The sequence below is a fragment of the Populus euphratica genome, unplaced genomic scaffold (genome assembly GCF_000495115.2).
Source record: "Populus euphratica unplaced genomic scaffold, PopEup_1.0 scaffold9.1, whole genome shotgun sequence".
Classification (NCBI taxonomy): Eukaryota; Viridiplantae; Streptophyta; class Magnoliopsida; order Malpighiales; family Salicaceae; genus Populus; species Populus euphratica.
Genome location: NW_011499857.1, coordinates 1,561,457 through 1,632,871, shown reverse-complemented (window position 1 = coordinate 1,632,871; position 71,415 = coordinate 1,561,457). Strand labels below are relative to the sequence as shown.

The 71,415-nt window shown below is 33.0% G+C and overlaps 7 protein-coding genes across 11 annotated transcripts; 3 read left to right on the top strand and 4 right to left on the bottom strand.

The window, feature by feature from the left end:
* Positions 1 to 16,725: 16,725 nt before the first annotated feature.
* On the bottom strand, positions 16,726 to 24,230 carry LOC105123691 (protein CHROMATIN REMODELING 19-like). Its single transcript, XM_011023383.1, has 12 exons — positions 23,541 to 24,230; positions 22,891 to 23,008; positions 22,316 to 22,356; positions 21,978 to 22,228; positions 21,695 to 21,875; positions 20,943 to 21,128; positions 20,636 to 20,809; positions 20,388 to 20,546; positions 18,688 to 18,765; positions 18,470 to 18,606; positions 17,433 to 17,651; positions 16,726 to 17,273 (listed from the first exon to the last, which is right to left on the bottom strand). The coding sequence occupies exons 1-12, from the start codon at positions 24,096 to 24,098 to the stop codon at positions 17,117 to 17,119; spliced, it is 2,259 nt and encodes a 752-aa protein (XP_011021685.1). The 5' UTR covers positions 24,099 to 24,230; the 3' UTR covers positions 16,726 to 17,116.
* A 4,159-nt stretch (positions 24,231 to 28,389) lies between these two features.
* On the bottom strand, positions 28,390 to 31,451 carry LOC105123690 (basic helix-loop-helix (bHLH) DNA-binding superfamily protein). The gene is made up of 7 exons (XM_011023382.1): positions 31,071 to 31,451; positions 29,877 to 30,606; positions 29,634 to 29,747; positions 29,369 to 29,440; positions 29,170 to 29,235; positions 28,879 to 28,920; positions 28,390 to 28,756 (listed from the first exon to the last, which is right to left on the bottom strand). The coding sequence occupies exons 1-7, from the start codon at positions 31,370 to 31,372 to the stop codon at positions 28,592 to 28,594; spliced, it is 1,491 nt and encodes a 496-aa protein (XP_011021684.1). The 5' UTR covers positions 31,373 to 31,451; the 3' UTR covers positions 28,390 to 28,591.
* A 13,092-nt stretch (positions 31,452 to 44,543) lies between these two features.
* Positions 44,544 to 52,139, top strand: LOC105123688 (UBX domain-containing protein 2-like). The gene is made up of 10 exons (XM_011023381.1): positions 44,544 to 44,847; positions 45,236 to 45,354; positions 45,473 to 45,583; positions 45,767 to 45,962; positions 47,620 to 47,697; positions 47,792 to 47,860; positions 48,770 to 48,913; positions 49,064 to 49,163; positions 50,209 to 50,510; positions 51,356 to 52,139. The coding sequence occupies exons 1-10, from the start codon at positions 44,755 to 44,757 to the stop codon at positions 51,515 to 51,517; spliced, it is 1,374 nt and encodes a 457-aa protein (XP_011021683.1). The 5' UTR covers positions 44,544 to 44,754; the 3' UTR covers positions 51,518 to 52,139.
* Positions 52,140 to 52,731: 592 nt separating this feature from the next.
* Positions 52,732 to 54,918, bottom strand: LOC105123687 (Pentatricopeptide repeat (PPR-like) superfamily protein). 2 transcript variants are annotated; one of them, XM_011023380.1, is made up of 2 exons: positions 54,448 to 54,537; positions 52,732 to 54,247 (listed from the first exon to the last, which is right to left on the bottom strand). In XM_011023380.1, exon 2 carries the CDS (start codon positions 54,243 to 54,245, stop codon positions 53,004 to 53,006), a length of 1,242 nt encoding a protein of 413 aa, XP_011021682.1. In that variant the 5' UTR covers positions 54,246 to 54,247; positions 54,448 to 54,537; the 3' UTR covers positions 52,732 to 53,003. The 2 variants fall into 2 exon arrangements, with proteins under 2 accessions (XP_011021682.1, XP_011021681.1); XM_011023379.1 differs by having other exon boundaries at positions 52,732 to 54,918.
* Positions 54,919 to 56,992: 2,074 nt separating this feature from the next.
* Positions 56,993 to 59,078, top strand: LOC105123686 (Pentatricopeptide repeat (PPR) superfamily protein). The gene has a single exon (XM_011023378.1). It carries the CDS (start codon positions 57,226 to 57,228, stop codon positions 58,909 to 58,911), a length of 1,686 nt encoding a protein of 561 aa, XP_011021680.1. The 5' UTR covers positions 56,993 to 57,225; the 3' UTR covers positions 58,912 to 59,078.
* A 3,443-nt stretch (positions 59,079 to 62,521) lies between these two features.
* Positions 62,522 to 64,093, bottom strand: LOC105123685 (uncharacterized). Its single transcript, XM_011023377.1, has one exon. The coding sequence runs from the start codon at positions 63,878 to 63,880 to the stop codon at positions 62,870 to 62,872; it is 1,011 nt and encodes a 336-aa protein (XP_011021679.1). The 5' UTR covers positions 63,881 to 64,093; the 3' UTR covers positions 62,522 to 62,869.
* A 2,201-nt stretch (positions 64,094 to 66,294) lies between these two features.
* On the top strand, positions 66,295 to 71,259 carry EMB2794 (Tetratricopeptide repeat (TPR)-like superfamily protein). 4 transcript variants are annotated; one of them, XM_011023375.1, is made up of 4 exons: positions 66,295 to 69,012; positions 69,211 to 69,364; positions 70,777 to 70,801; positions 70,886 to 71,259. In XM_011023375.1, exon 1 carries the CDS (start codon positions 66,447 to 66,449, stop codon positions 68,790 to 68,792), a length of 2,346 nt encoding a protein of 781 aa, XP_011021677.1. In that variant the 5' UTR covers positions 66,295 to 66,446; the 3' UTR covers positions 68,793 to 69,012; positions 69,211 to 69,364; positions 70,777 to 70,801; positions 70,886 to 71,259. The 4 variants fall into 4 exon arrangements, 3 of the variants coding, with proteins under 3 accessions (XP_011021677.1, XP_011021676.1, XP_011021678.1); XM_011023374.1 differs by having other exon boundaries at positions 70,777 to 71,259; XM_011023376.1 differs by lacking the exons at positions 70,777 to 70,801; positions 70,886 to 71,259 and adding an exon at positions 70,124 to 70,196.
* Positions 71,260 to 71,415: the final 156 nt, after the last annotated feature.

Genomic DNA, 71,415 nt, shown 5'->3' with positions numbered 1-71,415 from the left:
TCTTAATTGGATAATTTTAAAAATAAGAGCTTTTTAGAATGATATTTTAAAAATAAAAAATAATAAAATATTTTGTTTTGAAAATACAAAATTTCACTTCAAAATTATACAATAAATAAAATTTTTTTATGTATTTATTTTTATTTTTTTAATCAAACACATTTTTTTTCTTCACTATCTCTATCATTTTTATCTCGAGATAGTAATAAATGTTATCATAGCGACCATAATTTTTATGCATATCATTTTGATATCAATGGAATTTTTTTAAAAACAAAAAAAATATACATTGTGTGAGTTTTACAATAAGAACTTGAACTAATTAATTAGGTGAAGATTTGTGCATTAATCTCACAATTATTTATATAAAAAAATATATATGTATATATGTATATTTTGATTGAGTCCCTCCATTATTTTTTATCTGATTACATTTATATATAAATTTTTTTATATTATTTTTTTAACTCATTTTTTAATGTGGATTAGATATTTTTTTATATAAAAACATTATATATGTAAGTTAATTTTCCCACAGTTAAAAAAAATATAAGTACAAATAAAATTTTATATATATATATATATATATATTAAGAACTATATGTATTTATATATATATATATATGTAGATATATGTATATTTTGATTGAGTACCTCCATTATTTTTTATCTGATGACTAAATCAAAATACACACACATATATATTATTAACCAAAAATTAGAATGAGTGCGTAGAAAGGTATATCATATGCATGATATCCTACCTAACTAAGAATAACTTGCCATGTGAACCTGTGAACTTCAGTCATGGAAGGAATTAGAGTGTTGCGCGCGCGCGCGCGCATATATAAATATATAATATACCTTTCTATGCACTCATTCTAATTTGTGGTTAACAATTGTCCGTAATGCCTGCAATAATACATGCACATTGGGGTGGGAAGAGGTCTGCTATTTTCTTTTTTCATGGTGATAGAATAGCTATGTGATATAAAAAAAGTTTATGATTCATGTAATTAAAAGAGATCACTCGCCTTGTTAAAATAGCAAAAACAAAAAACATGAAATGAGCATTTTATAAGCATATATTTAATCAATTAATTTAATTTAATCTAAAAACAAAAATTCATATAATCATTTTGTAAATATATATTTAATCAATTAATTTAATTTAATTTAAAAACAAAAATCCATATAAAAAGGCTAAATTTAACAAAGATTAAAAAAAAAGTTATGGGTAACCTATGTTCTTTTTTCAAAACAAAGGGAATATATATATCAGAGGAAGCAAGAAAAAGTTTGAGGATGAAACAAAAAAAAACATAAAAAAAAACTAAGTAAATTCAAGTGAATCTTCTAAACTCATGTTAATCTTTTAAACTCGTAACCTATTAAATTCAATATCTAGACTTATTTAAAAAGCTTAATATCCAAAAAATATAATATTGAAGGATGAAATAAATTAATTTAATTTAATTAAAAAAGCAAGACCTAACAAAGACCAAAACAAATCCTGAGGCAATACTACACTAATTTAATGTTGAAGGATAACACAAATTAATATAATCTAAAGAAAGTTCCTTTTAACAAAAGCAACCCATGTTAGTCTCGAAACATCTGAAAAATCCCATAGAAAGTGGAAAAAGATATTGGATGATGAAACATAAAAAAAAATTATATTAAGAAAAGGAAAGAAAAAAACCATAAAAGCTTGGGTGAGCCTCCTAATTAATCCTAGACTAATATTTAAAACTTGTAACCTATTAAGTTTTAGATTTGGACTCAATTAAGAAACTCAACCCTCGATAAATTGAAGGTTGAAATCACAAAAAAAAATTTAAACAAAAAAAAATTAAAGGTAAAAAAATAACAATAAAAAAATTAAGAATTCACTTCGATAGGAAAAAAACTCAAGGATGAGATTGAAAAAATATCATAGACTATTTTAAATAAAATTGAAATTAAAAGAAAATGAGTTAATTTGGCAGATAAAAAAAACCCATGGGAGGATGAAATTGAACATAAATTATAATTTTATAAATTATTTTAAATAAAACAAAAACTAACCAAAAGAAGAGGGGCTAAATCTTAAAAAAAAACACTAATTGAAGGGTTGTATTGAATTTTTTTCAGGGCTAACGTGCTTTTTTAGGATGAAAGAAAGAAAAAATAAGTGGTCGTTGACGGCAAATTAAAGATAAAGAAGCAACATACATCGTCTGGTCATATAAGAACCACCAAGAAGATTGTATTGCCACCTTGGAAGCTACAATTTAGGCATGTAAATCTTTCGCATGCACCGCCACAAATTTTCTAGAGCTCCCACATGCCTTCATATTAATTATTTAAATAATACTATATATCTAGTAAAAGATTCATTAGCCCATTTCTCAGTTCGGTTATCACCGTAAAAACTAAAAGAAAAATACACAAATATCCATACATATTAAATAATTAGATAATTTATTATGCAATTAAATCTAAAATGCGAAAAATAGCCCCAAGTTAGAGGTACATGACCTTTTGCTTGTTAGAGTAAAAATGTTGTTATACCATGTAAAAAAAAAAAAGAAGTGTAGACCAATCTCCCCGTAATTAATTCGGCAATGCCTAGCTCACCCATGGAAAAGATAAAAATATCCCTGCAAACAATCTTGTCAGTTTTTCTATGAAGGACAAAGACATCAAAATATTATTCTAATCAACAGTATTTTGAGTTTATGTTCACAATAAATAATTGATCTATTTTAGCTTTTTTATTATCTTGATTGATAGGTTTGAATATATCATACTAATATATCACTAGCCATAACATTCTTTATGTATCAACATAACATTCTTTATGTATCATGTTATTTACTTCTTATAAATAATAATAAACAAGAACATTTTTGTTGATGGTAAGAACTATAAAGGCACATCCAATTGTATGAAAGAAAATAATAAGAAACTACTCAAAAGACTATGGTAGTCTTTTTCTATTTGAGTAAAATCCATTTTGGTGCTTATAGTATTTGTTTAAATCTTATAGGTAGTATTTGGTTACTATTTCAAGATTAAAGAGAAAATAATAATGGAGATAGAGGAGACAAGATTGAAAATGAGGCAAAGATAAAATTATATTTGGTAGTGATATACAAGATAAAATGATTGTCTCTATATCCAGTTTAATTATGTTAAATAAAATAAAATATGAAAAATTTTATTTTACTTTGAATATGTATTACTGTTAAAAATTCATATTTTTTTAAAAATTAATTATATATTATTTTTTTCACTTTAGTTTATATTGAATGTTGATCCTAGTTATAAACTCATACTAGCCCCATGAGTTGATCCAGTTGACCCGAAACCCGGATTGGTCCTATTAGAAGAAAAATAGATGAAGGATTAACCTGACTTAGTCAAAAACTTGGGTCGACCTGGGATAAAACACGGGTCAACAACCTATTGACTTTTTGTTTGATTTTTTTATAGTTAAAACTATATTGCTTTTATTCTGTTTTAGATAAAAATGACTTTGTCTCAAGTCTATTTTTCAAGTCAAGTATTAAAACTATAATAATAATTATTTTTAATCACACGTTGACTTGGATAAACCCAACTTGACCATCCTAGCCTGTAATCAAAACCTTGCCTGTTGTAGACTGTTAAATCAAGTTTTAAAATTAAAATAATAATTATTTTTATCTTTGTATTAACTTGAATCAACCCGAGTTGACCTTCCTAACTCCTGACGTAAGCCTTACATTAGATCAGGTTTTAAAACAATGATAATAACAACTTTTATACTTATAATAACTCGAAAAAACTCGCATTGATCCCCCAACTAGTGACTCAGGTCTTGTCTTAGGTTAACCCTTAAGCCAGGTTTTAAGACTATGAAACAACTTTTATTCTTACGTTAACTCGATTCAACTTGAGTTTACCTTCTCAACCCATGACTCGGGCCTCGTCTTTAATCGACTTACGAGTCAAGTTTTAAAACTATGATAATAAATATTTTTATCATTATGTCTTAGTTGGATAATTTTAAAAATGAGAGCTTTTTAGAATGATATTTTAAAAATAAAAAATAATAAAATATTTTGTTTTTAAAATACAAAAAATCACTCCAAAATTATACAATAAATAAATTTATGTTTATGTATTTATTTTTATCTTTTTAATCAAACACATTTTTTTTCTTCACTATCTCTATCATTTTTATCTCGAGATAGTAATAAATGTTATCATAGCGACCATAATGTTTATGCATATCATTTTGAATATCAATGGAATTTTTTTTAAAACAAAAAATATATACATTGTGTGAGTTTTACAATAAGAACTCGAACTAATTAATTAGGTGAAGATTTGTGCATTAATCTAACAATTATTGACAATTTATCAACTAAATTGAAAAATGCCTAATTCATTTAGTTAGTGGCTAGCTATTTGAACTAAGTTTCATAACAAGTCGAATATCTTTTTTTCAGATAAAAGAAAATTAAATACATAGACTTTTCCAATGTGTTTTTTACATAAAAAATCCTAAATATAAATTGAGAAGCTTATACATGCGTCTAATTAAATAAATTAAGAACCATTTATGTAAATAAATGAAAAAAGTCATTAACGATAACTGAAAACAAAATTGGAAAAATCAATAAACATATATAAATCAAGATATTTGATCTTGCAACGTATATCATTTACCTGATTATATCAATCAATAAACATATATAAATCAAATGATAATAAAAACAAACACGTATATAAAATTGATTGATTAAAATAAAAGACAAGAAAAAATATTCTGCAAGGCTACACGTATCAGAAATAGTATCCAAAAATAACTATTTTTTTTTTTTATGAATGAAGAGAATCAAGATTAAAACAAAAGAAAAAAATAAAAAGGGATGAAAAAATTTCATGGGCATAATGAATCTATAGTGTCAATGAGTGTTTCTATAGTTTATTTCCCTTTCTTTTTAGAGTTTTGTTTATGAAGTTGTTCAAACTTTAAATTGGATTCGACTTTCTACAAATACCTTTTAGATTGATTATATAACTGGACTTAACCATTAATTGATGAGGTGACAAAGTGACTTCCACAAACTCTTTTGCAAAAACAAGTTTCATATCATAATATAGGATATTCCAATGCTTAAGTTAATAAATGCAGAAGAATAATAATATGTGATAGCAAAATATGCAAGAGTGAACCTATAATGTGAGTAGATAATCATAATTTGAGGTGATTACAGTGTGAGAGGTTGGTCAAAATACGGGGAAGTGGTCATAAAAAGGTGATGGTAATGATGAGGAGATGTTAATCAAGAAATGGTTATGACTAAAAGGTGTTAGTGACCATGGTAATGACCAAGAGGTGATAAGAAGTAACAGGTGATGACCTAGAGAATCAACAGTAAAAGAGTATGAGGAGCGGAGGAGTAAGGAGCAAGGATTGACTAATAAACTTGTGATATTCTTAAATGACTTCAATCTTAAATATTTAACTGGTGACCCTAAGTATTTATAGATCTTGGTTGTGTTAGCTTATCTTTTGAAGAGTGGAATAAAGATGGAAAGTTACCTCATGATAAGCAGAGAAAGTGGATAGTTGTTCCATTGATAGAGAGGTCAGTGGTTAGTAAGTGCTATTTGATATGACATGTGAGTAGGAGATTGTTATTGGCAAGAAAGGATGAGCGTTTACCGATAATTTATGAGCAAGTTAAAAAAAATATAACTTCAAACTTTCTTCTTTGAAGTTTGTTAGCTTGCATTATAGTGCGTACTAGTAGCTGAGAAGTTAAATGGTATTGGATGAAAGCTAAAAAATATGATGGGCAATTCATTTGAGCTTGATCATAAACTAAATGACTTAGTGATGTTTTTTGGCTCGAAGGTGTTAGATCATATAGGTGTAGTCTGAATGGCTTGGATGTCATACCGTTCGCATGAATAATCTAAGATTTTTTTATATATAATTTTTAATGCACCATCAATTAGTATATATATTTGTACATCTTTTTATATAATTTATTTTTCGAAATAATAAATCCAAATTAAATCTTCAACCATATTACGTACATCTTTTTACTGGAAACATTTAATTTGCTGGTTTTTCTTCTTTAATCACATTGATATTAATACCATTGGAAAAAATAAAAAGTAAAAGCACAAGTTATGGGTAGAAACTGAACTAGATCATCTTATGAGAAAGAAGATGCATATTGGCCAATGCGGCAGTCATTTACGAGGGATTGTAGTCTTGCATGGTGTAATTGACCTATGGGCTACAAAGCTAACTTCTATAAATCGTTGGCGAGCAGTTGCGAGACCGGCAGAAAGAGTGGGAGACATGAGTTCTTATGAGAATAAAGCAGAGGACAGAAAAATCAACGTACATACAAGAATGCTTCAAAGAAACACTTTCCTTGAACATTTGTTGCCTTGCGTTGTGACTTGAAAGTAGGTTTTGTTCACTCCCAGCTATAAAGGAACCTTCATTCTGTTGCTTTTTAACCTAGCACCAACGTCTGAAATCTCGTGTGTGTTTCTTGTTTTTGCTGATTCACTAGGAAAGAGACACGATTGTTGGTTTGTGTGAAGCCAAATTACTCTGGGCTTTCCTCTGTCAACCTCGGTAGCTTAGTCACGTAATTCTCTTTAAATCCTATTTTACTCAAAAACTGTATGTTTCCAACTAAGATAGACGGGACCATCTGCTTTCACATTTGTCTGAACTCAAGAAAAGAGATAACTTCCTTGGAGAGGCCATCTCGAGAAAACCATTTGTGATGAGAGGTCGATGCTAAGTAGGCCCGTCTCCTATACATGGTGGGCCAGAAGGAATATTTGATCCAACGGTCGTAATTTTCTGAAGGGATCAAATTAATATTTTGCCCACTGGTCATATCTAGTGAATTTGATTCTTTTGTAACAACCAGATCCAGCTCCCTTGCAATGGCCTCTATGAGTGCTTGATTATCATCACCGTATCAATTCATCAAGTGGTATTTCCTATGATGCCTTCGGAAATCTTCAAAGGCATTGATCTTACGAAGCCTTTCATAAATAATTTCCTCTTTTTTTTGTCTGAAATTATTTTTTTTCCAGAATAGCTTGATGGGAAAGCTAGGAACGTCTGAAGCGATTCTGAACCATGTATCCGAATTCTATAAATAAGCAATTGAATTAAGATCGTATCAAATAACCATGACTTTGATTTTGCTTTTGAAAAAACAAAGGCACGCCCGCATTATCAATTACAGAAACAGGCAAAGAAGTCGTGTTGATTCTGGAGAGGCTGCATATACGAGACCTGCAGGTCCGGCCTTAATGTAGATAACACCTGGATGAGCTGAGTTAAGCCCGTCGTGTACAGTTCAAATAATAAAAAAGAAAAAAAAATCAAGCCCACCATATATAAGTTACAGTTAGTAATTAATTATAGCCTAGTCGCTATATCTTTAACAAAAATAAAAATATTGTAATCCATACAGTTTTGAAAATAGCATCTTAATCCCTTTATCATATTTGATGTTAAATCAGCAACAAAAATTAACAAGAGAAAGAAAAATTGGTGACAACTCTTGAACTCGCTAGCTTGTAGAGAATTAATGGCAGGGCTAGGATATAACCTTCCTTTGTTTTTTTTTTTTAGCTTACGCGTGATATATTTCATTTTTTGAGCCTATATCCGTTTCTCATATTCTACTATTGTATGATTGTTCCAAGGATTTACAGAATCATGCACACTGAGAAAAATAATCTTGTAATTATTTATTTATTTATCGTAATCGAAGAGTTTTATTGGAGAAAACTAGCCAGCTATATAGCGGCTGAGAATTTCAAAAGAATTGTACAGGGAGAGTAGAAGAAAGAAAAAACAGGGGGGCAGGGAGAGTAGAAGAAAGAAAAAACAGGGAAAAAAAAAAAGCCAAAGGATTATTGTTTACAGCCCAGTGTTATACCATTTTCTTATCCCATCTGAGCTTATGAGTAGATCATTACCAATATAGACAAAGTTATCTTCCCAACATCTTAACCATGCTGATTGCCTGTGTAAAGTTAGAGCATAGCACGAATTATTGAAGGTTAAGTTGTTTCTGGTTAACCAAGTGCTCTAAGCAGTGCCCTATGAAAGTAATTGTCATTTTCCTTTGGAACTTGACATTAGCCAAGTTTTTCCATTGGAATAGCAGATATGAGGACAAAACCACACAACACCCCACCATGGAAGAATTCTGGCCCAAGATTTCCAAGCACGAATGCACTGGAGTAGAAGATGCTCTGTTGTTTCCACAGCAACTACAGAATGGACATGTTGAGTAATCTATAGGAATTAACTGCCAGTTGTATAAGAATATTTCAGTGCATAGACGACTCTGAACTACCGACCGTATGAGAGTTTTCGGAGGAGCGGATGGTATCTAAATTCAAGAGACAATGGCAAGTACCCTAATATTCCCTGTCAATTAAAGAACCACGTGACTTCACTGAGAATTTTCCATCCTTTTTACTATTCCATACCTTAATATCGTTTTTCACTTGCTTGAGATGGAGTCCATAATTCAGCCCGGGGAAAATAATTGATCCCATTCAAAAGTTCTCGAGTTTCTTTTTCAGAATAGGTGCTAGAACCAAAAACCTTGAATTCAGTTCTCCGTATGTGAGATTTTCGCATAGGAAGAAGAAGAAACCTTATAAAGTCTAGGAATCTGAGCCTCAAGTTGTGAATCCCCCAAACCATGCTTTCCATTTCATCTTTTATACTTCGCTCTTAAAGTTTATTAAATATTTACGTCTCCAGATTTCAATTCCGTTACACCAGAAGCAACCTTAGTTGAAAAAAATAAAAGCATTATAAGCCTAATATCTACCATAAAATACTCAAATCACAAATTCACAGACTTAAAAAATTTGTTTTAATTGCCTAAATGAGAAAGTCGAGGCACCGAGTAAATGAAGCACCACTGGGTATGAAAATTAAGTGGAAGTTCATGGTTGAAAATTCAAAGTTCGTAGTTCATATTAGAATATATCAATTTAAACCAGAGGTTTCGAAAGCATTTTCCTTCTCCGTTTTTAATTTCTTTCATTTAAAAAACAAATTGTGAACGGATTATGGTCTAATTGACATTAGTGTTTTTTCTCCCCTCGAAGGATCTTAAATTTGTTGCTCTCTCTCTCTCTCTCTCTGTGTAAACAATTACATTAATCCTTAATGAGATACATACGCCATCTTCTTGAGTTTAATTCCAGTATTCTAGAGCTTCTCTACGATTTCTTCAGCATGGTTTTTTGAGCTTAAGAGATACATTTCTCATGTAGGGGCATGACTGTTGGCATATTGAAACATCATAAAGTCTTAAATCTCAAATATGCCCAATATTCCTAGTCAGCGCCATATGTTTGTTTAGCACACGCACAGGAGTCTAAAAGAAAGAAGTAGTTGTTTGTTGGGAAGAGGTCCTTTTCCCTTCTCTCTTTCGGTCGGTCATTCATTCTTAAGAAACACATAATTTCTCAAGTATTATATGTGACAAGTATGGCGTCGCTATCATCCTCCCTACCTAACCTACTGTTGATTGAATCGATTTATTAATGGTAACCTTTTTTTTCTGGTAATAAAATAGTAACCCTGTGAACCACACAGGTAATAAGAGTTTTTTTTTACCTCATCGGTGAAGCGACCTGGTGTAAACAAGGTTATGAAGCTCGCTATATTTGATAATCCATTTGTCATAAACCTCTATACCCTTCTTATTTTCAGGATGGATGTGACACCAGAGGTGATTTCCCTTGGGGGGTCCACTTGATATTCTTTCATAAATGCACTCCACACCTTTCTTCAATAAAAACATTGATTAAATTGTGAAAAGTGGCACGTCCTTTGGAATGAAAACCATTGATTGGCATGATAGTAAGGGGAGAAATGAGCTGATAAAATAAATAAGAGAATTAGAATTGTGATGGTGGGTCACCCTATCTAAAAGGAGAGACATTTTGCGGTTTGCAAGGATTCCCTGTGTCCCACGATGCAGTGACACATTGAAAGGAGCCCCGGAATGACGCAAATCCCATCCTTCTTATGGGTTCCACTCGTACCGTGAAGAATCCTTGCCGGCACCACAATAAGGACACCATGAAAGACAAACCGTCTTCCCTCCTCTTGTCCCTTTTCTTCTATATATATTCCTTTTTCTTTAATGATCGATCTTAGATTTATTGACTTTTTGCCTTACATGCATGCAAAAGCAAAACAATATTCATGATCACTGTCTCCTCCTGCAGCTTATGAGTGGAGGATCAGCTTGTTTGATCCACGGGACCTTTTAGGATTTCTGAAGAATGCGTTTCTCGGTTGATATATTTGAGTTTAGATAGTTTAATTCGTTTGAGGAAAGGGTATTGCCAATTTACTGATGCTTCAGTATTTCAAACAGCAATCTCTTTCCGATCTTTTTTGTCTTTTATTATATCATTTCTCCCCAAGGATTAAAAGCCCCGATATTTTTTCTTTTCCCTTTTTTTTTTTTTCGGTTCATGTGGTATTTCTCCTATAATCTATCGATCCCCTGGATTTCAGTACCTGAGCATGTTGCGAGAGGTCACGTGGCAGAAAAAGAAATGGGATATTGAGGCTCCGATCCAGCAAAACAAGGCGGAGTTCCTTCTTCGGAGTAACTGTCCGATGGTTTAATCAGTGTAAAAAAAGTAATATAGAGTCCTTTAATTTGAGCTTAAGAGATTACTCGAGTTTGTAATATTCTCAAAGATAGAATGTTTATCATCAAGAGATATAATTTTTCAGGAAAATGATTTCATATATTCTTATTTTTAAAATTTTAATATAATATATTCAATCTATTCTTAAAAAGTTATTGTAACTAATCTATTTTTTATTAAATTTTTATTATTTAAATTAACGAAGGTATTCACTTGACTTACATAAGAACAATTCAGATTTTACATGTCTAAAACATCTCGTTAAAAAATTAAAAATATTTTTTTAAAAAAAATACCATGTGTGGAATAGTTCACAAATGCAACTTATTAAATTAAGTGTTGAATCCCAGTTCATCAAATCTTAATTAGACTCTCAAATATTCCTCTCTTACTCTCTATCTATCTCTTACTGAGAGGTATTTTGTACATATAAAATTTAAGGTTAGTCATGTGAAAGTCACATGATATATTTTTGTTAGTTTTAATGGTGAAAAATTAACATAATAATTTCTTAGAGTCCCGTCAACTTTTTAATGATAGATTGTACATGATTTTTAAAAATATAAGAGAATATAAAACTATTTTTTCTATTTTTTTTTACAGTAACAAACAAAGAGAGCATGTGAACTTGTCTAAAGTGGGTTGTATTGAATTTATAATCTACATTAAATAAGAAAAGAAATATTAAATATCTATGTTTTTTTGTCTTCTTTTTACTAAAATCATACTGTTCACTTGAATTAATTTCATGTTTCCTTATTTTCTATAACAGGAGAAAATGTCATTAGATAGAAAAGATATTATAGAGCCACTGCTCATGAAAATCAGCAAGCATGAATGGTGTAAAGACCGGCATGCTCGTCAAAATCGACAATGCAAACTAGAGTCTCGCCCCCTTCTATCAAAGAAAATAATCTCAACGAGCTAGCTAGGTCTTGAATCGGGTAATAGTCTTCGGCATGGGAATTCAATGTAACAGCCACTTACCAATGGATAGTTTTTCATCCATTTATGTTTTGTTTGAATAGCTAGATGCATTGGATGCTTTAGCTCAGGCCCCGCTACTAATGAGACATGTCAGGTTTCGTTCTTGGGCTAAGCCTGCACATGTTGTGGGCCAGACTTGTTTCATCACTTGGGCCCAATATCGTTGATTTAATTTCACCATTTTTATTTTTTTAATATGTGTAGAATTTCGATGTGAAGGGAAGAAAGAGTTGTTGCTAGCTCGTTCCGTCCTAAATGATGAAACAAGTGAGTTTCAAGTCTCTTTGGAGGGTTGAGGTTTGCTCCTAAATTTCCAGTCTCTTTGGAGGGTTGAGGTTTGCTCCTAATTTCTTTTGACGAGGTTTCCTCAGCTCGTGTCCTCCTTATCCACAAAAGCGCTGGAAACCATATGATCCTCGTCCTTAATTTCTTCTCCTCTTTATCGGAGGTTCACCTCTTTATACTCCCTAGATTTGGACAGACGCGGAATCACGTTCTTACAAACCACACAAGCGAGCAGCCTCCTCCACACCTGCTCTTGACCTAATCATCCCTACTTGACCTAATTATGCATATAAATAAGTCAGCACTTTCCGTTTCGTCAGCCTACAAGAATCCCCATTTGTGATCAGTAAACAAGGAAAGTAGTAGCACTAAGCTAGCGAACAGATTAGGGATTTGAAATGGCATAGATTTCTCTACATTCCAATATTAATTAATGTGATGGTCAAAAGGGTCAGTTAATTATAGGTAAGATAGAGCGCGACCGCCAGACAGAATGGTTCTCGAGGAACTTTTCGCACCGCGTTTGTTTACGTGGTTGATAAGATCGCGAGGTAGATGCATGGTAAGATTGTCTTCCGGTTATTTTTGTTCTTTCTTTTCTTTTCGGTAAATATAATTTGTCCTCGTTGGTTCTATGTTTTGCTGTGGGAATTACTTGTGACGACATTTTGTCGTTTTAGGTTCTTATAAGCCATGAATTTTCAATTTGTAAATCATCATAAAATGCATGGATTTAATATTTTAAGAGACTAAACAATATATTAATTGTTGCCGTAAAACTTACAATGATGTCAACAAAATTTTGATAACTGTTTTTGTTCTCTGTAGTAGTCATGTGTATAGAAAGGCAACGAACTTTTGCCGGTTAAAAGTTTTTTCATGTTTGTTCCCTGGTTCTTTGTTTAGGAAGTGCAGAAAGATTAATATTTGAATTTGAATATATTTATGTTTATGTTTTAAAAATATTTTAAAAAAATTAAAATTAAAATTATTTTATTTTTTATTTTAAATTAATAATTTTTATTAATTTTAGATTATTTTGATGCACTAATGTTAAAAATAATTTTTAAAAAAAATAAATATTATTTTAATATATTTTAAAAAAAATACTCTAATAAATAATCAGTAATGAACTCTTAAATACCATCTAAAAGAAAAACGAGTGAAAGGAAATTTAGATTTTTTTTATGGATGGGATGAAAACGGCAGGAAGAAAATGGGGGAGAAAGTAGAGTTTTCTTTTTAATGGAGCGTTTTTGAAACAACAAAAAAAATGGGAGTAAGAAAAAGAATTGCAATTACCATTATATACATAAATTCTTTAGTTTGGAAATGACAAGAGGCTTTTAATGAGAATAAAATTAATTACATACGTTTTCTAGTCACTTTCTCCAAATCGAAGAGAATAGCGCCTGTTATTTCTAGTCACTTTCTCCAAATCGAAGAGAGTAGCGCCTGTTAATATTTATATATATATATATTCTTCCCTTTTCTTTCTCGAGAAAATGCCTTTAGATTAGTGTTTTCTTCCCTCCTCATTCTCCAATCTTCGAAACACGTTGTAGAATTTTAGTCGACAAGAGCTGCGCTTTTTTTTTTCTTAATATATTTTTTTCTTAAAATATATATTTTTTTCTTAATAAATTTTAGTCGGCAAATTTATTAAGAAAAAAGATGAGACATAAAGCCGAAAATGTAGAAGAAAAGGCCAAAATCCCAAAGTGCAATGGATAAGAAGGGCATGGATCACCCAAAAACATTAGAAAAAAAAAAGGCACCAACATGAATAAAAAAAAAAATCAGAAGGATTGAAAAACACAAAGCCCAAAAATATATAGGAACCCGGAGCGTCGAGCTTGATGACCATCTGTAACAGCGAGGCTTAGGCCGAGACCAGCTTCAAGGTTATTAAATGATAAAATAGCTGAAAGGGATCAACACCATGATGAAAGTGCAGCAAGACAACATTAAATTGTTTTTAAGTATTGCTGGAAAAAGGTCCTAGTTTTCTTAAGTATTGTTTTCTACGACTACATTAAAAAGATATAAACTAGATACATATTATTCATCACTCTCTCTTCATTTTATGTAATCGGATATTTAAGGTAAAGCTGCAGTATTTAGAAATGCTTTTTAAGGTAAAGCTGCAGTATTTAGAAATGTTTTGTAGTTATTTTTTAAAGTATTTTTTTTATTTAGTAAAATATATTAATATTTTTTTTATTTTTTAAAAATTATTTTTACAATCAGCAAATTAAAATAATTTAAAAATATTAAAAATATATTAATTTAAAATAAATAAAAAATTTTAATTTTTTCAAAAATATTTTTTAAACACGCAAATTTTTGCAATACTTTTACCAATTTGTTTTTTTAATGTGCCGTGCATTTATTAAATGATAAAATGTACCACCTCCGTCATACACAAAAGAAATCCGAGCCATGAAAAAGCAACTAGCTCGAAGAAAAATGAATTAATGTTTATTCAATTAGGCGATGCATGGATACATGGAATAGTGATTTGCCTAGCTAGTCGATGCATGTGAGTGATGGTGACATTCGACGGACACTGATTGGTAGTGCTGGTCTACAGAGGGACCCCTGTTCTCTGTAGTTTTCTTATCCCTTGATGGGAGCTGAGGAGAAGAGACATCCATGCCGAGACAGGAATCGGGAGGGAAGCACCCTACCGTGAGGGAAAGGATGGTTATTGTCGGGACCCGAGATAACAACAAAACCTTGATGGTGAGGTAACTTCCTAGCTAGGGGTACTCTATTTCAGGGATGTGACAGAGAGGATTTCACGGGCTGGGACTTCTCATCGATAAAGCCCGATGCCAAATTATGTCCTACCAGAGAAGGAGAGAGAGGCCTTTGTACACCTGATGATGATTCGAACAAATATCTTGTAAGATGATCTTATGGCTTGCCAGTTAACAACCTTTGCCTGCCTTCTCCATGGATTTCCCTGTTTGTCCGCACTGAAAATTAATAACTCGAAAGATTTTATGCTTTAACAATCTATATATGCCCTACAAGTCAGCCTATCCATGCCGCATTTCTATGGTACCTGCGGAAAATTCTCAAGGCATTGCGGCCTTGCGACGCCTTCGTTTCTTTCCATTATTACACCAATATCATGAACGAGTTTCACGAGTAATTTAGGAGGTTATGATTTTATTCCATTGCACACATGCATGGGTACTGTTTGTACATAGCAGTATTTATTTATTTATTTAAAACACTGCTGTTATTAATTAGGGTTATTTAAAACACTACTCGTATTATTAATTACTTTATCACTACTGTTATCGTGTACCATAGCTAACAATGATAATTACAATAATTGCATAGTTCATTATCTTCGTGAGTATTGTCACTGCTACCTTAACAACAATTATTGTCATCGAATCAAGGTTATTTTGATTTCTTATTGTTTTGTATCTTTAAAATAAATATTAAAAGTATCAAATTTCATTCTTTTATTTCAAGTTATTTGTTTCAAACAGGTTCTTCCATTTTCACTTCAAACTTTGTATCCCTCCACTGCCACGACCATTATACCTAATTTACCATTAACATTATCATTAATTTAATATGATTTTTATAACAACTACTACTACTATCTTTATCATTATTGTCAATAACTTTTTTACTATGATCACTATCTCTACCATTGTTGTCAACAACTTTGTTACTATCGTTTGATTTCTTATTTTTTATTTAAAAATAATAATTTGTAAAAAAATTAAATTTCATTTGGATTTTGGGTTACTATTTCAAACATATTCTTTCATTTTCATTTCAAGCTTGGCATTCCTCGTATCCACGTAACCTCCTCCTTAAGGAAGTTAGTAAAACTCCAAATCAAATGCATGCAACGTGGTATAAAATCTTAGGAGGCAGGGTTAATTAAGGGACTTCACAAATTACCAGGGAGTTGGTAAAATTGAAATACCTCTCTAAGGCTTTAGGAGAATCTAATTGACTTCGATAATGAAGAATTGAATGACGGCAGCCAAGTTTACAGAAAATAATTTAAGTTTAGGGACTAGTTCAGAGAACCCTCCTAGCCTTAAAGGGCTGTGTTATAATATTTTTATCCAATATTTCACGTCTCTTGCCATTTTCAAAAGCCATTCTCTTGTACGTGCGTGCATCCTGGAATTCAGATCCATTCCGTAACGCAAGAAACTCACCATAGATGGATAAAATCCAGACCCATACGAACCCTGCCCAGCAACAGATTGCCTTCTAGCAGGCCGAAGCGGTTATTAGGGGACCGAAACATGAGATTGCGTGCACACAGCAGAGTTGGGTCCTGGGCATGTCTGCACTCCACATCTTACGCTCATCCCCTTAGCCACTAGTGTCAATCCCATTCACTTGGCTGTTACCTTTATAATATACAACACCACGGGAAGGCAGAGGCTCTATCAGTTGCCATGACAGGAAGGAAAACTAAGGAATATAGCTAGCTAATTTTATCCGTACCAAAACTGGGATATAAATTATCTTTTGTTAAGAGCCCGGAATTTCAAAGTAGCATTGGTTATACATCCTATCCCTGTAGCATACTCTCTTTTCCCATCAAGTCGTTATATGAGATCCCCGGCGGTGAGGAAAAATCAGTGAAACTGAAACCAGCATTCAATAGGGGCTTGTGGATTGAGTTTGAAACACAATCCATGGGGTCAGCGTTGAAGACTGGTGAGTAAGAGAGAGACAAAGTGAACAATATAAGCAGACTATCTAAAAGTTGAGTTTGCCAAGAGATCTGTGGCACGTACCCAACATGGCAACTAGCTTCACAGCATGGCAGTGAAGTCATTAGCAGCAACTTGCCTTTGATCAAATCAGGTCTTAGTGATACGTGACCGGATGTAAGAATTGAAGGGCTATTTCCACCCATTAAAAATATAAATTATATAATGAATCCCCCCCTCAGGTCGAGCCTAACTAATATAGTGGATACCATAGAAATGGCGGGCAAAATTAAGAGTGAAAATCCCCAGATCACAGAAGACTGACGAGCTGTTTATCACTGCATTGCACACATCCCCAACACAGGGAGGACGCTCAGAAATGTTCTGGAGCACGTCTCTTTGATTGCTTGGACTTTCTATACCATCAAAAGTGATGATAAAATCTCCCCCATAGTTAACGTGTCTCCCTCATTATCTACCTCCATGCCAGACTCGAGCACTGCAGCATCCAACACTAGCTTCCGTTTTGCTATCTCATAAACATTCTCATCAACCGTGCCCTTGGTCACCAGCCTGCAAAGGATGGAGCAGAGTCAGAATCACACACACCACATTTTTTGACATTAAAAAATTAAAATATGTAAAATGGTATGAGGGAAAGAAATGATGCACAGGGTTTGTCTGTAATTGTTTGCTTCAAATTGTGTAATTCTCGGGGGAGTTATTACGCACCTGTATATGGTGACAGGCTTTGTTTGGCCAATGCGATGACACCGATCTTCTGCCTGCCTATCAATTTGTGGGTTGAAATCCAAATCGTGGATAATTACAGTATCAGCTCCTGTCAAGTTCAAGCCCTGACCTCCAGCTCTAGTGGACAGCAAACATGCAGATATGGAGGTGTCATTATTGAAAGCATCCACTATGGTCTGTCTCTCTGTCACCTGAGTACTGTCATTGGATGGAGCAACTGATTAAGCTAAAAGGAATTTCAAGGGGGCATATAAAGGACAAATTGACAAACCAATGACCAACATTATGGAGCACAATTGAAAACAGAAAATGCTCAAAAGTCCAGGTAGTCCAAAAGGAAGATAATTGTGGTTCTAGGATAATAAAAGAAATTTACTAAATGATGTAATAACCTGTGAGAGACATAATTCAATGATGGTAAATTTATTGATATGATTATCACACCATAATTTGAAAAACTAGCCCAGATGAGTTTTCCACATTGATTTGTTCAAGGGATATAGTAAAAAAGTGCGAGTATCCTTAGCTAATACCCTGCAAATGATGAAAAAACAGTCATTTTGCACGCTAACAAGGGCGGAAAAACCATCCTTCTCAACAAAGCTCAAAAGAAAAAGGAGAAACTCCTCCAGCTATGATCCCACAGAAGCAGCAATTCAGGAAGAGAACTCTAGACTGGCCTACCATTCAATGCTTTTGCACGAATGATTAGTCTCATGCTTCAAACCTTCAACCAAGAGGTTGCGTGCATGCACATGATTTCCACCACAGTACTCCCCAAATAGCACAGACCCTTTAGTGTCAATCATACCAGTGGTCCAGCACATTGAAATACATAGCTTATTAATCTGTTTTGAATTGTGCTAGCCACAACCATCCATTCGCTTACTACAGTAGGCAGCAGAAAACTTCCACCACATGCACTGAAAATATATTAACATGCCAGATGCAGAAAACAATTGCTCCCAATAATGATGATGATGATGATGATGAATGCCAGATAAATAGTGGAAAACCTTCCATCAAGTCTTCTATATGTAACCCCAAGTACATCCAAAGTCCACTCTAGTATGTCTAGCATCGAAGTCCACTGGCTAAAAATCAGAACCCGATGCCCACGCTTCTTCAGGTCAGGAAGAAGTTCAGCTAATGCCTGCATTTTATATGAACTTTCCAAATTTTAGCTCATAAAAACTCAGTTAACAAAAACCTGGTGAAATTACTCGATCCATACCCGACATTTAGCTGAAAGCATAACATACTTGTCTGAAAGGATTCCTTTTTTCTCATTTATATCATGATAGAGTAAAAGCTGCAAGAAGTTGTTGGAGAAATGGTTACAATTCCAAATCAAGATATATTGCTGTGCAAGAGCAAGAAGTTCACAAGAATTTCACCAAAGAACATCTATTTCAAGTCCTTATCATAGCAATAAAAGTACAGCTGGGTATGACCCTGATTCAGTAACAGCTGTCAATATGCAATTCACATAACATGGTAAAAGAATTATGCCACACATACTAAGAGTCTATTGCTAAAGTCACTGATGAATGATGTCTCTTTCACATTGATTTTGCTAAATTGATGGGATACGATTTTATTATTACGAAAGATTTTTGAAACTCATGATGGGCTGTTCCCTAACTTCCCCTAGATAACCCTGTCCATGCTGCTTCAGATTAGGTCACCACTACAGGTGATCCCAATCATGTACACCATCATATCCAGGATTAAGATCCAGATTGCAACAGCAGGAGTACTGCATTGTTGGTGGCTATGGTCCTAAATAAGGAAATCTCCAATTAAATCAAAAATTAACTTGGAGTTGAAGAAACAAAACTCGTAAGGATAGACATTCTTAGGCTTGACTATACAAACTGACCTCCCCTAAATAACCTGACTTCAAACTAAAATCCCACAAATTTATTTCAACCGACTCAATCTATAAAACAATGATAAGCCTTGCCTCCAATAACAATGACCTGCATACCTATTTGATAACAGTCCAAGAATTCTCAAAATTGAAATTTGAATGAGGAATAACAACTACTTCTTCACATGATTGTTAGAAAAACTAGTAAGAAATCAGCTGACTCTTATAAATTCATTCCACATTTCATTTTTCTCTCAAATCAAAGAACTGAACTCCTCATCAAAACTAACAAAATTAGCAAATCCAAGAACCCTTCCAAATATGATGACCCACAATCAAATTGAAAGAATGTTAGCCCCTATCAAATCCAAAAGTATGATTGAAAAAATCCAGTAAGTGGCCCCTGACTAGATAATCCAAGAAAACTCTCCCCAAAGCCTCAGCAAGCTCAAATCAAAAATCTTGCAGTCTCGAAGACAAAATGGTCACAGCTGCTTAACCAAGCAAAGGAGGCTGGCCATTTCTGAACAAATGCCAGCAGTCAGCATTCACACTCCACATAAAGTTTCTGAACAAATGCCAGCAGTCAGCATTCACACTCCACATAAAGTTTCTGAACAAATGCCAGCAGTCAGCATTCACACTCCACATAAAGTTTCTGAACAAATGCCAGCAGTCAGCATTCGCACCCCACATAAAGCTACGCGTCCACTTGAGTTATTACTGACACTCTCAACCATTTGTACAGAAAACTGATCCAAGTTTTGACAAAGACAAGATTCTCTGATGCTGAACCATGCACAATAAAAGTGCTCAATTCTGACATTCAATTTCATGCCTCGAGAAGAGAACTGTATCTGACCCATCCCCAAAACCAAGGCTACTCAAGGGCCCTGAGCCTACTAGTGCATGGCTTATAAACACCAATAACAATTAACTCATGATATCTCTTTCACGTGCAGTGGAATTGGAAACTCTGAAGTTCACATACAATGACATGAAATCAAAAACCATGAGCTCTTAGTATACCTTATAGGACCTCTCAGAGAGAGAGAAATTACCCGGTGAATAGAAAAATCGTTGTAGCTTTTTAGTTCCTCTATTACCCTTTCCAAGGTACATTCAAAGCCAAATGCACCCATTGGATGTAACTTTTTGGCAAAACGAATGACATCCTCATCACTGTAAATTCGCCTCACCAATAATGGATGATTGGCAATCTGAAATAAACATGGAAAATATGATCGACTAGAATGATATCAAAGAAATAGAATAAATTGACAAAAAAAGTTAAGAGAAATGGCAGTACCTTGCGGAACTGAACAAAATAATTTGAGATCTGCCGCCGAGGAAGAACTCCAACAATAGTGTTTGGGTCCCCATCTGAAACCTTTGCAATACGAGCATGCGAAACTGCACGATATTCCTCTATTGCTTCTTTGTAAGCATACTCCTGATGCTTTTCCATTGAAACATACTCAACCTGTGAAAAGTCTTATTTAGCCCTTCTATTCTTCATAAAAAAACTTAAAAGGGTTGGAAATTTCATTGTAAAATCTCAACAGAATAATTGGAGAACAGAATATCTAAGTTGAAGTTTTATGATTTCAGCATACCCGCTGTATCTTTGGAACTAGTTGTTGCATGACATCAGTTTTTAAACGCCTCAAGATGAAAGGTCCCAAAATAGACTTCATACGACCAATTAAATCTCCATCTTCTGCATTCAATAGCTTTTTCAAGTCCTCGTCCTCGGTAGCAAAAAGATCAGGCATCATAAACTCCAATAATGACCACAGCTCCTGCAAAGATTAATATGAGTCAAGGTAAAGCACATAACTATAGCAGAAATATGAGCATATATAAAAGATAATATCTTCAAACTGTAAATTCATATAAATTTTAATGTTTAAGGAAATCTGGTATTAAAAAATAAAATCAGCACAAGTGCTACTACCTACATGAAGAATAACTGATGGACTGTGTACAATATAACATAGAAATTCTGCCTCAAATAAAGTAGTAGCAATAAATTCATAGAATTTTCTCTAACATACATCTCAACTCTGTAAAAATCTTTTTTCCTTGCTTCTTGAGTTATGGGTACAGGAATTCAACCACCAGAAATTATAGAAACAAGATCGTAAAAGAATAATCATATTCCAACAGAATTTTACATTTCACCTGTTAATTTGAGCTTTCCAAAGAGTATAAACTGTTTTTAGACATCACAAAAACTTCATTATAAGAGTGCAAAAAAAAAGAAACCATTTGTCCTTTCTAGCATGAAGCTAAATAAGTACAATGACAGTAATTAATAGAAAAGTAAGAAGTTTAGAGGAAAAAAAAGGTCTTTCAATATCAATACATGTAAATCATTCTGCAGAGGCGTCCCAGTGAGCATCAAACGCTGGTTTGCATTCCTTGCAACTGACATCAGGTTTTTCCACCTATAGCTGTTCTTATCCTTCAAAGCATGAGCCTCATCCATTATAACACAGCTCCATTGCCAACGTTTCAGAATTTTACGATCATCTTTCTGCTGAGCACTGTACAATCAATGATGAGTAATGTTTGTGCGTTACATATATACATATTTTGGGGGGAAATAAAAGTACATAGATAATGACCTGTTTCAGAATAAGACACACCTATGCCGCTCAAAAAGTGAGTAACAGACAAGGAGCACATTAAAAGGAGGTGGCAACCCAGCTTTGGCCAATGAACCCAACTCTTTTGAATAGGCAGATCTCGTAGCCCCATGATACTGGAGTACAGAAAATGATGGGCACCACTTTTTCAGTTCTCTTTCCCAGTTTTCCAACAGAGAGGCAGGACACACAATTAAATGTGGACCAGGGTCATTGTGTAAGTATTTCAACAACGTCAAGTATGTAATTGCCTGTCACACAAGATCAATCTTACATTGCAATAACAAAAAGGTTAACCCTGTTATCACTGAAAAGAAAAAAAGACACATTGCAGGTACCTGAATGGTCTTCCCAAGACCCATCTCATCTGCCAATATGGCTGCATGGATACAAATGTGAGTGATTATTGATCAAAGATCTTTCCAGAGCACATATAATCCAATATCCATGGTATAAAAAAAATGACACCCTAAACCGCAGCTAGAGAACATGCATTTGATGGAATAGAAATACATCAGCAGTATCCAAGAATAAATTAACTTCCTTCACTATGCTTGGACCATTCAGGTTTCAGTGCTAATAACAAATGAGTCTCCTGACCAATCCATTCATGTTAGAATTTCATGGTCCTGGTTGGTATATTTTATCTCCTTTGAAAAATGCTGCCAAAAGGTGCAATGTAATTTCAAAAGTACAGGTGATTCAACAAATCTCAAGATAGAGTAATTTACCCCCGACAAAAAGTACAAGAATACTTCAAACTATTCTCATAGTTTTGCCGATTGATTACCATTGTTAGCAATCTTGGATTATGAACTATAATGTCACAAAGCAATTAAACTATAGAATTTAGGGCTCCTGAAAGTAGATATGTAACAACACAATGCTGATGACAAAGGAATAGTAGAATTACCTCCTCCAATGCCCTTTCGGTGCAGCAGAAGAAGAAAATTGACACCAACCAGCTGGTATGGCTTGAGGACAGGCTGGAAATCTGAATCTGCCACTGCACACGCTGCATCAATATCATCCTGCAATAATAAAACAGAATCCCCAAGTTTAAGACCAGACCAGTCAGAGTGATAACTTTACGTTTACCGTTTGAAGGCAAGGAAATCAAAATTATGGATCATTTTCTTTTAGTAAGGGATCACGGAATGCACATGCACACGCATGCATACCACAGACCCATAGATGCAGGTAGTTAGCTTATTTGAAGTAAAATCTTGACTGCCTATTAAATAGAGAAAGATCACCATTCTGTTAGTTAAGCTAAACAATCCAATTTTAGAACAAAAAAATAAAATAATGCAAATCAGTTATAATTTCATTCAAAAGAGAACATATAAGAACACATCGCCACCCTTTCTGGAGGGGATAACCAATACTCCTTCAATTTAAAGGACCTAAGAGACAATTATCGCAGAACAAAAAGAAAACTATATATCTATAAAAGAGAAAAGAAAAAAAAAGGAAACTACATGCAACCTTGATACAACTAAAACTGAACAGAATGTCAGCTTTTTCAAAACGAGTTGCTCCAACATGAAAACAAGGTAGTACCTGAGTAACAATCTTGACTGAAGAAGCCTCCACCTCGGCGTACCGGTCGCACGAGGTCACTCCAGAGCCGTACAGCTCCTTCTTCAACTCCACCGATATTTTAGAGCATTTCTGCAATGCTTTGCCCACCAAATCATCATCTTCCACCGGCAATTCCTCCTCCTCCCACTCCTCGTCGCTCGATTTTATATCATAAACCTCCGCCAAATCCCCGCTGCGCTCTCGTTCTTCCACCTCTTCATCTTCGTCGTCATCATCGACCACGAATCGACGACCACGATTCGACGCTGATGGCCTCGTAGTCTCCTCCTCCTCCTCCACGTCATCGTCCTCCAAATTGAAATGTTCGGTGACTTGGACACAATCGTCGACAACGCTGCTAAATGAATTTTGTTGTGGTTTTTTGAAAGCGAAGGATTCTAAAGGAGGACGAAAAGAAGCAGAAGAAGACGAATTGGATTTGTGTTTGCCGTTTTGTGTGGTTGTGAGAATGCGAGAGGGCTTGAAGGAGTGGTTAGCCCACTCGTCGTCTGAAATTTCGTCGAAATCGCGCTTCATTGCTGAGAGAGGAGGGTAACAAACCCTGGATTATTCTTATTATTATTAATTTGGGTGCTTCAACTTTGTTGGGAGTAGAGAGGAAGCGCCATTTGTAGTTAGGCAAGTCAGAGCGAATAAAAAAAAAAAGGAAAAAAAAAGGCGGTATATGAAAGTGACGAGAGCGGACTTGGGGATATATTCGTTTTTCTTTTTTTCCCCAATTTTTTGCGTTAATTTTTTTTCAAAAAAAAAAAGACAAGGTAAGTATGTGTGCTTTAAAAACTTTTTTAAATAAATATATGAAATATTATTTTTTTCAGATTAATGTATAGATTTAAAGTTATCACAGTCTAGTAAATTTTGAAAATATATGATGTACATGAAAACAATGGGTTATATCATTCAAGTGATGAAGTGCTAATATATTCTTTATATTTAAAGTATTTTTTCTTATTTTATAAACTAATAAGTATAACTTTTTTATAGTAGTTTTAATAAAACAGAAATAGAACTAATATTTTTTTAGTTACATTATCAAAAATACAAATTATTATTATAAAGTATAGTTTTATTTTTCTGAAAAAACTAAAATTTCTCTCTGTTTCTTTTTCTTTCTTTCACTTTTAAAAAAAAATATAAAATGCAGTTATTTTTTTTAAGCTGGCAAGGAAGAGGAGTGATAGATTGTCAGGTTATGTTAGGTTTTCTTTTTAATTGTATTTTATATTTGCTTGAAAAAGATTATAAAAAAAATGAAAGTTGATTTCCCATGTCATCACTAATTTGCAACGCTATTACTTGATATTTATTCCATGATCGTTACTTAATCCCGTAAATGACATGACATCAACATTTTCATCACATGTCACGTCTTTAAACATTACCTAATTGTTATAATTAAAAAAGTGCAAACATTAAAAAAGGCATTCTTAATTGTAAAAAACTTCATACATGCACTAATTATGTATTATTAGCTATCTGGTCCGCTTTTAATTATAATTTTTTTAGTAAAAAAATATTTAAATATATGACTTATTTTGATATGTATTTTAAATAAAAAAATTAAAATATAAATCAAAAAATATATTTAAATATCTAATGAAATAAATAAATAATCATCTATATAAATAAATAAATAAATAACATTAATAACAATCAAATGAGACATTAAAAAAATCAAGAGATGCAGATAAGATATTCAGTCATACAAAATAAGATATTTACTTGATTATTTTTACTAAATTTATTAATTTAAATAAATAAAAAATAAACTCACATTAAAAATATATGACTTAAAAGATAAAAACAAATCAAATTAATTAAATAAACTCACGCCTTAAACAAAATATCATGTATGGCCAAACATATCAGAAATATTACTTCAAAAATAATATTTTTATTTTTAAAAGTAGAGTTCATCTATATAAAATAAAAAATAAATTATACATGAATTATAATAATATCTTGAAAAATAAAAGGAGAACAAAAAAATTTTAAAAAAAATTATATTTAAAAAATACATGTAAAACTTGTGATTTAGGTTACGAGATGGAAATAACCCATAAAAAATAAATTCAAGATAATCACAAAACTAATATTTAAAAAAAAAACAATAAGATCGTATGATGTTGAATCCCCAACAAATAAAATATTGAAAAATAAAACAATAAAAAAATCAATTACAAAAAATGATCTAAAAAATAAAAGTGAAAAAAATAATTAAAGGGAAAAAAAACTTTCAATTCGAGGGTTAAATTAAATTGAAGAATAACTTTATCAAAAGAAAAAACAAATCAAAAGAGTAAGGATCAAATTGAAAAAATAAAATAACAAAAACTTTGATTGAATGATGAAATTGAAAGTAAAGAAAAACTAACAAAAGAGCCAAGAAAAAAATTAAAAATTAAAAAATAAGAACAAAAAAGACATGGAAAAAATTGTAATTGAAAATTTAAATTGAAAAAAAAAATCATATAAAATGAACAAAAACAAAATAAAAAATTAACAAAATAAAAAGTGAAGTTGAAAAAACAAAAAGGATCGTCATATATTTTACATGGTATGAAAGAGGGGGAAAAAACAAATAATTATTGAAAATAATCTGACAAATATACATCATCACGCATCATACCATGCAGAAGGTCAGGTATGGTCACGGGGTGACATTGAACATGTCATATAAATATTATAGACATCACCCACTCGCTAATATATGCTTAACACATATTAGTATTTTTTTATTAAAAGTTTAAAAAGTCAACATGAAAAATATCAAAACGCCCCCTCCTTGGTAATTACCACAAATTTGTGTGAAAATCACAAAAATACCTCCAAAAACACCCTTTGTTTTCTATATTTTCTAATATGAAATTTATATTTTAACTATATATTAAAAATGAAAAAAGAATCATTTACCAAACAGCTAAACATTTTCTTTATCATGGGGTAAATAAATATTTTTATTATTTAAAAGTTCATGAAATTCAAAAAAATCCTTATTCAACAACTCTAAATCTTGTTGATCTCAAAAGCAAAAATATATTATTGTTTTGGGAGTATAGTTGTTGTTATTTTTCAAAGTATTGTTTCAAGCCGAAATATATCAAAAAAATAATTTTTATTTTTTAAAAAATATTTTTAAAATCAGCACATCAAAATAATTTAAAATATATTAAAAAATTAATTTTTAATAAAAAATTAATTTTTAATAAAAAATTAATTTTTTATGCAACACGGTTGGCACCGCGTTTCTAAATGATGGCTAATACAATATAAAAATATAACAGGACTTAGATACCCCTGATCAGGTTTTTAATGCCCAGTAAGCCAATAGGAAAAAAATCAAATACTTTCACAACCAAGGCATCATTTTCCAACCCGATAGGATAAAAAAGTTAATGTTATTATAGCAATCCATGGTAAAATTATGTCTAGTGTTATATATTTTGTTAAATGTTATTATCTTTTTCTGGTGTGCTGAGAATTTAACTTCTTTTCTAACACATGAATTTGCATTAAAAATATATGTACACATCCTTTTTAAAACAACTAGGAGGTGTTAAAGGAAAAATTATTATTTTTTTTTTATTTGTTCCACATAAGATTCTCACAAAACAAAAGTTAATGTAAAATGTTTTATTGTTAAACTCTGGCAAATACTGCTCTTTATAGGCATGACTCCTTGCTTATTGTATACTTTGATACGTCGTTAGGTGCTAATCTTAATCGAACCTCTACCTGGAAGCCTGTCATAACAAAATCTAACTGTAGACTTTCATAATATAAAGGAAAGATGCTTAGCATGGTTGGCAGGTGTTGCTAAACAAATGTTGAAAGAGAAGGATAGACGAGCTCCGGGAGTAGGCTCACTTTTGGGGAAGAATAAAGCTATGTTGTTCAAGTGGTTGTAGAGGCTAAGCTCGTCACCTAAAGCTAGATGGCAAGATGGCATATGCCAAAAATATAGACCTATCCTTGAAAATGGCCTTTCTTTTTTTAGCAAGCGATTATCATGTGTCTGGCAACAAATCATTTCTTTTATACAACCAGATGCGCGCAGTTACTTCTGAAGCTCTTCATGGTTATATGGGTGAGATTCCACTGAAATCAATGTTTTCAAAATTACACAAGGTTTCAAGTGTGCCAGCAACAACAGTCTCATAAATGGGATTAATATTTACGGGTCAATGGCAACTTAGTGTGGAAATTAAATGCAATATTTTCTTTCATTATTTATATTTTTCTCTTTCGAAAGAGCCTATATATATATATATGTATGTATATATAATAGAAATGACAGTTAGTAGTTTGGAGTAATATAAGATTTCTCAATAAATATATTTTTATTCACAAGGTTTCATGGACATGATATTTATTTTTTTTAAGCGCTATAAGTTTTTTATTTGTTTATTTCTTTTAATTTTATTAATTCTTGAAAAAATCATTTTATTTTAGCTGTAGGGCATTTTCATATAAAAAGAGGCCAGGGGCACAAGCGAAAAAATACGGGTATACAACATGTGAGTGAACTATTTAAAAATTAATAAAATGGATTAGCTAGTCAATTCCAGATAATATTAGCATATCTAAGAACTGCATTTTTATTATATTTTTTAAATTAAATGAACTACCTGTATTAAAAAAATCATATAAACCTTATTGTATTGAATGAACTTTCGTTTAATTTTCCTAAATGAATTGTATTTTTCTTGTTTAAATTTCTTCTTAAGTAAAAATCTACATAGAAAACGCCTAATTAACTGTTAAGATACAAAACGCCTGGGGTATTCGAAGAAATTAACAGACCGCATGAACGTTCAAGGGAGAAAATGGAATTAAACTTAAATAGCGCATATGCCAAATATTGCTGGGGAAGTCTCGGCATCCGAAGATATATATATATCACGCACGCACGTTTTCTTGATCAGTGGAACATCTTTTTGGTCTCTTCTAACATATATACTAGAATTTATTTCATAGAGATACACGAAACAGAACAGCGTCAGCTTATTTCACCTATACAGACACTCTCTATAAGTTGGTGTCCAGTAATCTGATCCTGCGTTGTCGTGATAAATTTGAGGGGTACATGAAATAGGAACTAAACAAAGACCTCTGCTTCTGAGATCAATTCTTGCATCTCCCTTGTCTTTTCTATCCAAGCCTGCCCAAGGATCCTGAAATAAAAGCCGAGAATGCATTTTAGCTCGAAAGTGCTATATATATGTATATATATATAGTGCGTGCGTGCGTGCGTGTGTGTGTGTGTGTAGTGCGCCTGACCTACTTAATTGCTTACCTTGTGTGAGTTCGTAGTCTTCATGTAAGGATTGCTGAATAGCTGCAACACAAGGCAAAGAGCTAGCTATCAGGAAATGATGTTTCTTACTCCTTTTACAACTACCACTAGCGCTCCCTTTTCTTCCATTAGTTTCTCGTGAAACATGATGGATCTCATGATTCTTACAGTAAAAAGTCGTCATTAATTAATTAATATTTCCCTTGACATCTATTGTTAACTTTTTACACCATATTTACATCCCAATATTGATTAGACGATGGGTATATCAAGTTGATTTAAATACATCACCTGCACTTGCTCATGCAAGTATTTAATGTATTGAATTGCTTCATATAGCACCGAGGCTGTATCGGTCTGAAATTAAACCAAAAAGAAAGAAAAAATTATAAAAAGTAGGTAGCATAGTTAACACGAGAGATAAAGAAAAATATTGCTTGTTTTGTTGAAAATAATTAAGTTATTCATAATGCTCATCGTGGTTAATTACCCTCCCAAATGGCGAAACAATTTGTTGAAGGGCCGTGACTCTTTCCGAAAGCTTCACTTTTGGTGCTTGAATCTACAAAATAAAAATAAAAAAGTTGCTCACTATCCATTATCGTTATTGGTCTTCGGTGCGTGCAAACTCTTTTAATTGGATAGTTTTAGTAATCCATTTCTTTATAGCATATATTCGATCTCTAAAAACAGACGCGGAAAGAAATAGAGAGAGAAACGCAGTGCCCTTCTCATCGATTGTCCTATATATGTACCTTTAAGGATGAAACTGTAGAGCTCTCATGCTTAGCTTTCTTCGCAGCCGTCTCTGAAGTTTCTTCAGATCTTCTCCTCTTCCTTTCATTTGTTGTTCCATGCCCTTTCCCTGTCTGCATGAAGCGTGCATACCCAGATAATTATTAGTTGAATATTTTTTGGCAAAGAAAAATTTACCATGAGCATGAGGAATAGAGAAACATCACTTGCAAGATATATAAGAGTTAATGATAATTTCTCACCGGAGAAGAAGTTTGGATTCCTTGGTTTCTACTATCAGATAAATTGACCGATTTAAAGCAAGGCTTAGGCACTTGAATATCAATCAGTGGCTTCCTTAATCGATTACTAAACGTTAAGGCATCTGCAAAATTTCTTGCACTTCTATTTGTAGCATCAGGCATGCCATGGTGGTATTTGCTGTTATCTCCTGCCACTAAGCTGTTAAGGCCAATGGGGTATCCAACACCATTGCTATTAAATGACCGTCTAAAAGGAGCCGCGGGTCTTTCACGATGCTCATTCTCTACTTTTAGATCATGGCCATAGCATGACTGAAAATCTGAATTTCTGCTTTCTCCCATCAAATATGGTGTGGAATTGCTGTAAGTCTGATGCTGGCCGGAGTAATCATGATTTACAGAAGGACTCAACGATATGTTGCATGTCAGTGGATCGAATAGTTGACGTCTTACTTCCGGGTTTGGCGGGGCAATAGACAATTGGCTGACCAACTTGTTGAACCTTCCACCTCCAATCAAGCTCTCATTGAAACCGTTTAAATGCTTTTCAAAGTTGTCAAAGGATGCAGGGTTCGTGAATTCCCAATTGCTGTCCATTCTCTTAATGTAATCACAAGCTGGTCCAAATATCCCAGATGAAATAGTACTAGAAGTCTTGGATGACAAAGCGTCGAGTGAGTTTTCTCCAACATCTTGACTGTTGTCCAACTCTTCATTGCTCCCAACTCCTCTATTAGGGTTTAAAACAAATCAAAGCATTAAAATTAAGGTATTCCACAAGGAAAGCATGCAGATAAACTTTACCTTTCTTTTTGACGAAAAAGAAATGAAACATATATTAGGATGTCGGATGGAAATTCTTGTAATATGAAGTTTAATTGTCATTTCAAAAACATCAAATGATCAAACACGCAAAAAGAAAAAGAAACTTGAAAAATATATATACATAGAGCTTAATTTCACTACGAACCTCTTTCTCTTTAGGACACCCACTCGTATATCCATTAATATATAGAGCACTAGTTTCTCCCATTTCTTTAGCTAAAAGATTCTTCTCTCCGTCCATCTTATTCAAATATATTTCGAGCACGAAATATAAATCAAGATTACAAATGATACTGTGTGTCTATTCTTCCAGGAAACGCGTTTGTGTGTACGTAGTATTTTATTTTTGGTGCTATGAAATTAACTTACAGTAGAATATGGCTCCAGAGATGGCTATAAGCATGCTCGCCCATCAATTCGGTTGATGAAGCGGGCTCGACGAGTTGGCGAGAGGACTCAACGGTTAGTCCAGAGTGATTAGAAGCATTAGTAAAGGATGTAGACATGGAAAGATCCTCTTCGCAAGAGGAGTTAGAACTGGGATTTGACTGGTGCCATGGACTGGTGTTAGTTAGCGAAGAGAGTGAATTTGCATGGTGAAGATCCCACCAGTTTAGTACTGGCATAGAGGGAGAGATTGCCACAGAGCTCTCGGTGCATTCTTGAGCCATATTAATCTCTAAGAGAGAAAATATAGCCCTCTATTTTTCCTATTGCTGGTGGAGGTGTGAATTTAAGGAAGAGAAATCACATTAATTTCCATCGGTGGTGACGTACGATTTGTAGGTTATACATCAATTATAGAGGAGACTTTAAAATATGCAACCCCAGTTTCTCGCACTATGTTTGTGGGCAATTATTATATTGACGGCTGGGCCAGGAAGAGTTTGGCTCAAGGTTGCTAATGTAGGGTTGCTGGACAAGTTTGGTTGAGGCTTTATTGTTTTATTGGACAGTATTCTGAGCCTCTCTCTCTCTCCGCGTGAGATTTAACCATTTTTCGTATGGATAAGGTACACGACACTACTGGTTCATTGGAAAAAGGAGGGACTCCAATATGCTTTTCTTTCAAAGATTTATACAAGGGAAATACCAATTGATCTTCATAAATTTCCCCGATAATGACTCCATGTTGATAATGGGTTGGTGTTTTATAGTTAGAGAGAGAGAGAGAGAGAGAGAGAGATGGCCACGTATCCCACAATGAACGGATGAAAGGAAGGAAAACTTAACTTGAAACTGGATTTAGTAGTGAAAATAATAAGCATGTTCTCTAGCTGCAGTTTATTCTTGGATACTGCTGATGTATTTCTATTCCATCAAATGCATGTTCTCTAGCTCTTAAAAATATATACAAATACACCTTATTTCTATTCCGCCTTATTAAGGTGTATTAGGGCTCTTAAAAATATATACAAATACACGGAGAATTGATGGGGAGGGTGGTCTCTGTGAAATTAAGGCGCCATTGTGTTGGCTTTTTGTGACGCTATTTATCATTTGCTTCGATTTTGCACGCCACAACACAAAAAATGAAGCCCCTTACTACGTACCAGTACTGTGATTTCTTTATATATATACATCAACTATTTTTCTTCATGGTATACTTCGTTTTGTTCTTTTTTTTCCCCTCTTGTTCTTCCCCCTTCAATACGCAATTATATATGAATTGTAGTTATTGATAATCTTTAATTACTCGGTCTCTAGGCAAGCTTTAAACATTTCAGGTTCTGTGATTCATAATATATGTTACCGATTTACAATTCCTTTGATAATGGCAGTCAGGAATTGTTAATTTTCACCTTAATAACATCTTCGACCCCTGAATAGCCAGTTGCTTGATACATTAGTGCTATACATGGAGAAGATACAGTAAGGAAATATCCGGCTTTGTCTAGGGTAAACAGCAACAGGGCTAGCTATCTGGCATTTCAGATCAGTCGCCCTGCAGCCATATTGTATGTAACTATCATTTTAATTGCCAGAAAAATAGAAACAATTGCATTTCAATTATAGTTGTTGCCGCAGACCGGATCGATGGTAGGGCGAATGCGCAAAGCACTAACTAGAAAGGATTTCACCTATGTCCTTCTGCGCCATTATTCAAAGCCAGTTTCCTGTTTTACTTTTACACAGTAGACTCCACATTAAACACGGGAATGGAGATGTTCTCCTGAGCAAGTATTTTTTTTTCTTCTGAGTTTCCGTGTGCTTTGCACTTGCATGTGCGTGCACGTCTCCGTTTGTAATCTTAACACCTTTGTCCCTTTTACGTTTTTAATCATGGTTGAGCTAAATTGAGTCTACACATTCTGACTTCTATTCTATGGAAATCCATCAAAGAAATTAATGGAGTTGTTTTGAAGTAGAGTTGGGGCTGTTTTTAAAAATATTTTTTGTTTATAACTAAAAATAATATTTTTTTATTTTTTAAATTTATTTTTTATATTAATACATTACAATAATTTAAAAATAAATTTTTTTTAGCAAAATGATTTATGAAATATTATGTGGAATGTATTTTCGAACAGAACATGTAAATCAATAAAAATAATTAATTCTTCGTCAATCTCATTACGAGTGTGATAAAAAAAAAAAAACGTCTGTACAGTAGTTTTTTTCTTCTAGAGTATTAGTTAATTAATTAATGTTATCTGTACATAATTAATCTCACAAAAAGAACGTCTCTCTCGATCTAGTTCTCGTGTCCACCTTGGCTAAATCTTTTTATTCGACTGACAAAGTTCTAGAACCATGTTATTCGCTACCTTGTTCCTTGAATGAAATCCACTTGATTTGCCACTAAAGTTATAGAATCATCTCGCTGGATTCCTATATGGGTGTTGGTTAAAAATAAATAAATAAAAACATATATTTTTTTATTTTTCATATTTTTTATTTATAAAATTTTCACTGTTTTTAAAATAAAAAATAAAATGATGAATGATGCATATTCTTTGTTTATATATATATAAACACTTTTATAAATATATATTATTAAAATTATTTCTATACATTTTCATATTTGGTTAATGTCATATGTTTATATTTTATTGCAAATCTACCATAAAGGTAATTATTTATTGACAAGTGAACTATGATTTTGCATGAAGAAAAAGTATTATTTTATAGTTATATTATAACAAAAACAAAATAAATATAAAATGACTATTATAAATTATAATTTTTATATTTATGAAAAATAGCTATTATTTTGATTTTTTTTGTTGAAAAAACATTTTTTTTTGTTTTCAACAAATAAAAACATTTTTTTATTAAAAAAACAAAAACAAACAAGTAAAATTATTTTATGTTATCAGAAAACTTGTTAATTTATTCCAGAATTCATATGGGTGAATTTTGATTAAAAAATAATTTAAAAAGTAAAGAAAATAACAGAGCAAATAGTGATTGTGCGTGCAGGCCGAGGCACTTGAGCCTAGCAATCCTAGGGCCAACAAACATGGTGCCAAAACAAAAAAAAAATAACCACGGAAATGATTTTTTTTAAAAAAAAACAATAACCATGGAGATTTTTTTTCCAAAATGGATGTTTTATGGCACGAATGGTCATTGTTCAAAATGAATTGTCCCACCCATTTTTAGAATTCTAATAAAAAAAAAGTAATATCGTTTTTGACTCATATATATATGTACGGTGATGCTCTTAAATTTCTTCATTTTTGTTCCTGACCTTGCACCAATTTCATATCCTTATCGTGTAATTTAATTATTTTGTGTCTACATATAAATTGGTTAGATGAAAATACTTAAATACCCTTCTATATGATATATTAAAAACACCAACGCATGTCAAATTATATTTTTTCTCTTCAATTTTGATTTCTCTCTCTCTTAATTAGATTGGAAAACCCAATTCAACAAATCAAAATCAGTTAGAATACTTGAAAACCCAAAATATATACGTGCAAACATTGTCGATTTTAAAGATCTGGAAACCTAAAGACACAAAAAGGCGGGATTATAGTCGAGTTCCACGAGGATATTCCACTTCCTCGAGTTGCAGGTATCGCTTATCCTCCATGGTTTGATTTTATTTCTAAAATTGTTTTTTTTGTTGATTACGCACTCAGATCTTGAATGAGGAAGAAGAGCTCAATTTTTTTTTTGTTTTTTTAATGATTTTCTGGACTTGCCTGTAGTCATGTTCATTCGTGATAAGCATTTGTCATGAAAAATAAAATCGAGACGAGAGAGAAGTTAAAAGGTCTCACACAATCCAAATGAAATGGTTCATCCAAATCATGAAGACAGAGTGCTCTGATTCCTTTCTTCATCGAGATTCCTGCCTTCTCTCTTTATAATTAGACAAGTCACTTTGTTTCCATCTACTGATTGATTTATATTACTCTTATTTTGCTTTTTTTTTTTCTTTGTCGAGGATTTCGATTTCTGTTTGGTTAGTGAACATTAATGATTTTCATTTGAGATCTTGAATTTCATTGCTTTATTGGCTTTAAAAACACTTCTGGATTTGTCTGGTTTTGAACACCAAGTGTCTTTCTATATTGATAAACAAAAAATCTGATACAAGGTAGCTTTCGATTTATGCTTTTTGATTTTAATGAATTATGAGGTTGGCTACGCAATTCGTTTCCTATATTGAAAATTAGTTTTTTATAAATAAAATTTAGAAAAATAAATTTTAATAAAGTAAATTATTTTTAATATTTAGTAGAATAATAAAAAATAAATTAAAAAATATTTTTAGTGTTTGATTATATAATGTAAAATTAGATGGAATTAAAAAGAAACAAATTTTATAAATTATTAATATTTAATGAGAATAAAATTAATTTTTTTTTTATAAATTATCTCAAATAAAATAAATAATAATCAGAATAACAGAGATCAAATTTAAAAAAATAAAATAATAATAATAATAATAATAAATATTTTATAAATTATTTCAAATAAAAAAAGTAATAATAAAAAAATTAAAGATAAAATTTGATAGATAATTTTTTTTAATAAAAATAAAAAATAAATAATAATTATAAAAATAAGGATCAATCTTAATATAAAAATAAAATTTTAAAATATAACATTAAAAAATAAATATTTAAAGTAAAATATATATAATATTCGGATTAAATTTGATATAATCAGTAAATAATATGATATTTCTAAATTTTTTATAATTTTTAAAAATTATTTTCTACCTAAATTTTCAAGATAAACAATTTTCTAAAAACAAAGTTAAATTTTTTTTAATTAAAAAATATTTTTTATTAACCAATTTTTCTAATGATAAACAAATTTAAAAAAATTTAACAAATAATTTCTTAAAAATTACTTTCTAGAAACAAATATAACCTTCATTAGCCACAATAACTAGTTTTTTTTATTGGTAAAGTTGTAATATTAAAACTGTAATTATATATATTAAATAAAATGTAATCATAATCCTGTAAATAATTTAATATTTTCTACTAATATCTTTTGGCATGTCGATGTAAATGATTATTAACTTATAAACTTCAAAATGTTAAGCATAATTCCTGAAAAAAAATGAAACTATATAAAACGCGAAATAATTATATATATGATTTTATAATACAATTTGCTATCGAATCAAAGTAAGGCTCCTTTTTTACATGATGTGATGTAACCCAGTGGCCACTCAAAATTCGACAACAGGTCCTTTCTATGTTTTTGCAGTGTTATCCTTTATTTATTTATTTTTCGGCTTTAATTTGACTCGAAAGCACCCTGAAAATGATTGCCTGATAATTTATGTGGCAATGAATTCTGTTTTTTTTTCCCCCCCCTGGATGGCGAGGAGGCACAAGTTGCAGTCATCAATTGCAAGTGGTAGGCCGCCACGTGATTATATGTATTCCTTCTTTTAAGGAAAAGTGACAGGTCAATGTGGCATGGCCACATATTGAAAATGCTCGCAAAACCGCCATCCATAAAGCAGTTAAACGTCCATGGCCTCTTATTAATTAAATCTAATCACTTTTGCTGCAAACTATTGTTTTTGCTTGGCGTCCGCACATAACTTGTTATTGGTGGGTATTGGTTATTTTTTATTTAAAATATATTAAAATAATATTTTTAACTTCAAAATAATTTAAAAATATATAAAAAATAATTTAAAGCAAAAAATTGAAAAATGTTTAAACATAAAAATAAGCAGACTCATCCTTATTAGACTGTGGGACTCTGCATCAAGCTCCACTTCGAATTTTTATACTAATAGTTATTTTTCCACTTTCGTCGCCGTTAATTGGCTGCTTAAGGAGGCATTTCTTCATTAAACACCAATACATGCTGGTTTTCCAACGATAAATATTTATCAATGCTAAAGTCTGCTTTGCTTTAAAAATCTGCCCGGTTAAATTAAATTATACTATTCCAATGTTATTCCTAAGAAAATGAAAGAAATGGATGTTCTAATTTTTTTAATTCAATCGAGTTTAGCATGGAATGGTGAGTTAAGGACCGCACGACAGGCTAGGCGGTGCTATCGATTTCCTAGTTAATTACTTTTCCCCTGAAGAGGTACTGTGTAATTAGATAATAATCATGCTATTTAGAGAGGTGTATTTAATGATTAGAATTGTTAACAAATACTTATAGGACCTAATCGAGACAAAAATTCTTTAGGAACTCAGTTAAGACAGAGGCCATGGCTGCTCACGAACTCACCCCCGAAACAGACCCACCACTGCTCAAACCATACCGCCGCCGTACAAACAAAAATGCAAATTCATCCGGAGCAAGGGCCGACACACGAACCAGGCAACCACGACACGCGCCGGCTAGCTTATTTAATAGTATAATTATAGTTGTTTTTAAAATATTTTTTTGTGTTAAAATTTATGATAATAATATTGTAAAAGTTTAAAATTCATGAAGTAAATAAAAAATAAAAAAATTAATTTTTTAAAAAACATTTTTTAAATATAGAGACAAACAGGATAGCTCTATCTTTCATTTCTTTCTACTTTGATATGTTATTTAAAGAACCGTTAAAATGATTTTTGAATTGTAATCTAAAAATTATTTTTTTTAAGTGAATCAAGACTACAAATGTATTTGATTAAAATGACTTCAAAGTTCAAATAATTTTAAATTATAACACATGAATTAAAAATTAAGAATTTTATTTTATTATAAAATTAAAATTTTAACTAAATCTTTGTAATAATCTTTTTAATCACGTTTTAAATCTTGATTGATTTAAAATATTAACTGAATTTTTTTATTGAAGTCAAGAGTTATTTGTCCACCAAATATATATAGTTTTTCTTCAAATAAAAAATTAAAAAAACAACTTGAATCAATTTTCAAAAATCGTACCAAACATCATCTAATTTCTCCACCCAGGCTTCCTTGTTGTAATTGTTGAGTAGAATTATCAATTTCTGCAAGAAAATAATTGGTTGTTGAGAGTAGTAATCTCATAAGTAATGGGATATTAAAATAAATAAATAAATAAAAGTATTAATCACTTTATCAGGTTGCCGAATACCGCACAGTCAGGTCTTTTGAGATGTTACTGAATTTTTTGTCTAACAATAAAGGTAATTCCAAATACATTGATTGAGATCAAGTCCCTATATAGAAATTCATAGATCCCTTTAAGTGTTGGTGCTCGGATTTAAACCTATAGAGCGAATGAATGAAGGAAACCAATCTTTTAAAGTTGATATATTAATAAATTAATGCACATTAAAGTGCTTTTCGGGATGTGCTCGAGAAGTTTAATTTAATTTATTTATTTTTATAGTTTAGATAATACAAATTCGGATGTACGCACGGAGCACTAGTGGAATAAAGAAGCAAAAGTTGGTGTTTAATAAATAAAATAGGACTGTACAAGTTTTTAATGTTGATAAAGGTCAGCGCAGGTCTTTAGAGATATCAATAATTAATTTTTCAATATTAAAGGCATATTCAAAATAGCTTATATATTAACCAGGATTGAGTTCTTCTAGATAATTTTAAAGACACATTTGTCGTATTGTTCCAATGAATTTAATAATTTCTCTCACTGTTGATTTTAAGATTTAAACCCAGAAAATCAAGGGATGAAAAAATAACCTTCTCAAAGTTGATATATTAATAAATTAATACTCATTAAGTTCCTTTGTTTTTTTTTCATATATGACATCCTTGTCTTTTCAAAGTTAAAACCAAACAAGAAGAGTAATTTATTTTAAAATATAACAGTGATTGACTTTTAAATAATTTTTCATGTTAAAATATATATTAATAATATTTTTAATTTTTTAAAAAATTACTTTTAACATCATCTCATCAAAATGTTTTAAAAATATTAAAAATATATTAATTTAAAATAAATAAAAAATAAAAAAATTATATTTTTCTAAAAATACTTTAAAATACAAAAAAAAAAAAATTGCTATTTTGAATTTTCAAATTCAACTGTAGAGAGTATAATTTAAGAAAATATCAATTATCATTAAAAAAGAATTGAAATTACCACTATTTGCATGCGCAAAATATATATGTCGATGTGCGACTGGATTCAGCCATGGTTTAATTAGCTAATACGAAACCATGATCATGATCATCAAAAAAAAATTTCGTATGGGTCCCGGCCAATTCCTAAACCGATTCAAAATATTTATACTATGCATGTTTCAAAAAAAAAAGTGGTCAGGAAAAGGAGAACGTTCTTGAAACAGGAAAGTGGCTTTTAAATTTAAATTTTTTCATTGAGATTGTAAACAACAGGAAGAATACCTGCACGTCTTATATTTTACTCTATTTTATACTTTATTGTTATTGTTTTAAAAATTACAAAGAAAATCTTGAACTTTATAAATTTATAAGACTTTACATTTTTTAAAAAATTAACAAAAAATATTAAATTATTTAAAGGTTTGCTATTATATTCAATTTAATAACTAAAAAACCCATATTACTTTAAAATAATAAAATTATAACTAAAAAACACTCTCCTTTCTCCTTGTCGAGTATTAAACCCTAGCCACCAGCCTGGATTCAGTCATATCACCCAAGAAACCCAGATGATCAATCTCACCATGCTCGGCAATATCGAACTCAGGCATCTCTTCTCCGTTCCTTGATAGACATCCGACGCTTGAATTTCGTATGGGTGACGCTCCCAGGCTCTTGGGCTTTGGATATTTTACATTTTACTACTTGTAAATGAGGTTTAAAACTGGGATCTGGATCTTTGACACCAGATGGTGTTAGTTACTTGCTCCACTAAAGAATTCACTTTCACGGGTGTGAATAACAGCCCAACAACTGGCGCTGCGACCTGCAACCAAACACCAGTAGTTATTTAGCCACCACGAATTCATGCTAAACTCAGCACGCTTAACACCGGGAAATACAATTAAAGGCTTTACATTTTGCTTCACTTTCACATGAGCCTCAACTCTAGCTTGAATGGCGAAATTCAACTTTTCTCTTTAGTCTTGCTTAAACTCTTCTTCTTGTCGGTGACAAACCTATCCAGCTCCCACTGGATGTTGGTGACAAACCTATCCAGCTCCCACTGGATAATATACAGTGAGGGAATATTTTGCTGGTAGAATTCACTATAATTTACCGATAAGAATATTTTGTTAGTGTTTTCTCTTATATTTATAATTTTTTTTAATAGTGATTATCCAGTGAAAATTTTTAATAGTGATTATCCAGTGAAACTGATTGAACAATCTTTTTAACATTATAACCGAGGAATTGTGTACAACTTATAATTGTTAAGTGCTAGCGATTCATTTCAAGTATTCAATTTTTAAAGTTTGAGGTGATTTTAAATTAGTATGTTTAAATTCGGACGATTCATATTATTACTAATCCATATTATTACTAATTATGAACGATTCAATATTAAGACAACGGAACTCCACCAATAAATAATGAAAATGAGATAATAACTGGGTTGTGCATATACTTCCTTTTATTCTTTCTATGGTCCTAGTAAAGACCTGACTTCTTCAACGTTTTTATTTTAAATTAATTATTTTTGAACTTATAAATATTTAAATTTATACTAAATACTTGATCTTTATATTAATTTAATATATTTTAATTATTTTTTATTCATGTTTAATAGATTTTAAAAAAAATATATTCTAAAATTATTACTGATGGAGTTACCAACGAATTTCACCTGTCGTATATTTCAGAGAATTAGAAAAGAATTATTGGCCATTGACTTCCTATTCTTGTTTAATAGATTAAAAAAAATTCTAAATGATTACTGACAAGGTTATTGATGGACTTAGTGAGACGGATTTCGCCTGTCGTATTTTTTAGAGTGTTGTAAAAGAATTATTACAAATATTACTCTTATTATTCACTCATTGACGAAATAATGGATGATCTATTTGATGGCTACATGTCAAATTCATCAAAGAAAATATCAACAAAAAAAATCACCTATGAAATGACATACTATTTTTTTGTTGTTAATATATTGTCTTTATCAATGAAAATACCAATAAAATAAAATGTATAATTTTTTTCATGTTTTTTTTATCAATAAAATTATTATTAAAATTATTACTAATAGATTTATTAACACTACAACTCAATAACCAAAGATTTTTTAACCAAGTTTTTTTACCCGTGAGCCTGTTGATAAAATTTATACCGATAAATTATAAATATAAACACTAAAAAAATTACATCCGTGAATCTAAAAATTTCTGGATGTCCAGTGAGGAAGACATGCAGGCATATTAAAGTTTACTTTTTCCAGAGAGGTCCAGCCAAATATAAAAAATCGAGCCAAGTGAAAATTAAAAAGCTTGTTACTACTATCTTAAAATAACGCTAGCATTGTTATTACGTGCGTAAATTGTGAAGCGTGATCAGAACATGATCGGCATGGCAATAAAATAGTAACAAGCTTTTTGACGGAAACCACTCAGCCGTACAAGCTCACCTCCATTAGTGGGGAAGGTGTTTTTTTCTGCTACACTTCTGATAGACAATAATAACAACTTTAGTATAAAAACTACATATATATAGGTGTAAAAGGAAGCTTTTCAAATATTAGGTGACTTATATACACATCGCTGCCAAAAGAAATCCATTATAATAAAAACCCTACAAAAGCATACATGAATAAACATATTGTTGGCAATTGACAGCCAGCCATTGTTCTGCTCCTCTCTTGGACGTTGCTTTCACTTTCCAAAGAGAAAGCTACGTCCCATGGCAGGAGTTTCTCGACACGTCCTAAAGGTTTGCACAGGCGGTGCCAACTTTTTTCGGTAGAAGTTGGATTGGATGAGACAAGCTCCGGTAGTGCAATGGCATGCTACACTTTTATGAAAAATAAAATATATTAAAGCTTTATATGCCACATATATATAAAAAGAAAAAAAAGGCGATAAAGGCTTGAGCAAGATTATTTATTAACGCGTGCTCCATTGATGATAGTAGTAGTAGAGTTATAATATTCATACACTGAGTGCTTACTCACGTGTATATGTACATTTAGTAAATTCACAAGCATAAATTAATACTTGTTGGCCTATACTTGGCTGAGGGGTTATCTATCACACATGAGTCCATTGAGATCGTTTTGTTAAAAGTCTTTGTGGATTCTAACACTTTTTACTTGTAAAATAAATATATTATTAAAAAGAATCAAGCTTTTGATTGATAACTTAATATATAATTTATACTAGAATGAAGTTTTTAAGATTTTAACGTATGGGTATTTAATTACTAATTATTAAAAGCTTAAACTATAAAATCAAGATAATTTATTAACATGATATTAAAATTTTAATGATTAGATAATCATAAATTTAAATCTTGTTATTCTTATTTTTATTTTTTTTATAATTAAAATTAATTAATAGTTCAGATAGTCGTAAATTTAAATTTTATTATTTAACTTTTTATTTTTTTATAATTAAAATTAATTAATAGTACAAAGAAGTATAAATATGTGTAAATTTTAAATATAAAAAACTTTTATTTATAAAAAAATTTATAAAATAATATAAATTATATTTTAAAATTCATTTAAAATTTTAATTATTTAATTAAAATAGTTATTTTATATTTCTGCGATCCAATTCCATTCGTGGCTGCCTTTGATGGTGCCTTTTTCAATATGTCAACCATTTGCTTTGCAAAACTTGAGAGGTTAGTAAATGTGTGGTAATGATTATAATTTAAAGTATTTTTTAAAATATATTAAAATAATATATATTTTTTATATTTTTAAAAAATATTTTTAATATTAACACATTAAAATGATTTGAAAATATAAAAAAAATTAATTTTAAACAAATAAATATTTTAATTTTTTTAAAATACAATTTTAACCGTATTTTCAAACACTTCCCGTATATTATACCCCATATATTATACGGAATAGAAAGCTTAAGTGACAATGTTAATAAGGTTAGGGGTCAAGAAAATTTAAGTTAAATATTAATGGATGGAGTGGTTAAGGGTGCAAAAAGGGGATTAAATGATAAAGAAACAAGAATATTTGGTAGTCAGTATCTGAATTAAAAACAATTGAACAAAAAACTAATAAAATGTATGCTGGTGGGATCAAATGTTTGGATGCAAGAAAAGGAGAGGAGAGGAGAATGATGAGCTTGAAGAAAAATCAACACCACATCAAACCCAAAGTCGATCCTGTCCCACCTTAATATATTTGTTTTGCTCACCCCCCAAGTTAATATTGCAATTGAAATGACAATACACTGCAGATTTCAATGTGCGTGGGAGTCTTTTTTCTCAAGATTTTCACCAAGTTTCAAAAAAAAAAAAACTGGCTATGTATTTTCTGTTATTCAATAAAATAAATATTAAATTTATATTTTTTATATTTTTAAACTATTTTAATGTATTGATATCAAAAATAATTTTTTAAAAATAAAAAATTATTTTTATTTATTTCTAAACAAAAAACAATAATTATTATTATATCTTTTAAATTTAAGATTTTTAAAAATAAAATGTGATAATATTTTTTAAGAACTGAACTAGACACCGTTAAAATGCTTTGAATACAAAAAGAAAATTGATTTATAGCAATCATTTTCAAGTATGGTAAAATAACCTAATTATATTTACGATGCTTCTAGTCGTAATCAAGCTCTGACGCTTAATTTTTTTTTTTTTAAATTAATGTGGGTGTCCGGACCCGTTTGGACGCATCACGACTAATCCCACGGGCCCTGAAGTTAACGACCATGTAAGCCTCCAGTGGCCATCATATGAGCAGCCAAGGACTCGAATATGAGACCATAGAGGGAGCAAACTCCTTAATCCTAAATCTTTACCACTTGGCCACTATCTAGATAGTTCCGACGTTCAATTTTTAATCTCGCAAAGGCATGCTCTAGTTTTTTTGGATGGACACGGTTCAGATTTCCCTGGTGCCTCATTCACTCTAGGTTAAATAAAACGCTTTGCAGTTACTTCTTGTTTTTCTCCTTGAAAAATTTGCTAGATCCGCCCACTACGGACCGGGCCTCTCACGAAAAATCCATATTCGCTGAACACACGTAGACCAGCTAGAGCCGGTCATGGATCGAGGACTCGAGATTGGTGATAGAGCTCAGCCCAGTCGCTTTACAAGCAGGCAAAATAATGGCCCTAAACTCCTTGGGCTTTGCTCCATTGATGATGATTTATCTGACGGTGTAAAGGCTCACACAATTTTCAACCAAAAAAAAAAATATCATCAATGTTCCTTCTTTCTTTTAAGAAATATCCAGTTTCCCAACCATAATTACACAAATACCCCCATCTATCCCGGATTTCGGAGGGACAGAAGAGTACTTTCAAATACTACTTCATAAATTCCAAAATATAATCGGATTGTATAAAAAAATAAAAAAACATAAATAATAATAAGCGAAACAATACTTTAAACACTTGAAGAAACCCTCTCGCTTTCTCCTTCCTCCTGCCACGGTGCTACCTTCCCCCTCTCTAAAACTGAATGGAAATTTGAAAATCACTGGAGCTTAATTCCTTCTCTGTGTATGTGATTGATTAATCTAATTAGGGTTTTGGATTGGTAATGTGAAAGGAGAGAATGTTATCCGAGAATGACGAGCAGAGTATGGTGTCTTCCTTCCTCGAGATCGCCGTTGGCCAAACTGCCGAGACTGCCCGTCAGTTCTTGCAGGTTTTCCATCAATTCCATCTCTCCCTTACTTTTTTAGCTGTAGACTGCTGTGATTTTTTTTTATTTTTATTTTTTTATATTTAGCTTAACAAGCGCTCCGTTCTGGTTAAGGTTAGAACATATATATATGTATGTATGTATATTAAGAATGGAGTGGTTTTTGATGCTCAAAATTTGTAACTTTGATGATTTAGAGTTTGTGCTAACCTGCTGTAACAAGTTGTTCGACTGGTTTTCGTTATCAAGTTGTCTGCATTGGAGGATTTTATAACTAAATCATTTTAAATCACGCCATGGTCTAAATATTAGTGCTGTTATACAATGTTGGATGTGAAGTGTTGTTCTTATATTAAATTTGATTGTTGGTGGAATATTGGGGGTGGACCAGGCCACAAGCTGGAAGCTTGAAGATGCTATTCAGTTGTTCTATCTAGGCAATGAAGGTGGGGCTGTTGAATCTGCGTCGCATCCTCTGCCAGCAGAAACCTGGCCGGAAGTACTTGAAAGGCATGTCAGGGGCATGCTTTATTTTCTGATGTGTTTAGGAATCTAGTTGTTTGATTTTGAACTTGTTGGTTTTGTTTCTCTTTACTTTAATATTGGTTTGGTGGTGACATTAATTCAGTGGATTAAAGGACTTGGAAAATGAAAAGGTTGGACATAGTGACGGAGATGAAGTACGTGCTCCTTTACCTGTTGTGAGGGATACCCTTTATGATGATGCAATGTTATATGGGTATGTTATCTATTTATGTCCACATATTGTGCTTCTCTAAGCTTCTTTAGCTGCACATCCTTACTAATTTGGAGCACATGTTATTTAAATGCCAACGAACATGCTCAATGCCCCCCTTGTCTTTCAGTTTCTGTTTATTTCATCTGGAATTAATTATTTTTTCTTGTTGTTCACAAAATCTAGAGCATCAAGGACAGGATACCCACCACGTGAAGCCAGTTCATTGATTGCATTCCGCAACTTTGATGAGGAAATGAAACATCCTGGTGTGTGGGAATCAGACCAAGGTTCTACATCCACGACAGATAACAGTCGAGACAATCTTGCTTCTTTATATCGACCTCCTTTTCATCTGATGTTCCATGGATCATTTGAAAAGGTGAAGCGATTTTGTTTGAGTCTTTTGCTTCATGATTTAAGTGAAATTATTTATCATTTAGTTTTAATGGCTCTAGTTAATTGTGCTGGCTACATGGTGCTGTTTGTGTTGAAGTATCAGGGATTTCGTATGATTTTGTCGCAACACATGCTGCAGCCAAGTGCATTTTTTCTGTACTTTGCAATCAAGGGACTAAGAAATTAGATTATAAGTTGATTTTACATTTTCTTTAGTTTTGGACTTAGAAGCTCTTTAATTTTTCCTTTTAGGAGTTAGATTTTTGTTTCTTATTAGAATTTATTTTGAGTTTATATAAAATCATCATAATAGTCTGATAGGTATCTGAATCCCTACTGATATCTTTATAAGTCTTCCTGTATCTCTATAGTTTAAAATTTAGAACTTCACTGTGATTGGAACAACTCTGACCATACACCAAAGCGCAAAGTTTAAGTTATATCACACTAGAACTTTATGCTCACAATTGGTCATCTTTTTAAGCTGTAACCTTATCCTTATAAAATTCCTGTGCTTTAACCATAGTTGAAATTTTGAATGAGATTGAGAAACAGTGTATTAAATTTGGCTAAGTCTACTATTAAGAACTTTTGATGGCAGCATGCATTTCTTCTCGTGTTCTGTGGTTCTGTGAATCAAGATGATATGCTAGGAAAGCTTGATTTCGAACCTACGTGGCTACACCTGTGTTTGAAAATATGTAACAGGATAATGATTCTTATTTAAGAGTCTTTTAAAAAATGAAAAGGAAGATCTCCTAACCAAGACAGTTCTGGCTCCTATAGATTTTAATATGTTTCCCATTAGCGAGGGGAACTGAGAGTACTGGACTATAGGCCCATATAGTAAAAGAATAGCTGCTGAAAATAGTGATCAAGTATCCAAAAAAGTTCAACATGTCTTTATGATAAGGGCTGGAAGAAAACTATTCTGGGGATGAGCAGAATCTAGCATGAAGAATATACGTGGATGTGTTCCATTCAAAGGAAATGTTCTTGATGGAGAGGCTAACCACTCTGGAAATGACACCATGGTCATTCATTAGGTTCTTGCATGTAACTAAAGCAAAGAGATGCTTCTTTGAAAATTTAAACCTATAACTTGTCAATAAACATCCTCAAGCAATGAACTTCCTTGTCTTTTTATTGAAGTTTGGAATGGAAATCAAGGGAGGTAAAGAGAGAGGATAAACAGGATTATTATCTTTTCCATCAAGAAAATAAATGCATACTTTGCAGATATATATGCTGGTTTGTCACTTATCTAGATGGTGAAAGCAATATGGTGTTGGTGGTGGGAATGTTAGCAATTTCTTTTTATAAGAACTTTCTCTGGTTTTCCCCGGATGGTTTCTTTCCATTTCTTGAACTGTAGGCCAAGAGGAAGACCTGTTTGTAGTGAAGTTTGGGTTGGATCAGCCATTGCTGTAGTTGGAGAATGACCAAGTATTAAGTGTTAACTGGTTTGTGCCTGTATGGCTTGTGTGATCCTCATTGGTGGCATTGATTTGGCCTTGGATTCTTGTCTATCTGGTTCCATATCAATTTTTGATCTGCAACCTTAATACACGTGAATGTTTTATCTTGTATCATTTGTTGTTTTACTATTTGATTGAAAATTCTGTTATTTTGAGATCCAGGCAAAAGGAGCTGCTTCTGTTCAGGACAAATGGCTTCTAGTGAACTTGCAATCCACAAAGGAGTTCAGCTCGCATATGGTAAATTTTGAGTAATTCTGCAACCTGCATAAGAAATGTTCCATTATGTTTAATCTTGAATCTTGCTTGATGCTGTAAATATTGTCTTCTGAAGTTAAACCGGGATACATGGGCAAATGAAGCTGTTGCTCAAACAATCAGTACTAATTTTATCTTTTGGCAGGTGAGTATCATGCTTTAACGGGCTCAAGTGCCAAAAACAATTTCTTTCTCTGTGCTATGAAATTATCCCAGTGTGTATAACTGCCATGACACAATAACATTTACTAAAACCATGACTGAAATTGATTTAAAAATTCAACCATATCTTTATCATGTGCCTGTCCGTGTGACTACAGAAAGACATACTATCCAACTTATTAGATTCCATTGATAGGATTTACACTGCCCTATTGATTTTGCTGACTCCCCTCCCTCCCTCCCTCCTTCTCTATTTCTGTGTGCATGTGTGTTTTGAGTGATTAGATTATTAGGAGGAATGAAAGTGAGGGCAAGCTATTCCCTAAGAAGACCCTGTTAGAAGGGAAATACTATTTGATTAAATTGATCCAAGGTAACAGGAAAAGGAAAAGAAGCATGTTCTCAGGTATTAATGTGATATATGTTATTGTCAGGATTTATGAATTCTTCGGAATCATTAAAATATGAAGTTGATGATTTCAAGAATCAAACCTAATTTCATTCCTAACATGAAATTATGTGAAGGTTAAAGTTAAAATTCACCACTCTGATTATTATGGCTGGTTAAGGTAGGAATGTTTAACAGATGATGATCCTTGCATTCCCTCTATCTCAAATGATATTTGATTAACGAAAGGATTCATAGAAGGAAAGACAGCAAGCGATGAATGTAGAAATAGAATTATTGAGTACTTTGCATGAAGCACTTGCTGAAATTGCACTAATGTCTCATGTACAAGTGTTGCAATAGGTGTACTCTGTTTTTCATCAGTTACAGTATATATTGATGTCGTGTCACAATATTTGGAAATATGAATCGTTTTCTTTTATTCTATTAATATCTAGATTGATGGTTAGCACTCATCTTTTTCATTATGGTTCATTGACACAGGTATATGATGATACAAGTGAGGGACGGAAAGTCTGCACTTATTACAAATTGGATTCTATTCCAGTAGTCCTCATAATAGACCCAATCACAGGACAAAAGATGCACTCATGGGTTGGAATGGTGCAGCCTGAGAATTTGCTAGAGGTGCGTGCTTTGTGTGTATTTTTATACTTTCTCTGCTCTGTCCTGTAGAAAAATTGTTGACGGAAGCATGGAACCTCACGCTTTAAAATTTAATCCAACTTTCAATTTGTTCCTTTGCTGATATAAGGAGACATATGTTCAACCTTATAGGATCTAGTACCATTTATGGATGGCGGTCCAAGGGATCATCACAAAACCCTACCTCATAAACGTCAAAGGGGTAGTTCTCCGACTCCACCAAAAAGCAAAGGTCAGTTTTGCATGCTATGCTCTTAAATATGTGATGTTAAATCAGTTGAAATGGGATAATTGTAGATGAGTTATCTTATACATGAAAACTAATTCTTGTACCTTCCATAGTGTTTCATTTCCAATATTTGATAAATCTTAGTATTTAACTGCAATGTCTTTGGTGAAATTAACTATTGTGATAATTGTTGAATGACCAATGGTAGTGTATTTGGTGATAACGAGCTGTGGTGGAAGTGATAGGATGTGAGGTATAATCTAATTTCATGGCATGTGATATAAAAAACAAAGATTTGAAATAGAGTTTATAACTATGCTTTTGTAAAAAGGAACCTTCTCTCATAAAATGTTGTTTTGGGTAGCCAAAATTTGTATTTGAGAATTCAGGCTGCATGAGTGCATCTTGGTCTAGTTCTTCACATTTTGATTTTTGTTGCTAATCACCCAAATGCAGTGGATGAATATTTCTTTTTTACATTCCGCTACAAGTTAAATATAAATGTGTGTGCTTCACTGGATTTTTCTCAAACTACTGCATTTTATGCGGTTCAATCTTAATGCTCCAATGTTTCTCAAGGCTCAAGCTGCTTCCTGGCCCAATGTTTGTATTGTCACTTATTTCATGTAAGCTTTAAGGACAGAAGTCATCAAACATGTCTAGGAAATTGAATGGATTTATTGGATGTAATAATATTCATAGAAATTTATGATACCTTAACATTTGGTGCAAATTCATTTCAGAACTTGAATTTTTATTGACAAAAAAACTAATAGATTCTAGAATTTTAAGTTTGAGGAGAAATGAGTTTTCATCTTTTCTTTCATTTATGTATGTATTTAATTAAGATACTATTTTTTCTTCTATTTTTAAATGTTACGGGGTATGTGTTAGTGTGTGCATTTGTGTGTGTATTGCATGCTTGTTTCTCAATTTGTGCATGTGTTAGGAGGTGTGCTGCTGTGGCTGTGTTGTGATCCTTCATCCGGGTTATGACGGTGGGTTTATTGTGTCTGTTGCTCTGCCTTTAACTATACAAAATTTTCAGCTCTAGTGTCTGCATATGAAACTAAAGAAGAAGATGAGGAAGTGCTACGAGCATTAGCTGCTTCTATGGAGAGCATGAAAGACTCCAGTGTGATTGCTTCTAACAAAAAAGATATTGCTTCTAACGACAAAGATGATGCTAGTACTGCTAAGGGAGAAGAAAAGTGTTTGACTAGGACACCAACATATCCACCTCTGCCAGAAGAACCCAGCGGCGACAAGAGCCTCCTTTGCAGGGTTGGAATTCGTCTTCCTGATGGACTCAGAGTCCAAAGAAATTTCCTAAAAACTGATCCAATACAGGTGAGAACCTTATTTTATTTGTATTTTGGCTACCCATTTTGTCTTTGTATTCGTTATCTGCTCTTTTCTATATGCTTAGTTACTCGATTCCAGTGCATAATCTACTGAATAGATACTAAATGTAGCAGTTGGTCTAGCAAAAACAACTCTTGCCTAAATCTATGGCATAGTGCAATTTTTTTTGCAATTAACTTATTCTTGATTTGACCTAAAGAACACTTCCTAATTGCCTTTATTATTTTGAATCGCAATTACCTGGAACTAGACTATTTTGGTGTTACTAGCCAGCCTATGTCTATTGGTTAGACAAGTGTGTTGCATTGAATTGGCCAGGTCTTCAATTAGACCTGGAACCCAACTAAACTCATTTGACTCATCAGGTCTTCAATTAGACCTGGAACCCAACTAAACTCCTTTGACTCAACTAGGTTTGTGTGTCCTGGCATAATCTATCCAAACTGGATTTCATTTTAAGGAAAATAGAATGTAGGCTCAAAACAAAGATGAAAACAAGGTCTTCCATTCTCCACCTCAATATGGCATGTTATATACTAGCTATTTGACTCATGTTTCGCAGTGGGTTGTAATTTTTTTTTAAAAAAAAACTTGGGTACTTAGGCTATTTCAATATGTTTTTTCATATGAAAAGTATAAATTGAAAAGTTTATGCAGGTATTTAATCAAATAAATCGATAATTTTCAATGTAATAAACAAAAATAATAATAATAATAACTAAAAAAAACTGGAAAAATTGAGAGATATTTGTAGATCAAGTTATTTGATTTCGTAAAATGAGATCAATAATTTAACTCCTTAGTTTCTGAGATGGGTTTTTCCTCTTCAGCTGCTATGGTCATTCTGCTATTCTCTACTAGAAGAAGCTGGGACAAAGCTGTTTTTTTTGAAAGAGGCAATTCCAGGAGCAAAGCGTCTGGATTATGATAATACAATGACCTTTGGGGACTCGGGGTTGGCCAACTCTATGATCTCAGTTGCATGGGAGTGAAATCAAACTTCAACAACTTGGATTCCTGCTTTCAAGACTTTTGGTTGGGAGTTTGATGCATGTTTATTCCCTTTGACCTGTCTGGAAAGTCATCGTTTTGAAGCCATCAAGTTCTATTGAACTTTATTTACTGGCACGTTCTGCTATGTATGGGACAAGAATTTATAGTGTGTAATGCGACTGCTGCTCTTGTGGCTTCTGCAGAGAGATATTTAATATTTGATGGAAAGATGCAATTCAATGCAAGACCTGTGAAGTTGTGCTAGGAAATAAATCACAAACATAAACCAGGGAGAGAAGACAAATTTCTGGATCTTCGTTTTATCCTGCAGCGAGAGATCTAGGAACTGGCTGATTGTGCGAAACAAACTCACAATCCTGTTCATGTTAGTACCTATGATTGCCCAGGATAGCAACATGATTTGAATTGCTAATATACCTGTGGAGCTATCTGCTCGTTTTCTTTCTGGTTTGTTCATTGTTTTTCAGTTCTTGTCGAATATAGCTACTACAGAGGATCATCCTTTAACGAGCTTGGAATCCTTGTTTTGCTTTATTTCTGCTTTGGATGAGAGGAGAACGCAAAATCCAAGTTTAGTGATATCTGAAAATCCTTTCACGAGCTATGGGGTCTGATTACATTTTTTTACATGTAAGTGCATTGCCTATATTGGATTTTGTAACGGTGTCTGATTACATTTTTTTACATGTAATGTTTGATTACAAACACGATGTGCATTGCCTATATTGGATTTTGTAACGGTGATTGCATGGAAAGATTAAATGCAACGGAATTACCTTCCTAACAAGGAAATGCTAAAAATATTGCAGCAGCAAGTTTAGAAGGTCTCCAAAAGGATGCTCCAACTGCGGAGACTTGAGATGATCAAAACAAGGAAAAGCAAGTTTAAACGAGCTTGATAGTGGAGAAATCGTAACTTTGGTGTCAAAAAATTTATTTGATCTAGTTCCTGTACGTTAAAGGTTCTTTTTACTCTTAAAAAATAATCAGTTTTAAAATACAGCGTGAAACCTATTTTCACAAAGTAAAAACGTATGGTGAGGCTTCAGAAAATGTTTGATGTAGATCGCTGGGCAAGCATGAAAGTCGCAAAAACATTTATTAAAGACTTACTATTACAAGACTTGTAGTTTTGACGTGATATCCTAAAAGATACCAAAAACTGGCCATTGAGTTTCTTAAAGCACAAAAGTTAGATTAATTATAAAAGAGTTTTTCAAAGAACAAAAGTTACATCAATTCTATATGAAAGAAACAATACAATTACATTGCATTGGATTTCATTCTCGATCCCGTTACGTAAACTTAATTAGATCTTTACACTTGTTCAAGAAAATAGAAAAAAGAAAGAAAAAGGATGTACATTTGTCACCTACCATGAATATTGCCTTGGCAATGAGTGCAAAGAATAACCCAAGAAAAGAGAGAGAAGGAATACAAGTGTAATCAATCGCATTATCTATGTTACTTTGCCTCAAAGCTGTCTTGCAACCATTTGGCTTGGATATCCAGTCCAGCATCCCTCATTGCATTCGTAGCGGATCTATAAAGCCTCTCGTCTATTGGTGTTCCTTCAGATTTCATGTCCCTTAAAAGCTTCACCAGCTCATCAATCCGACTAATTTTAGAGAAAACTCCAGCCATAATTCCTGCCATTGCCCCATCAATCACACCCCCATTAATCCTGTACTCATGGTAATACCTCACGCACATCTCGTACTCCTTGGACTTGTTATAAGCACTTATAACACTACTGTAAGTCACTTTATCTGGTGTCACTTTCCTTCTCTTCATTTCCTTCCATAGCTTCTCCACCTGCCTTAAATTCTTGGCCCTCCCATGCATGTCCAACAAAGAATTGTATATCCATACATTTGGCTCACAACCTTTTAGTTTCATCTTTGCTACAAGCCTCATGGCATCCCTTGCCCTACCAGTTTTCCCATACATTGAGATCATGCTAGAGTATGCCACAACACATTTGTCAAACCCCTTTTCCTCCATCTCAGAAAACACCATTTCAGCTTTAGAATAAAGCCCAGCTCGGCAATAGGCATTTATTACAGAAGCATATGTCACTTGTCCTGGCTCACAACCATCATATTTCAACTCCTCATAAACCTTGACAGCTGCACTGAACCCTCTCCTTTTGGAAAAGCCATTGACAATTGCACAGAAAATGCAATCAGACACCTTCAGATTAGCAGTATCCTTCATTACCTTAACAAGCTCAATTGTCTTTTCCATTTTCCCTTCTTCTATATACATCAAAACAAGCCTCAAAACAATTTCAGGATCCCTTAACATTCTCTTCTCTTGAGCTTCTTTAAACAGCTCTTCAGCGACCTTTACTTCTCGAATATTTGCAAATGAACAGATTAAGGAAGAGTAAATTGAAGAGTCCTCCAAAATTCCTTTCTTTCTCATGTCTCTAGAGTATTCAAGAGCTTGAAAAGCTTGGCCTGATCTCCCCAGTGACAAACATAATATCTTGTATATTTGTCTTAAAATCATTGGTTTTGAATCCAGCTTTCTACTTTCAAACTCATTAAACAATGCAACAACTTTCTCTGCATCACCTAATTTATAATAGGCCTTCATTATCTGACAATAACACCTAGAATCCAAAGGGATGCCTGCTAATATCATCTTTTCGTGTACAGAGATTGTGCTACCATACATATGTAGCTTATTATACCCTTTCATTGCTGAATCAAAAGCCAAAACAGCAATTTTACTATCATATTTAAAATTTTCTAGTAAATTCTCTACAATCTTGAATCTTCTAGCTCTAATGCAACTACTAACCAGAGTTGAAAAAGTAAAACTATCTGGGAACACATTGTATTTTTTAAAATCATCAGCCACCGACGAAACCAAACCCCATTTATCTGATTGAATCAAGTACCTTATTAGAAGCTTTAGCACTAGTCTTTGTGGCCTAAATTCTGGCTTTTCTTTTGCTTTCTTATAGTACTCGTATGCTAGTTCTTCAGACCTGGGATCCTGCAGAACCCCACATAAAAAATCATTTAACTTGTCTGGATGATCTGGAATTGGATAGCGTTGGGTATCTTCAAGTTTCAAGTCCAGTTGGATGACAGGAGAATTCGTGGATATTGGTTCTTCTTCTAGGATAGGGGATGGACATCTAGAAGAAAAATTCAAGTGACAAACAGGAATATTGAAGCACGGGGGAGGGAAAAGGTGAAGGGTTTTGCATGTTTGAGGGAAGATGATCATGTGGGGCTTTCTGCAAGAGTTAATGGAAGGTGCTGACCAGTCTGGAGTACTGGAAATGGCCATTGGAAATGAGGTTTTGGACTCCTGAGGGCCATGAATGATAAATTATAATTTAGATTCTCCATTCCATTCCATCTGGTGCTCGCGTTATCCTCCGGTGGATTTTTTCTCGTCCATGTCCGGATCGTGAGAGCCACTAAAGACATGCCACGTGGAAGATTTGCGGATATAAAAGATAACATGCTCTAAGAGTGGCCAAGCTGCGTGAGTCCAAATTCAAATCTTGCTTTATTTTAGACATTCCAAAGGGTTGGCGTGCTCCCGCCATTCATTGCAATAGTATAATTATAATTTTGTTCTTCACGTTAAAAAATTGCCATTGGAGTTTTTTTTTTTAAGTGTATTGCTTATTAATCAGGAGTAAATAAGTTTTTTTTGTTCTAAAAGTCTAGGAAAATAACTAAACTACTCTCAAAAAAACATTAAAATTGGTTTCAAGGGACAATTTTATACTCCTACAATGGTTATATATATAATGTCAAATGAGAGTCATTATGGAATTTGACTAGAGGTATAAAATAAATAAATAAAATGCATAGTAAAATAATTAAAATACTCTTAAAAGTTAAAAAAATAAAATTAGTTTTCAAGAAACCTTTTATTTTTTCATAAAAGTTTTTTATTATTATCTTAGATCTATTGAATATTTTTATAAATAAAAAAATAAAAATAATAAAAAGCACTTGCATGTCTCAACATGCAGGAAATTTTCATGCCCTCTGAGTGATAGATGCTGTGCCTTCAATAATAATAAAAATACCCTCACATGGTGTCTTTTAAAGCATCGTCATGTCTTTTATCCTTTGAGATGGCTCATATCAATGTTGGGTAGTTATTTTATTACTAATAAGATGTCTTTTTCCTTTAGTTTCTCTTCTCTCCGTATAAATCTTCTTTGTTTTTGGTATTTTAAATTCAATTATTATGATTTTAATTTTTTTCTTAGTTTTTTTATAATTATTTTATTTATTTTCAATTTTATTCTTTGATTTTAATTTTTCATCTATTAAGTTTTCTGATTTGGTCTTAATTATTTTGAATTTTAGTTTTTTATTTCTTTATAAAAATTTTATTTATTTTTAATTTCATCATTTTATCTAAATTAATGGCTATCAATCTGACCCTCTTTTTTTTTTAGGTTCTTTTGTTAATTTTTTTTTTAATTTTGTCCTTCAATCAAATATAAAGATTATTTTGTCTATTAATTTTGATCCTTGTTTTTTAAATGTTTTATAGGTCTTTTTTTGTAAATAAATTTTTCTTTTTAATCTCACCCTTTAGTAAAATATAAAATATATTTTTTATTACAACTTTGTTCTATCATTCCATATTTAATAGTTGAAAATTAAGCTATATTATTTTTTTGAAATTGTTTTTCAAGTTATTGTGATTTTTTTTTAAGAATTCAATCTATCTAATGTTATTGTCTATTTTTTTATCCAATTCAAATAAAATTAATTTATTTAACCTAATTAAGTCTCCAATCCGAGTCATATATATATATATATAAAACATGTTTATTGAATATTTTGTTTAGCGAGAAAAAATAATCCGACCCTAGATTGAAGCGTGAGCACCAAAACTAGTTTAATAGAAGCAATCTAGCCACCACCCTTACTAACTTGGATATGCAATGGTTAAGGTATAATTTTGTAAGAAAAATGTAGATAATAGTGAAAAAAATGAATAGATTACTGATACTCGATGTAATTACCTCCTCCTCCTCCTCCTCCTCTTGTTATTTACTAATATGCACTGTAATCCTATCAATGTATCGTATTGTGCTAGTTTGAAATACTCTCTAGTATTTATTATTATCCTCAAGAATACTACTAGGCATCTTAATCCATTTAAGACAGGGATACTGAACTTACACTTCAAATTACTTTTTCGATGATCTCAAACTCCTTTAATGCTACACCTTTTCTATTTAAATAAACCCGTCCCACATAATTAAAATTACTGATTGATTGAAGTAAATTCTTTAATAAAATTCAAATCATCACTCTATGAATTTCTCTCACGTAAAAGGTAAGAATAATGTTACCTTAAATAATTTGGGCTGGACGCTGCTTTTCTATACAAGTCCAGCCCAAATGTATTAGCAAAGTCACTCGCCGCACAAGCCCGCCTCTATGTTGACATCGGCCGAGTCCTCTGGCTAATAATAGCTTTGAACTCTCTCCCTGTCTCTGCTCCTGAGGGGCAGCCATTGCCTGGACAGTGTGATTGGTTAGAAGCATCCCCAGCGCTGCTTTTCACCCCCTGGTATTTCTCTTTCAATTCTCCTCTTTTATTTGTTGAAACTGAACAAGGAAATCAAGAGTGTGCAATGGTTCCTCTTCTTTCCCGTCCCCTTGTAGTCATAATCTAAACCCTCAAAATGAGGAAATTTCCTGCGTGTTTATCTGCTTTCAAAAGAAATCACTATTCTTTGTCTTTCTACAGAAATGTTAGCCCTTCGTTTTCTCTTATTCCAAGAACCTTAAATTCGCCCGCCCTATCATTTCCCTTTGCTTTCTTGCCTACTAATGTTACTCCTATGTGCTCATATTGCTCTCAAGTTGCCCCATTAGAACAGGCATTCGAGAGGAGTGGTAGAAGAAATCGTGCTAGAGAGTGTGATGTTGATAAAATCTGCGAAACTATAATGGGCAGCTCTAGTTTCTCGAATTGTAATCATAATGATCATAATTTGGAGAAAACCCTTGACCAACTTGGGTTAGAGCTGACTACTGACCTGGTCCTTGATGTTCTTGGTAGGCTTCATTTTGAGGAAAAAACTTCGTTTAGATTCTTTATGTGGGCAGGGCATCAAAAGAATTATTCCCACGAGCCTTGTGCTTATAATGAAATGATTGATATTTTGACGAGCACGAAATATAAGGCGAAGCAGTTTCGAATAGTCTGCGATATGCTTGATTACATGAAGAGGAGTAACAAGAATGTTGTTCCTGTTGAGGTTTTGTTAACCATTTTGAGGAATTATACAGAGAAGTATCTGACCCGTGTTCAGAAATTTGCCAAGAAGAAGAGGATAAGGGTGAAGACGCAGCCGGAGATCAATGCCTTTAACTTGTTGTTGGATACTTTATGCAAGTGTTGTTTGGTTGAGGATGCTGAAGCATTGTTTAAGAGGGTGAAGAACAAGGTTAAGCCTGATGCTAACACCTATAATGTAATGTTTTTTGGCTGGTGTAGAGTTAGAAATCCGAATAGAGGAATGAAGGTTTTGGAGGAAATGATCCAACTTGGTCATACCCCTGATAGCTTTACATACATTACTGCCATCGATGCATTTTGTAGAGCAGGCATGGTGAACGAGGCAGCTGAACTTTTTGAGTTCATGAGAACAAAAGGTTCAACTATGTCATCGCCCACAGCAAAAACTTATGCAATCATGATTGGGGCTCTGGTACGGAATAATAGAATGGACGAATGCTTTAAGCTTCTAGAGGATATGATAAACAGTGGTTGCCTCCCTGATGTTTCAACATTCAAAGAATTGATCGAAGGGATGTGTGCGGCTGGGAAGATTGATGAAGCTTATAGATTTTTGCAAGAAATGGGAAACAAAGGTTATCCTCCTGATATAGTTACTTACAACTGCTTTCTCAAGGTCCTCTGTGAGAATAAAAATAGTGAAGAAGCACTTAGGCTTTATGAAAGAATGATTGAAGCCGGTTGCTTTCCTAGTGTGCAGACTCATAATATGCTGATTTCAATGTTTTTTGAGATGGGTGATCCTGATGGGGCATTCGAGACTTGGTATGAGATGGATAAGAGAGGGTGTGCACAGGATATAGATACTTATATTGTGATGATTGATGGGCTTTTTGGTTGCAATAAAGTAGAGGATGCATGCTTTCTGATAGAAGATGTCGTGAACAAGGGAATGAAATTGCCATATCAGAAGTTTGACTCTTTTCTGATGCAGCTTTCAGTGATCGGTAATATCCGAGCCATCCACAGACTCTCAGAGCACATGAGGACATTTCATAATCCTTCTATGGCAAGACGTTATGTACTAAATCAAAAGAGAAAAAGCATGAGCGTTAGAGGGAGGTGAGACGATATGAAAGTGATCATTGCTTTCAGAATATGATGGTTTGTCACGTGTATGCTTCTTTATCACCTCGTCTCTATCTAATGGTTTATGTTTTATTCAATGGAAGGCCATCCATATTTTTCCTCTTTTCCTGTAAGCTTATGCAGTAAAACATCGCTGTCTTTTCTTGTCCGTGTCCACATCCATGTCCTTGTAGCTTCAACTTGAACTGTCACTTCACATTTCATCCCCATTGAACATGGTGAACTTCAATGGCCAAGTATCTCCCATGTTTAGCGCCTGATCTCTGCAATCGAACAGGAACTGAGATTTCACAAAGGAGGAATAGGAATTGCTTTTAACTCGGTTGAACTCGCTAAATTTTCTTGCATTGTTAACGTCAATGCCCGACCCACTGCAGTATCTCGTAATCTCTGTGTGTCTAAATCTTTTGGTTGACCTTCATTTCATTCAGGGCGAATTATTTGCATGTTGATTATAAAGAGTCCACGAATGATATTATGTGAGGCCTAAGCTGTCAAGGTCCGTTTTGTTGAAATATCATATGGCGCCCGAAAATAGAAATTAAACAGAGAATAAGCAACATGGGTCTTGAATAGCAAGTCAAGGCATTCATTCGTTAATTCTTCTCCGAACTTCCAAGCCATTAACAGTCCCAAATCCCATGTACAATCAAATCTTTGCATGCTCTCCAATCTAATTGAGGCGTGCCTTTCTGTGATGAATACTATTATATTACCAAATACGATCTTGTACCAACAAGCGAAGTTGCTCCATTACATTTTTGCTTTCAATAGCAAGTTCTTCTGGGCCAAGCTAAAAACTGTGAGATTGACTTCATACAATCACGCAAAACATTAATGATAAAGTTACTGGAAATCATGTTCCCTCCTAGCCCCATATCACACAGAAACAAAAGGAAAACAGAAGAAATCAAAATAAAAGGCGTAAGTTTTTATTTCATTCTGTAAATGCAATAGACTGGAATGATTCAATGATTGTTGTGTTGTCTTCGCAACTGAATATACACCAAATCCAGCAACAAATTATCTATGTTGTCAGTTACGAAAGGCTTAAGATATTAGGAAAATAAGAGAAATAATGCAAGTGGTAAATATTTGGGAATCGCATATGAGGATTCAGAGACTGGACAAGGAAGAAGAAGAGCTGACGAGAGACATGCGCAAACATAGCAGCAAGGAGTCAAGGCATAACAGAATGATCTTCAATATGTAAATGCTGAAGCCAACTGATAAAAGACATGCACTTACTTTCGAAAAGTAGAATAATGGCTTGGAAAGCATCGGCAACAAGTATATGATAGAATGATCTTGGATATCGAAAATGTCAAAGCTAACTGGTAGAAAGCATTTTCCAACGGGTGAAAGCTGAGCTTGCCAGAGCCCCTTCAGCAACTTGGATAGAAACGTTGTTGGATGCTTTATGCTATAAAATTTTATCATATAAAGTACCACAACGGCCCCTCGCAAGAATCATTTTTTTCTAGCCCTCTCCTTCAACAAATTAAACTTCTAGCTCTGAAAATACAAAATTTTAAATTTTAGCTTCCTGTAAGGAATTTTCTTTAATCTGCTCTTACAAACTAAAATTCCTAACTCCATCCCTGTTGGGCATTATGCTAATTTCCACAAAAAAAACTACTATCTAAAGTCACCGAGGCATAAAACTCTTTACTAGGGGAAAAAAACCGAGAGGAAGAGAATCAGAAACCCTACAGCATCTCTCTCCTCTCCAATCTTAATAGTTGGTTTTTTTGATAGGATAATTTTAGTAAAGACAAGGAAGACTACTACTAGAGCAACCGAAAATTATCTCAGAATATACGATTCAGAGCTCTCTCTCCCCCGCGTTCTCTCTCTCTTTAAGGCAAAAGCACCGAGAAAAAATTCGAGTGCGCGACCACAGAGCCTTGCACCACACCTTCAGGATGCTAACACACACTCCCAAAGTAGTCGAACCTGGAATTACCTGAACAGCATCAATCTACCAACACCGTAACACATTTCTCCTCTTTTGGAGATCAATAGTCAAATCTCAGACCAGCGGCCTCTCGAAATAAAATAAAATAAAACCCTTCATAAAGGGATTTAACTCTTCGAGATAGCTCTCCAAGTAACTTTTCCCCTCCTTGGAGGCATCCTTCAATGGAACATTGTTGAAACTCTATTAAGAGATTTCACTTCAAAATTACCAATATTATTATATTACATGCTCTCAATCTCGCATTATCATCCTCCACCTTCACCAACATGACATAATAACCTGAAAGAAGTTGCAAATCCAACTTCCAATGATGCACGTCTCTAACAAAGCCAACCGTCCAATAAATACTCTTCTTATGGAAAATCCAACCAAGATCTCACCAGACTATATTTATCCCTGGCTAACTGTAAAATCCCAGAGATTAGCAAAATTTGTAGAGAATGACTGAAACTCTGATGTGGAAGACAAAAGAGAAGTTTTCGTTCAGCTTATAGTGAAAAAAGAATAGTCCAGATATAAACTGTACTCCAACAGACTTGAATCTCCCAAAGGTCCACTAAAGTGTGGCCATTCCAAAGATTGGAGGTCTAAGTGCACCCATGGCATTGTCATTGTAAAGAACCAATGGAAAGTGTCTAGCCACCTTTTCCCAAAGTAGCACGACACATACACTGCATAATTCTTGTGTAATGCTAGCAGGAATGAGTACATGCAGATGAATAATCTCTATATATAACCCAGCCAGCCACATGCATAACATTTGTTCACTCTAAAATTCAATAGCAAAATAAGCAAGTCAAAAAAATCCACAATTCATTGCCACACGCAGAAACACCCTTCAGATCAAAGTGAAGTAATCCAGGAAGAAGCAGAACAAAAAATAAAACTTGTCCTCGATAAAGACAATTATACTAATTAACTGAAAAGAATTCCAAAAGCAAGATGGAGAATACAAGTTATCTTCGAAAACGTGAAAGTAAAAGCAATGTCATAAAAGAGCAGCCCAATCCTGCTGAATGATTCCAAGCAAACTTCCCTAAAAGCACACGAATCATAATGCTACGAAAAAGAAATGAAAACTACCTATCCACAACATTGCCTCAGAGTGCATTGGTTTTTAAAAATTCTAGTATTTATATCCAACCATGCCCACCATTAGACATCATAGACAGCGCAATACCATAAAAGAGGAATAACAACATTTATTGTCGAAACATATAAAAGCTGAAGAGGAATGGGAGGTCTGACCAACCTTGTTCTAACAGAAGAAATTCCATTCCTAGGGTACTCTCTCTCCATTTATAGAATGGTATTTTCTCTAAAAAAGAACTTTAAGACAGAGCCTTAGAAAGAGTTCCGTTCAAAAAATATTGAACCGTGGAGACAAGTCTCTTCCTCTTATATTCACATCATGGAGGTTGGATCATCTCAAGTATTACAAGAATGCATCAACTTTGGAGTCATTGGAGATTGACAATTCATTACGAAATCATGAAAATTTGCACAGCAAAGATATTATTTAACTTTTTTATAAAATTATTTCCACATTTAAAGATTGATTTCAAGAATATGTTAAGACCATAACATTCCAAACAAAAGAAAGATAGGCCAGCAAGAAAGCTTGCATTGCAAGTGAAGCCAGTAGTTTTTTAAAATTAACACGGAGACAATCCTCAAAAGAAATGATCGAAACCATTCCTGTAGCAACAATGTATGTGTTACAGCTCTATTAAACTCGGTCCTCTTTTCTTTATTCCTTTTAATTATCCTTGGTGAAACTCCAACCATGTTTCCACATCAACCCTAATAACTTAGACGAATAGTAAATAACTAAACCTACTTCACTAAATGAAATTGAGGATGATTACCCAAAAATCCAATGTCTTCCTTCTCTATCTGGAGAGCAGCTGAATTCTCGAAATCATTATTAACTCAAAACTTCAAAAACCAAAACTCAATTCTTCTCGTTCGACCCAAAAAGCTTCATCCTTGATAACGAGGTCCTCAAATATCCCTCCACCTCAAACTTCTTTGGAGAAAGTTCGCGATACTTGGCAAACTGCTCTTTTGCCTCCTCGTTTCTATCAAGCAAACTGTATATCATCCCTCTACAAAAATAAGGCCTGAAATCTTTAGGATCCTCTTTCGACAACTCTTGATAACTCTCCAGCGCCTCCTCCACATTCTTTTGCAGAAACTGTATTTGAGCCATAATCAACCTCACGTCCCTCGCTTCTTTCACTTTATTCTCCTCTTCTGCAATATCTAAAGCCTCTCGTAACCTCCTAATAACCGCGTCTCCTTCTCCACTGCGCTCCATTAATAGTGCATTCTCGAACAATGCCTCAAAAGACAAGGGATTCGAAACGAGAATTTCTTCAAACACATTGCGAGCGTCTTGGACCCGGCACATTTCATTCAGCAATCTTGCCATCAAAAACTTCCATTCAGTAACCTCCGGTTGCGCAGATACTAACTGCTTTAAAATATGTAAAGCCTCTTCGTCTTGGCCCTTTTCAAGCTTCTGTTGTAAAAGTGATTTTATAGACTCAATTGCTTCAGCATTAGATTCTAGGAATGCTTCTAAAGGAGTCGATGCGTCACTTTGATTCTGGTTTTGATGTTTCTCTATGCCTTCCTCTTCTTCTTCGAGGGTCGGGTTTTGTTCAGTGAGAGCTGCCGGGGTTTCGGCTTTTGCAGGCAGTACAGGGAATTTACCAGCCATGGAAGCTGTAACACCGATCAAAATTGCTGTTTTGGTAAGATTTTTTAGGGTTTGGGTTAGTGGGTTTTTGAAAGTGTCATTTGAGGAGGAGGAGGAGGAGGAGGAGGCTTTTGGTATTTTGAGAGGAGGGGTCGAAGTGGAATTGTGGGATTTGAGAGTGGTGAAATGGAGAAGCGAAGGTGGGTTGAAGGAAGAAGGGGTTTTGAGGTGGAGAGGAGAAGTGGCTAGAGTTAAGTTCATGGTTGGTGGAGATACAGGGAGGATTTTGAAGCGAGATGGTTTTCGAGGTTCGGGGTTTTGAGTAGAGGAGAAGGTTACTGGCAGACGGCTTTAGACTTTTAGCAGACTTCTAGGTGCTGATGGTAGGTGAGAGTAGGAGTGGGAGAGGGCAGGAAATTCGGTTTCTGAATAGAACCTCCTGAGCCTGAACACCAATCAGTAGGAATCACCGCCGTTATATCTTAACAGATGTCTTCCCAACTTCATGCTTTGCCGTTACAAAATTCAAATTATGTTGATATAGAAAATTATTATTGTATAAATTCAGGGGTCCCATGCTCACTAGAAAAAATTAAGATTATAAATTACTTGTTAAAAGAAATAAGAATTGTTTAAGTAATAGAAAATGAGATGAGATTCATTACCCATAATTTATATAATAATAAAAAATAAAAACTAATTTTAACACCAAGAGCAAATAAAAAAAATATCAGATGATAAAATTAAAAAATAAAAGATAATAAAAATAGTAATAAAAAACAATAAAAATAGTAATAAGTAATAAGGATCAAATTAAATATTAAAATTAAATGATGAGAAATAAAAATAAAAATAAAATAAATTTTAAAAAATATTAAAAGTAAAAAAAATAGCTATTAAAAAAACAAAAATTAAAATTATTACAAACACGAACTAATAAAAAAAGGTTAATTTATTTGATTTTTTGCAAAGACTTAAGTGAAATTTAATATGAGAAGAGAGAGAGAAAAAAAAGATAAAGATAAAAGTTCATCGAAGCTTAATTATTGCTCCATAATACACACCAACTAAACACCAAGAAGAGAACAGCACAACTCTTCAAGGGCCATTATGAATGATATTATTTTACCACATGGAAAATGTCACTTGTATTGTTCAAAAAACATGAATTTCTTTTACTTGCTGATATTTATTTGGCATACATTAGTTATTTTTATTTTTTAAAACTATATTTGTATTTGTTAAAATACTAAATTATCAACATCCAAATTAATTACAACAAGAAAAACATGATAAAAATAATAAAATAACCTTGGGTATTATTGTAGTCATTTTTTCGTGCAACAAGGTGGTAATACACTGAGAAGCCCATGAACTCCAAGTTTATTTTTATTTTTTTTGCTTTTAAAAATATTAAAATTATTTTACTATACGTATAAAATATAAAAAAAAACTGATTTGTTCATGTTCAATATTAATAGCAAATGAATCTCATCAAAAAGATTGTTTTCTTCTAATTGTTAGTTAAATAGCTTTGCCTGAGAAGGGAAAGATGATCTTTTAACTATCTCATATCACAATAACACGTGTCTTGATGGATGGTGGAATGTTAAGCCCTATTAATTTTATTTTAAATTAATTGCTCTGATTTTCCAAGAAAAATGGTAAATGCAATATGAAAATTAAATTTTGTGTTCAAATACCCGTTTTTATAAAATATAAATGTTTAGACATTGACACCACTTAGTGGATGAACAAATTAAGGCACGGTGCTAGTTAAAAATTGTAAGCTTACAATTTAACAGTAATGTATTTTTTTTTTCACTCGGGTTTTCTTTCCTTTTATTTTTTTAATTGAGATCAAATTTGATAGTTTAATTTAACTAATTTCAGTTGCAGTTCGTACAATTTTAAGAAAAAATCAACATTTATTTTTTAAAATAAAATTTTATTCATCTAGAAAAATTTTAAAAATAAAAACTAAATTTTAACAACAAACATTCAACTCTTCTTCCTTGGAGGAGTCCAGGTCCAAGTTGCACGGACATTCAACTCCTCCTCGGAGGAGGAGTCCAGGCTTAAATTCCACGGGCAGGGGGCGTTCATTCTTTTTTTTTATTCACTCATTTTATTTTCTATAACATTTAATTTATTTAAAATTAAATTTAATAGTGTTTTTTCATTATCCCTGATAGAGATATCTTGATCTTACAATTGAGATTGCATGTTTAACAGGTTTATTAAAGTATTTTTTTAATTTTTAATTTTTATTATTTTATGTTAAGTTGGTTGAAAATTAAAATTTAATTATTTTTTAATTTATATTTTTATTTATTTTTTATTACTAGGATCTTATTTTTGATGGTTTAACTACAATTCATTTAAGCAAATATAATATATTGATGTTTAAATATTATAACCCAAAAAAATGTCATTTTATATTTTAAAAAGGTATCATTTGACACACATTAGATTTTTTTATTTTTAAATTTTTATTTTTATAAAAAAACACGTTAGCACTATCTTTATTTATTTTTTTACACTTTTTTTTTTGGATGCGACCGCCTTATCTCAAGGACCAAAAATATAAGGGGGATGCTATAAGTTAATTTTCATATTAAACATAGAAAGCATGGGCTTGGCCCGTGAGTCATAGGACTCCATATACTAAAAATGTTCAGAATTGACACAGGTACGCACCGTAGCTACCGAGAACATCTAAAAACGCTCATAAACCCTCCTTGTGTCTCCTAATACATAAACCCTAATTTTTCTATCACCTAAACCAAAATCCCTCACAAAAAACTATGATTGCATCAAAACACAAATGAAGCATATTGAAGCAGCTATCAGTTTCCTCTTCAAAATGTTAATTTATCTCCGCAATTTGGGTAGCAGTTTAACTCGAAGAGTAAGCCCTCCTTGTAATCATCACCTCTCTTCCATTTTCTCTTCACCTTCAACAACAACTACACGTGCTTGTTTAATATCTTGCTGCTTCACTGGCGTCCTTTGCATACTTAGGTTCCCATTTGTAACCAAATCAAACTCAAACCCCACCAATTTTTTTGATGTTTTAGACAAAGTTTCAATGACTAAAATCATTCAACAAGACCAATGGAATGACCCAAGAGTCGTTTGTTCAATTCAGTCTTCCTTAGCCCCAATATGGGTGTCTCGGGTTTTGGTTGAATTCAAACAAGATCCAAAATTGGCTTTGAAATTCTTCAAATGGGCTAAAACCCGAGTGGGGTTTCGCCACACTACTGAATCCTATTGTATATTAGTGCACATTTTGTTTTATGCTAGAATGTACTTCCATGCTAATAATATTCTGAAAGAATTGGTTTTATCCAGCTGGGTTTTGCCGGGCTCTGATGTTTTTGAAATTTTATGGACTACGAGGAATGTTTGTGTTCCGGGGTTTGGTGTTTTTGATGCTTTGTTTAGTGTTTTGGTTGAACTAGGAATGCTTGAGGCTGCTGGTCAGTGTTTTTTGAGGATGACCAAGTTTCGGGTGTTGCCAAAGGCACGGTCTTGTAATGCCTTTTTGCATAGGCTGTCAAAGGCAGGGGAAGGGGACTTATCAAGGAATTTTTTTAGGGACATGGTTGGGGCTGGTATTGCCCCAACGGTATTTACATATAATATTATGATAGGTCATGTGTGCAAAGAAGGGGATATGCTGACTGCTAGAAGCTTGTTTGAACAGATGAAAAAGATGCGGTTAACGCCAGATATTGTTACATATAACACACTTATTGATGGTTATGGTAAGATTGGGTTGCTGGATGAATCTGTTTGCTTATTTGAAGAAATGAAGTTCATGGGTTGCGAACCCGATGTAATAACCTACAATGCCTTGATTAACTCTTTCTGTAAATTTAAAGGAATGCCTAGAGCTTTTGAATTTTTTCGGGAGATGAAGGATAAAGATTTGAAACCAAATGTCATTTCTTATAGCACATTAATCGATGCTTTATGCAAGGAGGGGATGATGCAAATGGCAATTAAATTTTTTGTGGATATGACCCGTGTTGGTTTGTTACCCAATGAATTCACATATAGTTCTTTAATTGATGCAAACTGTAAAGCTGGCAATCTAGGTGAAGCTTTCATGCTGGCTGATGAGATGCTGCATGAACATGTTGACTTGAACATTGTTACATACACGACTTTGCTGGATGGCCTTTGCGAAGAAGGGATGATGAATGAAGCAGAAGAGTTATTTAGGGCAATGGGGAAAGCTGGGGTAGCTCCTAACCTGCAAGCTTATACTGCCCTTATTCATGGGTACATCAAGGTTAGGAGCATGGATAAAGCCATGGAGTTATTCAATGAAATGAGAGAAAAAGATATCAAACCAGACATATTGCTTTGGGGAACCATTGTTTGGGGTCTTTGCAGTGAAAGTAAGCTTGAAGAATGTAAGATTATAATGACTGAAATGAAGGAGTCTGGTATAGGTGCCAACCCTGTCATATATACAACACTAATGGATGCTTACTTTAAGGCAGGGAAGCGCACAGAAGCAATCAATCTGTTAGAAGAGATGCAGGACTTGGGTACTGAGGTTACAGTTGTGACATTTTGCGCATTAATTGACGGTTTGTGCAAAAAGGGTTTAGTTCAAGAGGCAATTTATTACTTTGGCAAGATGCCAGACCATGATTTACAGCCCAATGTTGCAGTTTATACAGCCCTTATTGATGGTCTTTGTAAAAATAATTGTATTGGAGATGCAAAGAAGCTGTTTGATGAAATGCAAGACAAAAATATGATTCCAGATAAAATTGCTTATACTGCAATGATAGATGGAAATTTGAAGCATGGGAACTTTCAAGAAGCATTGAATATGCAAAACAAGATGATGGAAATGGGTATAGAACTTGATCTGTATGCATATACTTCCCTGGTCTGGGGTTTGTCACAATGTGGCCAAGTGCGGCAAGCAAGGAAGTTTCTTGCTGAGATGATTGGAAAGGGTGTCATTCCTGATGAGACTCTGTGTACTCGACTATTGAGAAAGCATTATGAACTAGGAAATATCGATGAAGCTACTGAACTGCAAAATGAATTGATGGAAAAGGGTCTAATTCATGGCAACAGCAATCCTGCAGTTCCTAATATTCAAACTCGAGATGATTTAGATTTTTCTAATTTTAGAAAATAAAAATTCAAGGCACAAGGCTTTTCTGGCACCTTTGCTTGGATGGGTTAACTGTCCAGACACGGTTTTTGATGCCAGTTCACTGATTTCATTGTTGCTTCATGAGCTCTTTGCAGATGCAGATCTGTTAAATGAGTTTCCAGGTAGCAGCATTCTGGTGACTGCTAGAAGAAAAGTTGTAGCATTTATGCCCGATTCAAGGCTTCCAAACATTACTTTGGAGGTGAGTGGTAAACTGTGGATTGTTCAGGTTTTCAGTTATAACAGTAGAAGCATTGTATATAGCAACTTTATTAGTTTCATGGACGTTGATTAAACTTGAAAACCACTCTGAATGGAAATGGTCGAACCAAAGTTGATGCTGATGATATTTAACTTTTCTTCTGTGTTTCAGTTGAACTTACTAAGTTTTCTTATGCAGATGGTTGGTTCTCAAGTTGGAAGATTTATACACAAGTAATGGAGTTTCAGGTACTCCTGTACACAATATCAACCAATTGAACGCAATTAAACATCGCGAGGAAACTGGATGTTCAATTGAACTGCAATCTGACCTGACCTCTTTGATCAGCAAGGTAAATTTTGCTTTGTCTAAATTTATATATTCTGGAAAATGTCTCTGATAATTGTATACTCAGTTTGTCTATGTTTTTCTGTTTGGTCAATGGTTTCCCTTGGGCTTTTGTTCTACTGATGAGGGTCGGATTGGGGCATACCAATTAAAAGAGATGGAGATAATGATACAATCATGTAGAACTTGGGCAATCATCTCCCAGCAGTTGCTCAATTATAAAAAAAATTATATATTTGATATTTTCTCCCATCTTATTAATGGTTGCTCTAATTTTTACCAAAAAAAAAAATCTTTATTAAAAGTAGAAAAAATTTAATTAAAAAAAATTGGCCACAATATTTTAAGATAGAGCAGCGCAGTCTGTAAAGTGAAAACAAAATATAGAAAATCAAGATAAAACGCATTCCATCTTTGTTGAATGGCTGCTAAAGAACTCTAAAAGCCTCAGCAGTAGCACCATAAACAGGCTAAGAACACTATTGTATCCCAGAACAGCTACTTAAGGATAAGAAAACAATTCTATACCTCAATAGATAATTCAAAAGGAATTGATTTTTAGAGATCTAAGGTTTTCCTTCCAATGTCATCATGCCTGAAAACATAGCTTGTCTTCATAAGATCAAGTAAGACTTGCATATCCTGAGCTGATGCCTTAAAAAATAGTGTCATTTTTTTTATTTGTGCTATAGATAATGATAATACATGCATCTTCAAACCTTTTCAACACTGATGATAAATTATAACTTTTTCTTAAAAAAAGGCTGGTGATAATTAAGTGTAGAGGCAGCATATCAAGGATTTGGTTCGAAAATGTTAATTGTTGAAGTGATGGATTTTGGGTATACGAGCTATGGATTCATTAGCAAAAAATGGAAGGACTGTTTTTGTGGATGCACTTATGACCTGCTGTCCAGATGAAAAGGAATTGTTGTTGAGCTGGAAGGGAATTATAGTTCTTATATTTTGTGCAAAGGTAAAGCACCGAAACACATTGCAGCTTGATATTCCCTCCCTGTGTTCTTATGCTTGCTGTCTGTTATTTTACATCATCAGTTCCGTATTGGGAGTGACAGTGACACATGGCCTAGTGTGGCTGTCATTATATGTTTCACTATCTTTGTATTGTTCCATGTAGTGGTGGTGGCTGGTTTATGGAGTCATGGAACACATCAATTCATTAAAGCTCGAGTTTCATAGCAGTCTCAAGATATCTTCTTTAAAACTCAGAAACCAAAACTAGCTGAAATTGATTTAAGCACGTTGTTATCCTTGCCAATTAGTTTTCAACGCACTTACAGATGTGCCGACATGCTTGTGCACGTATTTAATGGGGGGGTGCTTTAATGTCTAAGTTTACTGACTTCTGCTTAAATATTATTCAGTGTTTTTTTCTGACCATCTTTTATCCATCAGGTAAGGGAAAGGGTTGCAATGCATCGTTGTGTGCGTTATAGGTGCCACAGAGACATAGAGAGTCGAAATAGATCTGCAGGAGTTTGGGCTGAAAATAAATTTTTGATCTCATGATCAACCTTGTGAGACATCCATGGTGAACTTGAGCTGCTAGAGAGTTTGCTTGCATGCTGAGCGGCTGCTTTCAAACACACCACCTTTTTAGAAACAGCTTGGCAATGCTGCTTGTTTAGTTCGGTCTGACCTGGTATGTTTACGGAATCGGATTTTCTTTATCTGGCTATGGTGGATGACTAGAGCAATGCTGATTTACATCTTTACAGCTTTCAGTACAATTTCTTCTATTTGTGACAATGAAGCTAGTTTAGGTGCCATCGTAAGAGGCAATCAGCTGATGCAGTACCCATCAAATTGTTCAAAATGAACAATATGTATCTTTATTTCGAATTTGAAGCTACCAGAAGAAACATGAAATTGTTTTCATGGGCAGGTCTACGTGAGCCAAGACAGCTTAATTGATTGGCAATAACGAAGTCAAATTCTCAATTAGGCTAAGTTTAAAGAAAATTTTTTTAAAAATTTTAAAAATAACATGAGTTAATTTATTAAATTCATTATCCGAATCATAAGATTAAAATA

Bases quoted from the DNA above. Each gene is read 5' to 3' on its own strand.
- LOC105123691 (XM_011023383.1), bottom strand. From the start codon at position 24,098: ATGAAGCGCGATTTCGACGAAATTTCAGACGACGAGTGGGCTAACCAC. The intron at 22,229-22,315 runs GTACCTGCAATG...CTTGTGTGACAG, and splicing joins GTCTTGGGAAGACCATTCAG to GCAATTACATACTTGACGTT. The intron at 18,766-20,387 runs GTAATTTCTCTC...AACTTCTTGCAG, and splicing joins ACGATTTTTCTATTCACCGG to CTTTTACTCTATCATGATAT.
- LOC105123690 (XM_011023382.1), bottom strand. From the start codon at position 31,372: ATGGCTCAAGAATGCACCGAGAGCTCTGTGGCAATCTCTCCCTCTATG. The intron at 29,748-29,876 runs GTGAGAAATTAT...CGCTTCATGCAG, and splicing joins GAATCCAAACTTCTTCTCCG to ACAGGGAAAGGGCATGGAAC. The intron at 28,757-28,878 runs GTAAGCAATTAA...CTTTTATTTCAG, and splicing joins AGACTACGAACTCACACAAG to GATCCTTGGGCAGGCTTGGA.
- LOC105123688 (XM_011023381.1), top strand. From the start codon at position 44,755: ATGTTATCCGAGAATGACGAGCAGAGTATGGTGTCTTCCTTCCTCGAG. The intron at 44,848-45,235 runs GTTTTCCATCAA...GGGGTGGACCAG, and splicing joins CTGCCCGTCAGTTCTTGCAG to GCCACAAGCTGGAAGCTTGA. The intron at 45,355-45,472 runs GCATGTCAGGGG...ACATTAATTCAG, and splicing joins TGGCCGGAAGTACTTGAAAG to TGGATTAAAGGACTTGGAAA.
- LOC105123687 (XM_011023379.1), bottom strand. From the start codon at position 54,845: ATGGCCATTTCCAGTACTCCAGACTGGTCAGCACCTTCCATTAACTCT.
- LOC105123686 (XM_011023378.1), top strand. From the start codon at position 57,226: ATGAGGAAATTTCCTGCGTGTTTATCTGCTTTCAAAAGAAATCACTAT.
- LOC105123685 (XM_011023377.1), bottom strand. From the start codon at position 63,880: ATGAACTTAACTCTAGCCACTTCTCCTCTCCACCTCAAAACCCCTTCT.
- EMB2794 (XM_011023375.1), top strand. From the start codon at position 66,447: ATGAAGCATATTGAAGCAGCTATCAGTTTCCTCTTCAAAATGTTAATT.